The sequence below is a fragment of the Lactuca virosa genome, chromosome 7 (genome assembly GCF_052849685.1).
Source record: "Lactuca virosa cultivar CGN04683 chromosome 7, Lactuca_virosa_CGN04683_v6, whole genome shotgun sequence".
NCBI classification, from domain to species: domain Eukaryota; kingdom Viridiplantae; phylum Streptophyta; class Magnoliopsida; order Asterales; family Asteraceae; genus Lactuca; species Lactuca virosa.
In genome coordinates this window covers 90,780,120-90,846,435 of record NC_136432.1, presented here as the reverse complement: position 1 = coordinate 90,846,435, position 66,316 = coordinate 90,780,120, and the positions used below count along the sequence as shown (strand labels likewise).

At 37.2% G+C, this 66,316-nt stretch overlaps 3 protein-coding genes and 1 pseudogene across 4 annotated transcripts in view; 1 reads left to right on the top strand and 3 right to left on the bottom strand.

Annotated features, from left to right (window-relative positions):
• LOC145124343 (disease resistance protein RPV1-like) overlaps positions 1 to 13 on the bottom strand; it is a 5,445-nt gene extending 5,432 nt beyond the window's left edge. The window contains exon 1 of the mRNA XM_079059650.1: positions 1 to 13. This exon is cut by the window's left edge and continues 543 nt beyond it. The gene's annotated coding sequence lies outside the window, so the exon portion shown is untranslated.
• A 36,207-nt stretch (positions 14 to 36,220) lies between these two features.
• Positions 36,221 to 39,347, bottom strand: LOC145126911 (disease resistance protein RPV1-like). Its single transcript, XM_079062189.1, has 5 exons — positions 39,278 to 39,347; positions 38,831 to 39,236; positions 36,946 to 38,089; positions 36,779 to 36,844; positions 36,221 to 36,655 (listed from the first exon to the last, which is right to left on the bottom strand). The coding sequence occupies exons 1-4, from the start codon at positions 39,345 to 39,347 to the stop codon at positions 36,782 to 36,784; spliced, it is 1,683 nt and encodes a 560-aa protein (XP_078918315.1). The 3' UTR covers positions 36,221 to 36,655; positions 36,779 to 36,781.
• Position 39,348: 1 nt separating this feature from the next.
• On the top strand, positions 39,349 to 43,074 carry LOC145126910 (heparanase-like protein 3). The gene is made up of 4 exons (XM_079062188.1): positions 39,349 to 39,451; positions 39,567 to 39,674; positions 42,649 to 42,832; positions 42,918 to 43,074. Exons 1-4 carry the CDS (start codon positions 39,349 to 39,351, stop codon positions 43,072 to 43,074), a joined length of 552 nt encoding a protein of 183 aa, XP_078918314.1.
• An 11,404-nt stretch (positions 43,075 to 54,478) lies between these two features.
• Positions 54,479 to 59,228, bottom strand: LOC145124682 (disease resistance protein RPV1-like; annotated as a pseudogene). The gene is made up of 5 exons (XR_013715684.1): positions 58,745 to 59,228; positions 56,638 to 57,945; positions 56,284 to 56,505; positions 54,747 to 55,509; positions 54,479 to 54,667 (listed from the first exon to the last, which is right to left on the bottom strand). The product of XR_013715684.1 is annotated as a disease resistance protein RPV1-like (transcript).
• Positions 59,229 to 66,316: the final 7,088 nt, after the last annotated feature.

Sequence of the window (66,316 nt, the reverse complement as noted above, 5' to 3'; positions counted from 1 at the left end):
CGTCTCCCGAGGATTAGAGGTGTTAGGTGACTTTGGGTTGTTGTTATGGTGCGATTAAGTACGCGTTTGTTTCAAATTAGTCAAGATTTTTTTTTTGGTAAATTACACGGACACCCCTGTAGTTTAGGGTAATCTGCATTTTTGGTCCGTAATAATTTTTTTTAACTCGGACCGTCCTTGATTTATGTTTTTGTTGTACGCTAGTCCCTATTCGTTCTAAATAGACTGATTAGTCCTTACTGATTTCTTTTATATTTTTTTAAATTATCAATTAATTTAAAGAATATTAATTAAATGTGAAAAGGATATTAATTAAATATTAAAATCTGATGGGTCCCACCACCCCATTACTACTTTACCCATCTCACCCCTCACCCTCTTCTTCTCCGATAAACAACCCACAACTTCGTTTTCTCCGACGAACCACCCATAACTCTGTTTCATCTTCCTCCGACCAAAACATCGCCTTCCTGCTTGCTTACCTCCTTGGTGTTTCTAGCAAGATCCATAACTAAGCTCATAACTACTAATCAATTTTGTGAAAAAAAAAAAAAAAAAAAAAAACACAACCAAAACCAATATCTGATGAAACTAAATTCAAAACAAGAAAATATGATGAAATGGAAATCACAAAACATCACATAGAATCTGGTGAAACATAAATTACAACCCAATCGATGAATTCAATGTTCTAGATTTCAAACCTTATACCATCAAATCAAAAAAAAATCCTAGAAAAACATTTTGGGCATTTAGTTTCGTTAATAGATGAGCAAGAAGATAATGGGGGAGTGGAGAGAAGATGGAACCAGATGAACCCTAACTGCCTTTGAACCAGATGAACCTAATCGACGGAATCCGCCATTACCGGACCATCTGGGTTTCAGGTCTCATTCTTTTTTCTTTCTCCCAATGCAACAACGCTCCAACGACCGGACCCTAGACGCATGTGGTTACATTCTTCTCTTATTTTCTTTTTCTTTCTCCAAGTTGATGATGACGGTGAAGGGTTCTAGGATCCGGTGATGGTGGACGAGGACCGAAGCAATGATGGTGATGAGTGGTCTTTCATTAGTTGACGGTAATAAGCGAATAGATCTTTTCTGTAACATTGTCGCCGGAAACCACGATCCATGGTTTATGGTCCACAACAACCTGAGGTTTAAGCGAGGTTATATTTATTGCTTTGCTGTGAGAAACATGCCTACAAGATGTTCGATGAAATGCATGACTCAATTAAGGTATTCATTCAAGCTTATTTTACCTGATACATTGCTTGATTATGTATGTTTGATCACCTGTTTTCATTTAATTTTTGTACAAGGTCACCATTATCCTTCAAGGTAAGGTTATTTTAAAATTTTAGATATACTTTATATTGCATACACCATCATCCATATGATTTTCCCTTTTATTTTTTTCAGATTTAATTACCTTTAAGCATTCATTTTTCGATGATGAATGAAAATCATTGAAAAGCTTTTGACCATGATAGTCTCATCTATCCAACTGCTTTTGGGCGTTTCTTGACTATGTATTTGTATGTCTTCGAACCTAATGTCTCTACATCTACTATATATTTTTTTGTTATTTTCCTTTGGGCATCTCAACAGTTTTCATCAATTTTGTGTTATCCTATGATCATTGTTGATGGTGTACCAACTGATCACATCTTTGTTTATCATTATGTTCCTTAGGTTTCGTAGAAGTTAACTGTTGTTGAGGTTACATACTTTGAAAGTTTAATTGTATGATTGATTGATCTATGAAGAAGATGTAAGGTATGAATTCAATTTTTTTAATATATTAAAGTCTTATACAAGTTCGAAAATGTTAAGATGAACAATCGTTTTCCATAATCTTTTCATCCGGATCAATAAAAACGTAATGAACAAAACCCTCTATATAGTGCATATCTTCAACTTCTTAAAAACCTTCAATCTTTCAGGCTTTCAAAAACATAATTACCTAGATCTTTTTAATTAGGTCACAATCATCAATCAACCATGAATGAGGATGCTACAGCCTATTGAACCTTGAAACCATAGGCTACGATACCATTTTGTGGGAGTTAATCAAAAATGGTCAAAACTTGCAACAACATTATGCAAGGATGAGAAATGAAAAGGATAGTTTTCACACAAAACTACACTTGTACAAAGCTGGTCTTTGTCCATGCAAAAAACTTGTCACTATAGATATTTTATGACGGTTTTTTGTTTTCATTCAATGTGAAAGGAAAGGTTGCATCATTAAAGGTAAGTTAAGGTGATGTTTGATTATGTTGACTATAACCATAAAAACCGTTACTATAGGTAAAAACCGTCACCATAGGATACCAATTTTTGTAGTTTTTTTAATCATTTTTTGATAACCGTCACAATATGCTACCTTCCTCACAATTTGTTTTGTTTTCATGACTATTACTGACTCATAATATATTAAAACATGACGATAAACAAGTATTTGTCACATGTTTTTTTTCATTTTTCATGGATATTGTTGACTTTTAATGACGTGTAATATTTTAAACCATGACCATAACTACTTTTAGTCACACGGCTTGTTCGTTTGTCATGACTATTATTGACTTTTAGTGACACATAATATATTAAACTGCGACAATAAACTACTATTAGTCACATGGTTTACGTCTGTCATCACTAATATTGACTTTTAGTGACACATAATATATTAACTTGTGACTATAAACTATTTTTAGTCACACGTTTTTTCGTTTGTCATAACTATTATTGACTTTTAGTGACACATAATATATTAACTGGTGACTATTATTTGACATTTAGTCACACATTTTCGTTTGTCATGACTATTATTGAACAACTTAAAATCATTCATATGCCAAATATTATTCAATTCACATTATGTAAGTTATTCTGACAAACAACTTAAATTAATAAACATATTATACAAATTGTCTAATATATTAAAAATGTCTAATACAGTTACATACAAAATATAATAAATGTATAACTTAGTTTAAAACAATAAAAACTAAAAACCATTTGTTGGATTACCAAGTGGTTGTTAAATTATCACATAAAACCCGCCAATTGCTATTTAAGTTGTGTTAGTCTTCGTTGTATTTCTATTTGCATCTCTCAATGCCTTTGAACTTGTTTATGTAATTCCCACACCTAAAAAAGAGTAAGACCAACATATATAATTAGTACATTCACTTTTTTTACCAATAATAACAATGTACTAACATTTCTCTATCCAAAAATGTGTTAATGCATCAAATATGTTAAAAAAGAAGGGAAATTTATAATTAGATATAAACCATACCTACATGTAAGGTTTGAGTAGGAATAGATCATTCCAGAGGGCTTTATAGGCTATATCACTAACCAGGAAAATCTTGAAAGTATGATACTATAATGACCAAAAAACCATAAGGAGTTGCTTTTTTTCCAAGTTCTCGCCTTCTACCCGCAACAAGCAACATGTTTTCACCAATCCGTAAGATTTCTCAAGGTACAATGTTAATATAGGAAAATCTTGAAAGTATGGTACTACAATGACTAAAAAACCAATTGGTAAGATTCTCAAAGCACAAAGAAGAATGAGTAGGGAGCACCTGAGTATGTAGTTTGAATTCAACAGCACAATCATCCAAAGGAACACATTTATGTTCCTACAAATAAACAATACATTACAATGGTGACTTACATTACCATTTTCATCAAACTACCAAATTTTATAAAAATTTGATGCAAAATTAAGGACCAAAACCAAATACATACCTTGATGTACTCCACTAATTAACAATTTTCTTTTCCTTTCCTTTTCTCAAACTCTAAGGCCGCAGCTTCCTCCAATTTAGCCCTTTTGGTTTTGCTACCTATGGCTTTGAACCAAAATATACATGCCAAGAAATAAATATATTTTTAAAATATCCCAAATAGGTTGACCATCAGTCCATCAATCTGGTAGTCTTGGTGTCATAAATACAACTCAGATTTCCACCTTCAAAGCCAGTATAAAACAAAACATATTAGCAAAAGACCATAACAAAAAATAATTAGTTGCAAGGAACAAACTCATAAAAGGTTGGTATTTAAAAGAAAGAAAGAAGGCTAATATGAGCAATATACTTCACTTTTACTAGAAGTTTTGTCATAAGCTATGAATCCACATAAATGAAGAATTGTACAAATCAAAAGAAACGAATAAAAACAAATATGAGGAGGAAGCTGTACAAAAGCATGTAACCTGGTAATAGCAAGATCACATTCATGACCTACAACTTTAACTTTTGACCTATATTTAGTAGAAGAACCATGTTTTCTAACAAGTAGAAATGTATGATCAACCACTACATGAGCATTTGTCACAATCCTCTTCCCAGATATAACAAACCCTACAGTTTTCGACAAAAACTCAGTTTCAAGTTAAGTTCAAAACTTCGGATGGATGAAATGCCAACAAAAACAATATGTGTAGACATAATATGCATTTGATAAACTGATAGTCGATTTTTTTTTTCAGGGGAAAAAAACTTCTTGAACTCGATTTTCAGATGAAAAGGAAAAGAAAAGCCTTACGTGCAGAAGTTGGCAGAGGCGGGGCTTGCGAAGCTACCGGAGGTGAAGGGGCTATTGTGATGTCGGTGACTACCATCAATGCATTGTATACCCTCGACATTCCGATCATGGTTTTTCGATAAGGTCTCCACCAGTTGGATGTGGTTTGGGGGGATATGTCGGTTGAATCGAAAGATTTGCATATTATACATCTAAAACGATTGTTATTGGTCGCTAGAGAGAGAGAGACGATGAAGAAGGGTAGAGGCACAAAGGGCACAGAACGGAGGTGATGCAGGGAAAGCGCGGCGGAGGGAAACGGCGTTGATGGCAGAGCGGAGGGGAACGACGTCGATTTCAATCTAAAACCATCAAAGGGATGCGGCTTTGTGTTTGACTGTACAGGGAAGGTTGATCGATCGTTGCCCCTGTGTGTGTTTCTTCGGGAAGACGGAGAATGAACAGTCAATAATCTAAGGGAGAAGATGGCTACGATAGGAGAAAAGAGAAAGACTAAGGGCGTGTTTGGTAAAAGTAGTTGTTAGCTGAAAGCGGGTAGCGGGTAGCTGGTAGCGTGTAGCGGGTAGCTGATAGCGGGAAGCTGTAACTTTTATTTGTTATATGAATGTTTGGCAAAAGTAGCTGGAAGCTTTTGAAATATATAAAATTACATAAAAGGACAATTGATTAAAAATAAATAAATATATAAATATATTTTTAAGGGTAATTATGGAAATTGATTTCAAAAGCTCAGTAGCGTTTTGTTAAACGCTACATGAAGTAGCTTTTAGAATTGGAGCGTTTTGTTTAAACTTAAAGCTAAACGCTCGTATCGCCAAACGAAGCTTTTTGTTTAAACTAGAGCGTTTTGTTAAAAGCTAAAAGCTAGAAGCTCCCAAACGCTTCCAAAAGCTTCGTGCCAAACACGCCCTAAGGAATACTATTAGAAAGAGGGAAATAAAAATATTTTGGAAAAGGGGGAAAACTGTTAGAAATTTTGATCTCGCTCCCAATATTAGTAAAGTTAGATGACGCAAAAATTGATCTCGCTCCCAATATTTGGTTCACTTTTCAACATTCATCCGTGATTATTAAATACTTATGGTGACATGTTTTTTTTTCTTTTATTGTTATTATTTGTTACTTCTAGATACACGTAAAATTAAAACGTGACTACAAAATACTTTGTTACATGCTTTGTTTTTTTAGTGTCATAATAAAATACTTACGGTCATATGTTTTAATCTTTTATATTCAAAATCATTAATTGTAGACATACATGAACTTAAACTGGTATCATAAAACACTTATAGTCACGTGTTTTTTTTAAATGTCAATAATAAAATACTTACAATCACAATGATCTACCGTGACTATCGGCTAGTATTTGTCACACTTTTATGTTAAACAATGACGAAATGTATGAACATAGTTTGCAATGGTGACTATTTTTAGCTAATATGTGACTAAAACATTAATGAAATTTGATTAATGACCCTTAGTGACACAATTAACCAAATCTGTGACAACCTTGTTTCCAAAAAGCGTGGCCATAGCTCATTTTTGTACCGGTGCTACAGTCTTTTATTAAGTAACTCCACATCCTAACTATTACATCAAACACATGTTTATACACACATATATGAATCGGTGCAACCATTAAAGAACCATTGCACCCTTTTAATATCATTAGTTATTTCCATGAAATAACTAACTAGAATTTAACTACCCTATAACTTTGTCAATAACTTCGATAACTAACATATAAAACTACCACAATGCCCCTAACTCTAGCTTACTTTCAGAAATGATGTTGATTCCAAAAACATAAATCAATTTCAATTTACTCAACCGTTTACTGGACCATTAACACAGGCAACATATTAATTTAATGTTCGCACTTTCAACACGCACCAAACCCTCTCCTACAATTTCTACCAGCACCGGTTCGTCTCCTGTAAGTTCATGTATGCCATTTTATACAAGATGGGATGAGAGGGAGTGAGAGAAAGAATGAGAGAATCAGAGAAAGAGAGGATAGGATAGGGGAATTGCAAGTTCATCTATCGTTACTCTCTTAAGTTCTTATCCTTATTTTCTTCTCATGCCTTCCTTTTTCTCCTTCTCCGTTACTAATTTCTCAATTATCACTTCTGTGTCATCCTCCTTCATATCTATTTCCATTCCCATATCATCCTATCCATGTTTTTGTTCATTTCTCATTGCAACAACCGGCCTATCAGGAAACAAAAATACAACATAACTTCGGTCCAAACTCAATGTAGTTTGAATTCAACAACACAATCATCCAAAGGAACACATTTCTGTTTCTGCAAATAAACAATACATTACAATGGTGACTTACATTACCATTTTAATCAAACTATCAAATTTTATAAAAAAAAATTGATGCAAAATTAAGGACCAAAACCAAATACATACGTTGATGTACTCCACTAATTAACAATTATCTTTTCCTTTCCTTTTCTTAAACTCTAAGGCTGCAGCTTCCTCCTATTTCACCTTTTTGGTTTTGCTACCTATGGGTTTGAACCAAAATATATATACCTAGAAATAAATATATTTTTAAAATATCCCAAATAGGTTGACCATCAGTCCATCAATCTGGTAGTCTTGGTGTCATAAATACAACTCAGATTTCCACCTTCAAAGCCAATATGAAAACAAAACATGTTAGCAAAAGACCATAACAAAAAATAGTTAGTTGCAAAGAACAAACTTAAAAAAGGTTGGTATATAAAAGAAAGAAAGAAGGATAATATGAGCAACATACTTCACTTTTAATGGAAGTTTTGTCATAAGCCATGAATCCACATAAATGAAGAATTGTACAAATCAAAAGAAACGAATAAAAACAAATTTGAGGAGGAAGCTGTACAAAAGCATGTAACCTAGTAAAAAAGAATAGCAAGATCACATTCATGACCTACAACTTTAACTTTTGACATGTATTTAGTAGGAGAACCATGTTTTCTAACAAGTAGAAATGTATGATCAGCCACTACATGAGCATTTGTTACAATCCTCTTCCTAGATATAACAAACCCTACAGTTTTCGACAAAAACTCAATTTCAAGTTGAGTTCAAAACTTTCGACGGATGAAATGCCAACAAAAACAGTATGTGTAGACATATTATGCATCTGATAGCATGATAGTCTATTTTCAAGGGAAAAAAAACTTCTTGAACTCGATTTTCATATGAAAAGGAAAAGAAAACCCTTACCTGCAGAAGTTGGCAGAGGCGGGGCTTACGAAGCTACCGAAGGTGAAGGGGCGATGCATTGTATATGAACCCTCGACATTCCACTCATGGTTTCCCAGTAAGGTCTCCACCAGTTGGATGTGGTTTGGGGGGATGATATCGGCCGAATCGAAAGATTTGCATATTATACATCTAAAACGACTGTTATTGGTCGCTAGATAGAGAAAGACGATGAAGAAGGGTAGAGGCACAAAGGACACAGAACGGAGGCGATGCAGGGAAGGCGGAGCGGAGGGGAACGGCGTCGATGACGGAGTGGATGGAAACGACGTCGATTTCAATCTAAAACCAACAAAGGGTTGTGGCTTTGCGTTTGACTGCACAGGGAAGGTCGATCGATCGTTTCCCTGTGTGTGTTTCTTTGGGAAGATGGTGAATAAACAGTCGACAACCTAAGGGAGAAGACGGCTACAATAAAAAAAATAGAAAGACTAAGGTGTTGTTCGTTTTTTCTGAGGCAAAATCTATGCAGTCTACGAACCATATCTGCAGACATCTGCAGTATAAGAGATTGACCAAACGTCTACAGTATGAAATAAAAAGATTGTTTTTTTTAACATCCGCATGCTGTTAGAATAAACTAAAATCTAATTATACTGGTTTTTTTAAAAACTTGAAATAGTTTTTTAATAATTTTATGACTTTATTATAGATAATTAACAAATGTTGATCAACTTTTATGTATTATTATATAAAAACTGAAAATAAAGTGGTAAGAATTAATGTATATATTTGATAATAACCAACAAACTTTAGTTGCAAAGTTATACCTAAACATTGTAATTGAGGATAAAAAATTTAACATATAAAATGGATAGAAATAAACTTTGGTTTTAAATGAAAATTTTTAAAATTTTCATTTTACTTTTTCAATTAAATTAGTTAAAAAATGTCCATAATTTTTTTCTCAAAAAATGAATGATAATGCATTAAATAATGTTTTATAAAATTTGAAACAAAAAATGTAGGACAATATTAGGATTTTTTTTTTCATATCTATATAAATAGCTCCAACAACCATTATTATAATTAAATCTTTATTTATAAATTTGTCACAAAGGTCATGATTGTGTCGTCAAACATTTTTTCTTTAAGTAGTGTAACCATTTACTCGACCATTAACAGAGGCAACATATTAATTTAATTTTTGCAATTTCAACAGGCACAGACCCTCTCCTACAATTTCTACCAGCGCCGGTCTGTCTCCTGTAAGTTCATGTATGTCATTTCATACAAGATGGGATGAGAGGGAGTGAGAAAGAATGAGAGAATCAGAGAAAGAGAGGATAGGAGAGGGAAATTGCAAGTTCATCTATCGTTACTCTCCTAAGTCATTATCCTTACTTTCTTCTCATGCCTTCCTTTTTCTCCTTCTCCGTTACTAATTTCTCAATTATCACTTATGTGTCATCCTCCTTCATATCTTTTTTCCACTCCCATATCTTCCTATCCATGTTTTTGTTCATTTCTCATTGCAACTGGCCTATCAGGAAACAAAAATACAACAACATAACTTCAGTCCAAACTCAATGTAAAAGTTTAAAAAGTTACCTACACCACTTTTAGTAAAATGGTTATCAAAGAAAACAAGGTAGCTCATATGCTTTGCCTAGGGCTAGCTGCTACGAATGTTTGAGTTGTTGCATAAAACGATGTCTACCATTCACTCTGAGCATAGATGAGGGAAGGCTAGACAACAACCAAGATTAAAGGATGAGGAATTATGAAGAAAAAACAAGCTGATGGCAGGCAGTTACACATTGAGGAATGGTCCACATGTAATTTATTCGAATAATAAACAAAGCTTATATTCATAAATTGGTTAGGTTGGATCAAGGGTTTTAAGCAGCAAACTGATTTAAATTTACAAATATCGGTATTTCATGCCAAAAAGAATGATTAAATGTACATACTTAGAACCAATCGGAATGAGTGTCGCCTCTGTAAGCTTGCCGCTGCATATATGAACCTTCGTAGTCTGCCTGATCAAGAGATTTTCTCCATCCACGTAAGTCTATGAAAGTGTGATGCAAGAATGTATCAGTATTTGCAGCTTAATCTTGATGAAAATAGGAATTTACATTTCTTGGTGCTAATCTGCACTCTTTCTGTGTTACACTAGATACAAGTTTTACAAATGAAAGGAAGAAGCCTATTTATAATATTTTGAGTCGTAAGCCTTTTCTTCCATTCACATAAATGTGAAATTGATAAGGCCACCATTGTTGAAATTCTGCAGCCGTAACAATTTTTCCATGTTCACATGAGAGTCCTTGTTTCCTGCCACTTCTTTTGACTAACCCAATGGCTTCACACTCAACAATCTCCCACTTGAAGCCACGAAACAATCTTCACCATTGCTTCAACTGTGTATCTGTATTTCTGTAAAAACTTTTGATCTTGACTCCTTCCTAGTTACCCTGGCCTTCTCTTCAATTTTACCTGAAGGCTAGTTGAAGCTTCCGTTAGCTCCAACACATCAGTCATGGCTAAGTCTGCCACTAAACTGTTCTCTGTCTCCACCGGCTCCCACTGAAATGAACTGCCCGATCCTGGAACATCCTGAGAACAAACGACACTCTCCATGTGAAGCAGATAATCTGGAGAGACTTTTACAGATGGAATACTGGTTCTCTTAACCCATTGTGTTCTGGGTATTCTAGCTGAAACAAAGCCCATGCTCCCACTGCTATGAATGCCCTTGACTGGTTTTTCTGAACCGTTCCAAACACGTTCAACCTGAATCTGACCTGTGACTCTGGGTTTGCCATCTGCAAAGCAAACCTTCTTCTGTCCACGAGACTCTATGAACCGGATTTTGTTTTTCTTCTGAACTGGGACGGTTACTCCCTCAGACGGTAAACTGACCATATATAATGAACCCCTCTTATGTCCACGAGCTATCACAAGATTTCCTTTGACAACCTTCCACTGCCCATTCCTGAACTTAACCTCGTGTCCCTGTTCATCCAACTGCCCAACAGAAATCAACTGTTTCTTCAGACTTGGGATTACTTTCTTACTACCTTGGAATCGAAGTTTCGCAAAAGAAGTGGGGAATATCTTTGCGACAAACGGCTTATGCAAAGAAGATTTTAGAGCAATTTGGGTTGCTGGATTGCAATCCGACAACGTCACCAATGGAACCTAAGTTGAAGGTTAAGAAGGATGAAGATGGTGAAAAAGTTGATCCAACTGAATATAGGCGAGTGGTAGGTTGTTTGAGGTACTTGACTCACACTCGACCAGACCTGTCATTTTCGGTTGGAATTGCAAGTCGTTTCATGGAGGAACCAACCACTTTGCATTTCCAAGTTGTGAAACACATCTTGCGATACGTAAAAGGAACTGTTGATTATGGAATCAACTATGGAAGAGGTCGTGAAATTGAAGATTTGGTTGGTTTTACCGATAGTGATCTTGGAGGTGACCCTGTTGATAGCAAGAGCACAAGTGGTATCAAAGCCTTGGTTTAGCTCCAGAGGGTGATTTTCAGTTTTTGGTCGAAATTTTTTTTCGTCAAAAACAATTTTGGTGTATACCGTTGGAAAGGTCTCGTTCCGAAGATTCCGAAAATATTTTTTTCTGAATTTTTTGACCATCGGAAGACGTCCAAATCGCCGGTCAAAGGTTTGACGGAATAGTGACCGGAAAAACCAGTTCCGCCGGAGAAGACGACACTGTAGTACCTGAAATCACCGGAGAAGACGACACTGTAGCACCGAAGTTCCGCCGGAGAAGACGACACTGTAGCACGACGTCAGCGGTGACGTCAGCAGACACTGTAGCAACACTGTAAGTTTCGCAAAAGAAGTGGGAAATATCTTTGCGACAAACGGCTTATGCAAAGAAGATTTTAGAGCAATTTGGGTTGCTGGATTGCAATCCGACAACGTCACCAATGGAACCTAAGTTGAAGGTTAAGAAGGATGAAGATGGTGAAAAAGTTGATCCAACTGAAGATAGGCGAGTGGTAGGTTGTTTGAGGTACTTGACTCACACTCGACCGGACTTGTCATTTTCAGTTGGAATTGCAAGTCGTTTCATGGAGGAACCAACCACTTTGCATTTCCAAGTTGTGAAACACATCTTGCGATACGTAAAAGGAACTGTTGATTATGGAATCAACTATGGAAGAGGTCGTGAAATTGAAGATTTGGTTGGTTTTACCGATAGTGATCTTGGAGGTGACCCTGTTGATAGCAAGAGCACAAGTGGAATGATTTTCTATCTGGGAAGGAATGCGATAACTTGGCAATCCCAAAAGCAAAAGACTGTTGCTTTGTCCACGTGTGAAGCCGAGTTCATGGCAGCTACAACAGCAGCATGTCAAGCCATTTGGCTTGCTAATCTCGTGAAGGAGCTCACGGGACATCATATTATGCCTATCACCTTATATGTCGATAACAAGTCAGCAATCGCATTGATGAAAAATCCTGTGTTTCATGGTCGAAGCAAACACATTGACATTCGTTATCACTTCATACGAGAATGTGTTGAACGTGGGCAAATTATAGTGGAATATGTCAACTCGAAGGATCAACGGGCGGACATCTTTACAAAGGCTTTAGCATACGTGAAACATGGTGAAATGCGAAACATGATCGGAGTGACGAATCTCGAACCAAGTTAGGTTTAAGGGGGAGAATGTGAGTGTAAACCTACTTGGGTGTGAACCTGCCATGAGTAGTTGTACCACCCTCTTTAGTTGACAAATGAATCCCTCCTTTGTTGACAATAAGAACTCAAATGGCAACTTCGTATGTTCACATAATGAACACAATAAATGGTAGCAGTAGTAATTGTAGGCTTGTTTAAGTATAAATAGAGGCTCTAACCTCAGTTGTAAGACACCACAAAACAGAGAGTGTAGTGTGTAATACTTAGAGTGAGTATTAGAGGGTTGTTTCTTTTTCTTGTAATATTGAGTGTGTAAGCTCTTCTCTTTTGTTCTAGTTCTGAATAAAAGTGTGTTTCAACCCCAACAAGTGGTATCAGAGCTTGGTTAAGCTCCGGGGGAAGCATTCTTTGTTTTTTGGTCGAAATTTGTTTGTCTCAAAAACAATTTCGGAGTACACCGTTGGAAAGGTCTCGTTCTGAGGATTCCGAAAATATATTTTTTTAAATTTTTTGACCACCGGAAGGCCTCCAAATCACCGGTCAAAGTTGGTCAAATCTGCCGGAAAAGTCGCCGGAAAAACCAGGGTTCGCCGGAGAAGACGACACTGTAGCAGTGACATCAGCAGTGACGTCAGCAGCTGACCAAAGTTCTGGAAATTGCAGTTTAGCCCCTGTTCTTCTGGAAAGTGCAATTTAGCCCCTGTTCTTCTGGAAAGTGCAATTTGGTCCCGTTTTTCAGAAAATTTCAATTTAGCCCCTGTTTTACTTCTGTAAAAGTTCTATTTGCCCCATGAACTTCTGAAAAGTTCATATTGGTCCCCGTACTTCAAAAAAAAAATTCTTACTCGTGTATGCCCAAGTATATGCCAAGAATGACTACACCAACCTCGTCATCTTCTCAAGCCGGAGTTGAAAGTTTTCAAAGGACCGGGAAAGACGGTAGCGTTACGTTACACTATCCAATGCTCACGAAGATGAACTACGCGGTGTGGGCCATAAAAATGCGAGTGAATTTACAAGCACAAGGAGTATGGGATGTAATTAAAAATGCAGAAACGGACGAACGTAAAGATCGGATGGCTCTTGCGGCTATTTATCAAGCAATTCCAGAGGACGTACTTCTGATGTTAGCTGAGAAGGACACAGCTAAAGAAGCATGGGAAACGCTCAAGATGATGCACATGGGAGCCGATCGGGTCAAGGAGGCTAAAGCTCAAACCTTGAGAAGTGACTTCGAGGTGATCCGGATGAAAGACAGTGAATCGGTAGATGATTTTTCCATGAGATTGAATACTATCGTAACCGGTATTCGATCTCTAGGTGAAAAGATTGAAGAAATTACGGTTGTGAAGAAGTTTTTGCGAGCCGTACCGATACGATTTATACAAATCGTAACATCGATCGAGCAATTCGGAGATTTGAAGAATATGACGGTGGAAGAAGTTGTGGGTCGTCTTAAGACCCATGAAGAGAGACTTCGAAGCTATGGAGAAAAAGAAGAAGGACCTTCTCTATTGCTTACACATGCCGAATGGGCATCTCGTTCGAAGCAAACTGGCGAGAGAAACTCGTCAAATACTTCAAGAGGACGAGGAGGACATGGTAACCGAGGTCGCGGACGTGGCCAAGGAGGTGGACGCGAGTACAATAGAAATCGGAATGACCATAATCCTTCTCGAAAGGATAAAAGTAAAGTCAAATGCTTTACTTGTGAACAATTTGGTCATTATGCTTCGGAGTGTCCAAACAAGAATCGAGGTGAGGAGGCAAACCTCACTCAAGCCAGTGAATAAGAGCCTATTTTAATGATGGCAACCTCACAAGAATATGCACACAAAAAAGTGTCTCTAAGAGAGAAGATTTGTGTTAATCTTCTTGCATCGGGAGAAAGTCGAGTCGAGTCTGAGGTATGGTATCTCGACAACGGTGCTAGCAATCACATGACTGGAGACCGTTCAAAGTTTCGCGAACTAGATGAGCACGTTACGGGCCATGTGAAATTTAGGAATGGTTCGACCGTCGCTATTTTAGGAAAAGGGTCGATTTTATTCGATAGCAAAAATGGCGACCAAAGACTCCTTAATGAGGTATATTTCATTCCAAGTCTAAAAAACAATATTATTAGTCTTGGACAAATGACGGAGGAAGGGAGTCGGGTCATAATGGATGGGTCGGATCTGACATTGTTTGACAGAAACAAAACTCTACTTTTGAGAGTTAAACGATCCCCAAACCGGTTATATAAAACTCCTTTAAGGACCGGTAGACCGACTTGTCTTTTAGCAACAAAAGACGAACCAGCTTGGATATGGCATTCTAGACTCGGTCATGTTAACTTTCTCGCCTTAAAGAAGTTGTCCGAAAAGAATATGGCAATCGGAGTCCCAAAGATTGAGCACCCAAACCAAGTATGTGAAGGTTGCGTTCTTTCCAAACAAACCCGAATTCCTTTCCCGGATCATGCAGTTTTTCGAGCTCAAAAACCTCTACAACTTGTTCATGCGGACTTATGTGGTCCGATCACACCTACATCTGTTGGAGGGAGTAAATATTTTCTCCTTTTAGTAGACGATTTTAGCCGGTGGATGTGGGTTTACATGCTATCGGAGAAGTCTCAAGCCTTGAGCGCTTTCAAACGGTTCAAGTTGATGGTTGAAAAGAATTCGGGTTATAAAATAAAGACACTTCGAACGGACCGAGGGGGAGAGTTCACTTCAAAAGAATTCTCATTATTTTGTGAAGAAAATGGTATTCAAAGGCATCTTACGACACCATATTCGCCTCAACAGAACGGGGTTGTAGAAAGGCGAAATCGGACCGTTATAGACATGGCAAGAAGTCTGCTCAAAGGTAGAAATGTTCCGGGAGAGTTTTGGGGAGAAGCGGTTAGACATGCAGTTTATCTTCTCAACCGCCTGCCAACAAAAGTACTTCCCGACAAGACGCCTTATGAAACGTGGTTTGGCAAAAAGCCCAACCTTGAACATCTAAAAGTTTTTGGTTGTGTTGCTTTTGCTAAACTAGTATGTGGTCACCTGAAGAAGCTTGATGATCGAAGTAAGAAGATGGTGTATTTAGGTGTGGAAGATGGAACTAAAGGCAACCGTTTGTTTGATCCGCAAGACCGAAAGTTGCGAGTTAGTCGCGATGTTGTTTTTGACGAAAAAGAAGAATGTAATTGGTACAAAAACAAAGAAGAAGAGATGGCGACTCCTAAGACCTTTACCATAATTGAACCACAACCCCAAATACACCTCGAAACACCTCAAAATGACCCCGAAATCAATCCGGAACAACCAAACAGCCCAGGAATCGATGCTATCCAAGTTGGACAACCATATGCTGAATTTGACGAGCCTGAACCAGCTCCACATACTCCTGTCTCAGCCCCGTTTTCTTCAACCTCGCCCCATATGGAAAGCCCTTCTAGTGAGATTGGGCCAAGGGGATTGCGTCCGTTAACCGATATTTATTCTGAAACCGAAAATGTGTTCCTTGAACCCGGAGAATTGTTGATGATTGCAGCGGATCAACCCTTGAATTTTAAAGAGGCGGTAACCTCTAAGGCATGGCAGGAGGCTATGCAAACAGAGTTGGATGCAATCGAGAAGAACAAGACATGGCAACTTACCGATTTGCCATCCGGACACAAAGCAATCGGTTTGAAATGGGTGTTTAAAGTGAAGAAAGACAACTTGGGAAAAGTGGTGAAGCATAAAGCTCGACTTGTAGCAAAAGGATTTGTACAAAAGGAAGGAGTCGACTTTGATGAAGTTTTTGCACCGGTAGCACGACTTGACACCGTAAGGCTCATTCTTGCCTTAGCAGCTCAACATGGGTGGGTTGTCCACCATCTCGATGTCAAATCGGCTTTTCTCAATGGAGATCTCAAAGAGGAGGTTTATGTCACCCAACCAGAAGGATATGTTGATAAAGCAAACAGTCACAAGGTGTTCAAGCTTTATAAAGCTCTTTATGGTCTACGACAAGCTCCTCGAGCTTGGAACATTCGTTTGGATAAAAGCTTAAAAAGGCTTGGTTTTACAAAAAGTTCACAAGACCCAGCTGTTTACAAAAGGAACTCAAAAGACAAAATTCTTATTGTTGGTGTCTATGTTGATGACTTGATCATTACCGGGTCGAACACTAATGATGTTGTCGAATTCAAAGAACAAATGAAGAAAGAATTCGAAATGAGTGACTTGGGATTACTTTCTTACTACCTTGGAATCGAAGTTTCGCAAAAGAAGTGGGGAATATCTTTGCGACAAACGGCTTATGCAAAGAAGATTTTAGAGCAATTTGGGTTGCTGGATTGCAATCCGACAACGTCACCAATGGAACCTAAGTTGAAGGTTAAGAAGGATGAAGATGGTGAAAAAGTTGATCCAACTGAATATAGGCGAGTGGTAGGTTGTTTGAGGTACTTGACTCACACTCGACCGGACTTGTCATTTTCAGTTGGAATTGCAAGTCGTTTCATGGAGGAACCAACCACTTTGCATTTCCAAGTTGTGAAACACATCTTGCGATACGTAAAAGGAACTGTTGATTATGGAATCAACTATGGAAGAGGTCGTGAAATTGAAGATTTGGTTGGTTTTACCGATAGTGATCTTGGAGGTGACCCTGTTGATAGCAAGAGCACAAGTGGAATGATTTTCTATCTGGGAAGGAATGCGATAACTTGGCAATCCCAAAAGCAAAAGACTGTTGCTTTGTCCACGTGTGAAGCCGAGTTCATGGCAGCTACAACAGCAGCATGTCAAGCCATTTGGCTTGCTAATCTCGTGAAGGAGCTCACGGGACCTCATATTATGCCTATCACCTTATATGTCGATAACAAGTCAGCAATCGCATTGATGAAAAATCTTGTGTTTCATGGTCGAAGCAAACACATTGACATTCATTATCACTTCATACGAGAATGTGTTGAACGTGGGCAAATTATAGTGGAATATGTCAACTCGAAGGATCAACGGGCGGACATCTTTACAAAGGCTTTAGCATACGTGAAATGCGAAATATGATCGGAGTGACGAATCTCGAACCAAGTTAGGTTTAAGGGGGAGAATGTGAGTGTAAACCTACTTGGGTGTGAACCTGCCATGAGTAGTTGTACCACCCTCTTTAGTTGACAAATGAATCCCTCCTTTGTTGACAATAAGAACTCAAATGGAAACTTCGTATGTTCACATAATGAACACAATAAATGGTAGCAGTAGTAATTGTAGGCTTGTTTAAGTATAAATAGAGGCTCTAACCTCAGTTGTAAGACACCACAAAACAGAGAGTGTAGTGTGTAATACTTAGAGTGAGTATTAGAGGGTTGTTTCTTTTTCTTGTAATATTGAGTGTGTAAGCTCTTCTCTTTTGTTCTAGTTCTGAATAAAAGTGTGTTTCAACCCCAACACACGTAAGTCTATGAAAGTGTGATGCAAGAATGTATCAGTATTTGCAGCTTAATCTTGATGAAAAGTAGCAGCTCAAAGAGGAAATTACCTTTATGGGGAATGGTATCACCAACTATAGCATATTTAACCAATCGGGGGTGGTTGACTTGAAGTAATCGCGACAACAAAGATAGTAGGCTCCTGTAGTCAGCTCAAATTCAGATAGATCTCTTCCAATAATTTCTTCCTCTTTCTTGTAATTTTTGTAGTATTCTGGCTCTTCTTCACCATCAAATTTGTGCCATCACACATTGGGAGTTTGACCTTAGGAAGAGACAAAAGTGAATCATTGGTGTGATTGTGATTTTTTGAGCCATGACAAAGAGGGTGGAGGGTAGCAGATTCAATGATGATTTCAGATGATTCTCCTTCTTCAGGGCATTTTCCGGATTGTTCAGGTGATTTTTGCAACAACTTCTCCATAAGTTCTTTCATCTCCTGCATTTGGGTGGAGAGGTGATCAATTTTCCCTTCTTGGGTATCCATTCTAGATTGAAGAGTTTTCAAACGAGTAGAGACTTGGGCTTCCGTTGGCTGCACCATGGTGGAGAAAGGAAAGAAAACGTGGCAATAGAACCAACTGATAGGAAGGAGAAAAAAAGAATTGCTAAACAGATGAAATAAACAAGCCACAGATTCAAGAGCAAAATGCTTATGATTCACGGATTTCAAAATAGAGAATACAAAATGGAAATTCAGAGAAGGAAACCTAATGATTCCCTTCCTGCCCAAGCTAATGATTAGCCAATCCTTCCTAACAAAAAAATATTCTCTCACGTGGACCTTATTCTTGCATTCACCACAATATATAGTGTTCTCTAAAAAAGATGCCATCACTCAAAGCATCACAGCCCTACACATTTCGTTCTTTACTTGCGAGAATAGACCTTCACTACAAGGATCATACACTATGCAGACGACAATTTTGAACTCTGTCCAGACGACTTGTCGTCGCTAATTAAAGCCTATACCGACGACATGTGGTCTGTAAAAAGTCGTCGGTATAGGTCCGTCGGTAAAAGTTGAAAATGTCGTCGGTACAGGTGTCGTCGGTATAGCATAGTCAGTCCAGATGGGTCGTCGGGATTGATTTTCGAGGAAATTAGAAAAAGTTTTATTCGGACCCTATAGAGACGACTTGTCGTCGGTAAAAGTGTGACGCTATAGAGACGACTTGTCGTTTGGATAAGTGAGAGCTATAGAGACGACTTGTCGTTTGGAAAAGTGAAAACCGCTTTTACAGTTGAAAAGCTATACCGACGACATGTCGTCTCTATAGGCTTTTATTTTTTTTTATATCTTCCACATGTTTTGTTATATATACCATTTAAAACAAATCCAAATGGGATATTTGCAGAATAATATAAACATAAGATAACATACCATTAAAATCCAAAAACACTTAATAAACATAACATACCATTCAAATTCTACTACATAACAAAATAACAAAAAAAAAACAAGTTTTTAACAAACATTGTTGTCATTACCATTCTAGTTCTCCTCCTCCTCATCATCATCACCACCACCATCATCAACATCATCAAACAAAATAACAAAAAAAGCAAGTTTTTAACAAACATTGTTGTCATTACCATTCTAGTTCTCCTCCTCCTCCTCCTCATCGCCACCATCATCAACATCATCATCATCATCATCCTCCGCTAGTTCATTTGATGTTTCGGGGTTATTTTGTGGAACCATATTGGGATTAAACTGGAATTGTGGCATTGGTTGTGGTTGGAAGTTTGGAATGAAAGACGCGAAAGTGTTATTAAACATTTGGTTCATTTGTAGCATTTGTTGTTGCATGATTTGAATTTGTTGGGATAATACAGCAACTTGGGGATTATCTGAAGATTGGGATGTGGAAGCTTTGGAACGTTTGGTATGTTCATTTGGAAATAAATATTGTTGATGCTTGGTTTCCTTCCAATTCCGCGAATATGCCCACGTCTCTCACCGAGGGCACGAGCGAGGCATTGTTCTTCATTTAACTTTTCGTTCTCCCTGAGTTGTGATTGCATCACCATCTTCTCTCGTTGAATGTTTTCCTAAAATAAAGAAAACAATAAAAATACATTAATTAAAAAAATAACTAAATTTATACACTAAAATAATAATATTATACCTTAAACTAACTAAAATAATAATAACATATTTATCAAACAACTTATTAACTTTGTTTATTACTTACCCAAACTATTTCTGCTTGTGGTGTACACCAACCCCGACTTTCTTTAAATCGCATCTGTCTCCAACCGTCGATATGTTGCGGGTCTTCTTCTCTTTCTCGCTATAATAAGCCAAAAACAATTAATATATTTATATAAGTGTTAATAAAAATTTTATAAAATACAAATAAATTTAATTACCTCCTCACGTCGTCTGTCTGCATATGTTCTACTTCCATGAGCACTCGTAATTTGAAGTTTGGACCTGCTTTCTTTACCTTCTTTGCACGGATTCCTATAACCCTCATCCAAAAAAAGAAGATCGATCATGTTATTCCAAGCTTCGTCGTCCATATCATCCGGTGGAGTTTGTCTTGCACCTTCCACATCATCATATCCACCAACACTATCAAAATAATCTTTCACGTCATGTTTGTGCTGTTTATAAGCTCTTTGGCAGTCGCTTTGTACAATCGCTCGAACGGCTTCCCACAGATTTGTACCCTGATACATATCAAGATTAAAATATGTCTGCAATAAAAAAAACAAATTTAATTAGTAAAAAAAATATTTAAAAAGTATAAAAATTTTCACATATAAAAAGTATTTTATACATACTTCAATCTCAGGATACATAGCTTCAGGATACATAGCTTCATAGTAATGGAAAGGAACACGTCTCCAAGTCCTATAATGGAGTGGTACATGGTTTGCCACAAAGTTTGAGATAAACCTTGTCAACATTTTGCCATTTGTATTTATGAATCTATAGGTCCCCCCGACGCTATCAATTTCCACAGGTAAAGGTTGACCGTTGTGATTGAACTTTTTTCGCATATTTAAGCATCTTCCTTTTCCACGCCGACGAGTCGAGTTTGCTACATTGACACATAGAACTAAAAATTTAGAAATTTAAAACTTTAAAAATATATCCAATATATTTAAGAATTTCATGTAACTTACAAGATTGACAACCCGCCGATATCTTGCCTGCACGCTCATGTGGAGGTCGTTCCCCGCCGTCTCCTCCATGCCCCCTCGCAACATGTGTAGCCATCTCTTTAACAAATATTATAAAATATACTAAACATACTTTAAAAACAACAATAAACAATTTTAAAAGGATACATCCATCTCATGTGTACAGGCCCTCTAAGAATGGCTTCTTCAGGTAAATGAAGAATAAGATGAATCATGATGTCAAAAAATGTTGGAGGATATATCAACTCAAGATTGCATAAAATCTTCACCACTTCTTTTCTGGCATTTCTCATGTCGTTAACATCTAATGATCGTGCACAAATTTTTTTGAAGAATGTACACAAGTCAATGATTGTTGTTGAAACATTTTCTGGGAGAAATGCTTGAACCCCTATAGGCAGCAATCGTTGCATGAGGATGTGATGATCGTGAGACTTTAGCCCAACCAAATTTGATGCAGTATCATTCACCTTCTTATTAAAGTTCGATCCAAAACCATCAGGTAGCCTGACTCCTTTAATGAATTGACAGAATCGTTGTCGATCAATTGGTTTAAAAGAGTAATCAGCATGTGGTAGTATTATTTTCTTCTTGTTGTCTTCCTTATTATTATTGACTTTCTTCCTCTTGTTGACTTCCTCTTTTGGCCATTGATCTGGACGAATGCCCATATTTTTCAAGTCTTCTCTTGCTTCTTTTTTGTCTTTGGTTTTTTCATTCATCAATGCAGTATTTACAAAACTTTCATCCACATTTTTCTCCACATGCATAAAATCTATATTGTGTTTTAGCTCGAGGGAAGACCAATACTCAAGCTCAAAAAAGATACTACGTTTCATCCAATTCAACTCTTTTTTTCTTGTTTCATCATTGCGCTTTCTTGTTGCACCCCCGTGCTCAGGATGTTTCCCTGGAATACGATCAGGGAGACAAGCCAATTGCTTTAATATAGCTGTATTGATGAATCGTCTTGGATGTGGCCTTCTCTCAAGTTGACCATTAAACAATAAACTTTGCCTCCATTTATGGTTCATATGCAAGAATCGTCTATGACCAACATAAGACATCTTGTTGGTGACATGAATATAAGATGTGTCTGCGTTACAAGTAGGGCATGCTAAATAACCTTGACCGCTCCATCCAGACAAACTTCCACGCGCTAGAAAATCATTGATAGTCCATAACAACATCACATGCATGTTGAATACGGTGTTGGTTGATGCATCTCTCATTTGGACTCCTTCGGCCCACAACATTTTCAACTCATCCAACAAAGGCCTCAAGAAAACATCAATGTCCTTTGAGGGTGATTTAGGGCCAGGAATCAGCAAAGTTAGCATGAAAGAAGACTCTTTCATACATATCCATGGTAGTGTATTGTAGGTAGTTAATATAACAGGCCAAGTACTATAAGTACTATTAAAGTTGCCGAATGGATTGAAGCCATCAGCAGCCAAACCTAGACGAACATTTCTAGGTTCTTTAGCAAACTCTGGATATCTTTGATCAAAATCTTGCCATGACTTCCCATCAACCGGATGATACATCATACCATCTATTGAGCGTCCAGTATTATGCCAACTCATATCTTTAGCTGTGAATCTAGAGCTATACATTCGTCTAAGTCTTGGAGTCAAAGGAAAGTACCGCAACACTTTTGTGGTACTTTCTTTCCCTTTGTAGTTGTGTCCACCCATCTACTCTCCTTACAAATCGGGCAATTCTGCATGGAACCGTTCTCCTTCCAAAACAAAGCGCAATCATTTTTGCAAGCGTGGATCGATTGATATCCTAACCCTATCTTTCTCAACTTCTTTTTAGCTTCATAGTGTGAAGCTGGAATCTTGCTCTTCGGGAAAGAAGCTCTTAGTAACTCTACAAGTTGATCAAACGAACTATTTGTCCATCTATTGATCACTTTAATATGCAACAACTTTACCAAAAAGTTTAAGGCAGACATATCGTTACATTCAGGGTATAACTTGGTATTGAGCTCCTCAAACAAATCATCAAATTCCGGGTCTATACCTCGTCCCTCCTCGTCTATATTTTCTTCATTTGTATTTTGTTCCGCCATAACATCATCAATTACATCAAACATCTCATTACTTGTGGGTGTGTTTGTTCTTGGAGTCGAATTGTAGCTTAAATCCGAAGAACCGACATGTTTCTCACCGTGATAAATCCACGTAGTATATGTTTCTAGAAACCCAATGTCATGTAAGTGGGCATAAACCGTAGGCAAAACATGTCGATACGAATTCACACACGTTTTACACGGGCAACGCACTTTTCCTTTAGAGTTGACATGTTTCTCAGCAATCTTCATAAAGTTTTGAAGACCTTCCAAGTATTTTGAAGACATTCGGTTCTCTCTAATCCAACTCTTATCGATCGTCATCGCTGTTTCACTATTAAAAATTATATTATATATATAGTTATCAAAAGTTAGATTGTATTTCTGCTAAATAAATAAATATATACCCGAGAACGGATAGAGTATTTACAAGTATATAAAAAAATATATACTCGAGAAGTAAAAATCAGATGGATTGGATAGAGTATTCACAATGGTTATGAAGAAGAAACTTAAACTAAAAATCAACGATTCAATGTGTTTTAATAAGAAACTCATATTAATTTGATTTTATAATTAATTTTATTTTATTTTAATATTAATATTAATTTGATTTTAAAACTAATTTAATTTGATTTTATAATTAATTGGATTTTGTTTTAAAATTAATATTAATTTGATTTTAAAACTAATTTAATTTGATTTTACAACTAATTTAATATTTTGTTTTTATTGATTTTTTTTAATTAATTCACCTTTACTTCATAATTATTTTAAAATTACTAAAAGTACGTTGCTATTAATAACCTAATTAAGCTAAAGTCATAATGACCAATATTAAGTCACTAACAAAATTAAGCACTTTGAAACCATATTAAACACTTTACAATACAAACAATAGCATCTAAATACATCAAGTAACTCAAGATAATACTTTTTAAGGTAATGTTTCTAACTTAACATAATGTATACATGAAGTTTGTTTGCTAGTTCTATAAGGTTGCACATAAACTCAAATTGTGAAGATGATTCCTTGAATTTCTGTAGTTAAGTATTCTTCTTTATGTATTAAGTCAAGTCATAACCTGCCTCTTCAATCTTCATCAGGGCAAAATAGCATCCCATAAACTTCTTAAAATTGGTCATGCAAGACTGTATGTCTATATAGTTTAAGATTTTTTGTCACTATCTCTGCCAGAAGTTGGGAAACTAAATTAATGAGTGTGATTGAGTTCTTATCTGATTATCAAGATCTTATAGCCTTCTATCATCACTTTTACTTGTAGATAAGTAAAATATATAACATTGTATGCACTTAGAAAGCAAAATGTGGCCTTATACCCTGTTTTCACATATTTAACCTTTAGACATTTAAGATTTATGCAACATTATGGTGCATAAACAAATGCATATACATATCATGGCGTATTGAAAGAAAAAAAAATCATAAACTGATCGTCACTGTGGTAGCGTAAACAGGAAAAAAACTCAATAAACTAACCTCAAAATCGGTATTAGAGATAGGTCAATCACCGGAAATCCTTTTCTATGGTGGTGGTGAACCTTCTTGCCGGCCAATAGAGAAATGGGGCTGTGATTTAGGGCTCCAAATTATTACAAATCAAGCACCAAGCTATTACAAATTAAGAAGCAATGAAGGACCAAAACACTTACCTTTATGGTGGCCGATGAACTCGAGTGCTGGAAATGCCCTGCGATCGCCGACGAGCTTGAGAGAAAAATGGAGTTGGGCTCGACTGCAAACAGAAAGCTAAAAGGGTGTTTTGTTACAGGGAAACACTATACCGACGACATGTCGTCGGTATAGGTACCCAAATACGTCGTCGTTTTACTTCACGTGATTAATAAATAAAAGAAAATAAAAAAAAAAGGATTTCACGCGGATCGGTCCCACCTTTCCCGACGACATGTCGTCTCTATAGCCTAAGAAACGACATCGTTTTTCAGTTTCTGCAACACGGATAATAAATAAATCGAAATTAATTTTTAATCACCCTATACCGAAGACATGTCGTCGGCATAGGATGACAAAAACGATGGCGTTTCGACTTTCTGCTACAAGGAATTAAAATAAAGCGAAATTATTTTTTTAGATCCTTTTCCAGACGACATTTCGTCTATAAAGATTTTCGATATACCGCCAACAATTTAACGTTTCCCGCCAAGTTTATACAGACGACTTGTTGTCTGCATAGCTCTTCTGGTCAAAGGCAGATAGTCAACGTTTGAAAACGTTGTACCGACAACATGTCGTCTGTATAGGTTGACTTTTGCCGACGACATGTGTCGTCTGGATAGGTGTTGTCTGCATAGGACTCTATTCTTGTAGTGCTTCCAAGGTTTGGTGGGCTTAATGGGTTGTTCTCTATCAGTAATCATATATGGAAGCAAGTTATAGCTCTCTGGTGACTTCTCTGGTTGGTCTATATCATCAAGTTGTCTATGCATTTCGAATCATACCAATTCCTATAGGTCCTTATTAGGCTCTTTTCCCATCATCAATTGTGTACAAGCACAATAAAAATCGATTAGTACACCCGTAAGTGTTCAAACTAAAATCCATAGCAAATCACAATCCCATGAATATCATATTTTTCGCAAGCTCATTTTTTTATGTGTGTATGTGTGTGCTTTTATGCATGTGTATATGGCGTTTGCCCAACAATCTACTCCTAGGTTTTTAAATATTAAAGAAAGAGAGAATGATAAGAATGAAGAGGGGAGTTGCATCAAATTTCCAGTAAATTGTGTATAAAGCTTAAAGTTCACTACTCTCATAATTCATTATTCTTATTTTCTTCTCATGCCTTCTTTTAATTTCTCAAATATCACTTCTCCATATCTTTTCTCCATTCCCATATTTTTCTATCCATGTTTCTGTTCATTTCTCATCGTAAGAACCAGCTTGACTGGAAACAAAAATATATACAACATAACTTCAATCCAAACTAAAATGTAAAAGTTAAAAAAGTTACCAACACTACTTTTAGAAAATTGTTATCAATGAAAACAAGGTAGCTGTAGCTCATAGCATATCGTCATATGTTTTACTAAAGGTTGCTACGAATGTTTGAGTTGTATAAAGAGGTGTCTACCATTCACTCTAATCATAGATGAGGAAAGGCTGGACAACAACTCAGATTGAAGGATGAGGAATTATGAAGAAAAAAACAAGCTGATGGCGGGCAGCTGCACATTGAGGAATGGTCGACATGTAATTTATTCTAATAATAAACAAAGCTTATATTCATTTAAATTAGGGTAGGTTGGGATAAGGGATTTAAGCAGCAAATTTATTTAAATTTACAAACAAATATTTGTATTTTATGCCGAAAAGAATGATTACATGTACATACTTAGAACCAATCAGAAATAGTAGTCTGTCTACGTCAGTGTGATATAAGATTGTATCAGTATTTGCAGCTTAATCTTGATGAAAAGCATAGCTCAAAAGAGGAACTAACCTTTACATGGAAGGGTATCACCAACTAGCATATTTAACTGTGGAAAAGTTACCTCCAAAATTAGCAAATGGCAAATAGTTTAGGGGTTATTTCCGTAACTTATCATTTACTATTCATAGTTTGACTATGAATAGTAATATAAGTGTGAATTTGGAAATGAGAATGGAAGGTGGTTAATATTATAATATATATATGTTAATTTTGGAATGAAAAATGGATGGTAGGCGCCTACAAACCTTTTCCGCCTATAATTTTGGACATCTTCTTTCTTTCCTTTCATATTTTATGTTTTGGCTATAAATAGCCTAAGTCATAGAACTTATAACCTCAACCCAAGAACCCACGAACCAAAATCAAATATATATATATATATATATATATATATATATATATATTGATACACCACCGTATATTTTAGCTCTCCCACTCTATTTGTAATCTCTTTCATAATCCCTGTAAACACTGCAAATTATAGTGAATTGTTTCTCGGCTTCCTCCGCCCGTGGTTTTTTCCCGATTTGGGTTTCCACGTAAATTCCTGTGTCTCTATTCTATTTTTTTTATTCGTATTACGTTGTGATTATTACGCTTTGATAATTTTTGATCCCATTCCGCATTGAGCTAATATTATTTAAGTCAATTTGGATCCGTCGTATTTTACAACAATTGGTATCAGAGCATCCGGGTTGTGATATTAGCTCGTTGGGATCATTTTATCAAGTAATTAATCATGACTTCGGTAAAATACAATATTCCACTACTGGATCGTAACACCCGATTTCCGTTGTGGCAAGTAAAGATGAGAGACATTCTCATTCAGATGGATTTACACAAGGCGCTATTGGGTTTCAATAAGATGCCTGATACATGGACCGAAGAAGAAAAGGAGATGAAAGATCTGAAGGCTTTATCCCAGATTCGTTTGCACTTGTCAAACGATGTTTTGCAAGATGTTCTAAAAGAAACGTCAGCGGCTTCTTTATGGCTAAAGTTGGAGCAACTGTTGATGACCAAGAGCTTACCAAACAAGTTGCATTTGAAGCAACGGTTGTTCAATCTCAAGATGATTGAAGGAGGCTCTTTAGCTGAACATATATCCACATTTAAAGAGTTAGTAAATAACTTAGAGAATATGGATGTTCAGTATGAAGATGAAGACTTGCCTCTATTCTTACTGTCGTCGTTGCCAGAATCCTATAGCCATTTTCGTGATACTATTATCTATAGCCGTGACACTCTAGTTTTAGATAAAGTCTATACAGCTTTGGATTCCAAAGAGAAGATGAAGCATATTACTGGTGGTGCTTCAAGTGATGCTAAAGCCGAAGGTTTGAATGCCAGAGGAAGAACAACAGAGAGAAGTAGAACTTCTCAATCTTCCAACAGAACCAGATCCAAGTCAAAAGGCAAACGAAAGTTTTGCAACTATTGTCACAAGAAGGGACATGTGCATGAAGAATGCTTCAAGTTGAAGAATAAAGAAAAAGAGAAGACGACAGCAAATGGTAAACAAGCTAGCACTTCGGGTGAAGCCGATGTAGCTGAGGTCGAAGGTATTGGAGAACTTTTAACAGTTTATTCAGATAAACTGGATTCCACTGGTGATTGGATACTCGACTCTGGTTGTACTTTTCATATGTGTCACAACAAAAGTTGGTTTTACACATTTGAAAAGGTTAACCAGGGCTATGTGTTGATGGGTAACAATACTACATGTCCAGTTCTTGGACACGGTTCAGTCAGGATCCGTATGTTTGACGGAGTTATTCGAACCATGGGGAATGTTAGATATGTTCCTGACCTCAGAAGAAACTTGTTATCTCTCAGTTCCTTTGACAAAAAGGGATACGAGTTTGCTGGTAAAGGTGGAGTTCTCAGGGTATTTAAAGACGGTTCCGACAAACTAAGAGCCAAACGAAAAACCTCAGATCTTTACTTTCTTGACGGGCAAACAATTTCGAGTGATGCTGTTGTTGTTTCAAAGTCTCTTTCTGATCCAGATCAGTCCCGTCTTTGGCACCTTCGACTCGGCCATATGAGTTTTCAAGGCATGTCAGAATTGAGTCGAAGAGGTTTACTTGGTCAACAAAAGATTGTTGATTTGGATTTCTGTGAAGACTGTGTATATGGCAAGGCAAAACGAGTAAGGTTTGCAAGTGGTATCCATACAACGAAAGGACCACTTGATTATGTTCACTCGGATTTATGGGGACCGGCTCGAGTTGCTTCAAAAGGTGGAGCTATTTATATGCTCACTATTATTGATGATTTCTCCAGGAAGGTGTGGTCTTTCTTCTTAAAACATAAAGGAGACGTTTTCTCTACCTTCAGAAATTGGAAAGTTCAGGTTGAAAAGCAATCAGGTCTGGTGGTAAAGTATCTTCGTACGGATAATGGACTTGAGTTTTGCTCAGAAGAGTTTAATGTCTATTGTCAAAAGGAAGGCATTACTCGACATCGCACAGTAGTCCATTCACCTCAAAAAAATGATGTAGCTGAAAGGATGAATCGCACCATTATGGAGAAGGTCCGGTGTATGCTTTCTAATTCCAAATTGCCAAAGTTTTTTTGGGCGGAGGCTGCTTCGACTGCTTGCTATGTTATCAACCGATCACCGTCACGAGCAATCGAGAAGAAAACTCCGTTTGAGTTATGGTCCGGTAAACCTGCCAATTATTCATATTTAAAACCATTCGGATGTCCAGCGTATGCACGAGTTGACAATGGGAAGCTAGAACCAAGAGCAATCAAATGCGTTTTTCTTGGGTACAATCAAGGTGTAAAGGGTTACAAGTTATGGAGCTTTGATTTGAAGAAAATTATCATCTCAAGAGATGTTACTTTTGATGAGTCTGCTATATTTCAACCAGTTGCTGACTCTTCTAAAAGAACAGATGCATCAGATGTATCATCCGAAGCAAATAAAGAGAATGCTCAAATGGAGGTGGAGCTTCCTACTTCACCTACCACTAATCAGAGTACAAATCAGCATCAAGATTCTTCTTCGTCGGATGAGCATGTTGTTGGTGAAGATTCAACACCTTCACAACCACAAGCTACTACTCCAAGCACTGCAAGAGATAGACCGAGAAGACAGATTATTCCTCCGAAGAGGTATGTTGAATCTGATTTGGTTGCCTATGCTTTTATTGTTGCTGATAATATTGAGTCTGCAACGGAGCCTGCAAATTATGACGAGGCTATCAAATCTGAAGACTCAAATGATTGGATGCTCACTATGCAAAATGAGATGGAATCTTTGCAGCGAAACAGTACTTGGAATTTAGTTCCTATTCCGAAAGGGAAGAGACCAGTTAAATGCAAGTGGGTCTACAAGCTCAAGGAACCTGTCAACCCAAATGATAAACCAAGATACAAAGCTCGGTTAGTAGCTAAAGGCTACAGTCAGATTCTTGGTATTGATTACACTGACATTTATTCCCCAGTTGTCAAACATACTTCCATTCGTGTATTGTTGGGGTTGGTTACTTCTAATGATTTTGAGTTAGAACAACTTGATGTCACTACAGCTTTCCTAAATGGTGAGCTTGAGGAAGAGATTTTTATGCAACAACCTGAAGGTTTTGCAGTTCCTGGAAAGGAGAACTACGTATGCAAATTGAACAAATCTCTTTATGGCCTCAAGCAGTCTCCTAGACAATGGTACAAGAGGTTTGATTCTTTCATGACCAGTCACAAATTCAGCAGGTGCACCTATGATAGCTGCGTTTATTTCAAGAAAGGTGACAATGGTTCAAAGATCTACTTACTCTTGTACGTGGATAACATGTTGATTGCAGCAAAAGATATGAAGGAGATTCAGAAGTTAAAAGACCAGTTGAAAGCTGAATTTGAAATGAAGGACTTAGGAGCTACCAAAAAGATTTTAGGTATGGAAATTATTCGTGACAGGAAGTCTAGGATCTTGCATCTTTCTCAAAAAAGTTATATTGAGAAAGTCCTAAGACGCTTCAGTATGCACGAAGCAAAGTCTGTCAACACACCTTTTGCAGCTCATTTCAAGCTATCATCCGCTTTGAGTCCTACTAATGAGACTGATATGGCTTACATGGCATGTGTTCCATACTCTAGTGATGTTAGTTGGAAAGCCCAGTTACAGTCTACAGTTGCCCTGTCTTCTACCGAGGCAGAGTACATGGCGATTACAGAATCAGTTAAGGAAGATATCTGGTTGAAGGGGTTATTTGGAGAACTCGATGATAGAATAAAGGTGACCACAGTTTTCTGTGACAACCAGAGTGCTATCTTCTTGAGTAAAGATCAAATGTTTCATGACCGAACAAAGCATATTGATATTCGTTATCATTTTGTGCGGGATATCATTGAAAAAGGTGATTGTGTTGTGGACAAGATTCATACAGATTATAATCCCGCTGATATGTTCACTAAAAGTCTTCCTATAGCCAAGTTCAAATTATGTTTGGACATGGTGGGTGTTTCTGATCGCAGTTGAGCCTGAAGGCTCGTAGGTGGAGGAAGTATTATTTATTTTTTCGGAAACAATTTTTTCTCTATATAAAATTGCAGGTTCTTATGGAAGTTTTAGAGTTTGATGAGCTATAGGTTTTGACTAATCGTAAAGCATGACTTGCTTAATTTTGATGTCAAGGTGGAGATTGTGGAAAAGTTACCTCCAAAATTAGCAAGTGGCAAATAGTTCAGGGGTTATTTCCATAACTTATCATTTACTATTCATAGTTTGACTATGAATAGTAATATAAGTGTGAATTTGAAATGAGAATGGACGGTGGTTAATATTATAATATATATATGTTAATTTTGGAATGAAGAATAGATGGTAGGCGCCTACAAACCTTTTCCGCCTACAATTTTGGACATCTTCTTTCTTTCCTTTCATATTTTATGTTTTGGCTATAAATAGCCTAAGTCGTAGAACTTATAACCTCAACCCAAGAACCCACGAACCAAAATCAAATATATATATATATATATATATATATATATATATATATATATATATATATATATGTATAGTAAAGCATTACATATATATATATTGATACACCACCGTATATTTTAGCTCTCCCACTCTATTTGTAATCTCTTTCATAATCCCTGTAAACACTGCAAATTATAGTGAATTGTTTCTCGGCTTCCTCCGCCCGTGGTTTTTTCCCGATTTGGGTTTCCACGTAAATTCTTGTGTCTCTATTCTATTTATTTTATTCGTATTACGTTGTGATTATTACGCTTTGATAATTTTTGATCCCATTCCGCATTGAGCTAATATTATTTAAGTCAATTTGGATCCGTCGTATTTTACAACATTAACCAATCAGGGGTGGCTGACTTGAAGTAATCGCGACGACAAAGATAGTAGGCTCTTGTAGTCAGCTCAAATTCAGATAGATCTCCTCCAATAACTTCTTCCTCTTTCTTGTAATTTTTGTAGTATTCTAGCTCTTCTTCACCATCATCTATGAACACAAGACTGACACCACACCTGCTTACCATAAATCCATCCCCCACAATGATGGACACATTGATTTCATCACCAGCGTCTAATGTATTCCCAATGGGCCAATAGCTTAACCACATCACATCTTCTTCAGTTCCCGGAATGTCATAGATGGCAGGGTTATACATCCAAGTAAGGCCTTTGGTTGTATTGCTGACTTTGGTGTACAAAGCCCATCTTGTATCTTCATCCTCGTGTAACGTGTCTGAAAATCTGTATGAGGCGGTTATGTTTAATCCTCGGATCCTGCATTTCACAGGAGAAGAAGTCACACGAAAGGATAAGAATGTGGATGATGACATATACTCAGACGTTGGCATGCTTTGATACTTTATGCCTGGAAGATATGTGCTCATTATACCATACTCATACAACACCTGCTCAAACATATTGCAGAAATAGAAAATTATTCATATATTAATCAGTTTCATGGTGGTAAAAAGATGTGTTTTTTTTTTGTGCTTATTCATGCATGAGAGAGAGGTACCTGCAAATGTCAATCAAATTTAAAGACATCAACACCTATGAGGTCCAGCTTAGTATCATGATATGCTTTGATCCATTTCATATGTCCCAAATCTGCTTCATCAAGCTTTGCTAACGGCACCAATTTGTAAAATCCTTGAATTTCACACAAGTTTTTACAGAAATCATATTCAAATTTCCGCAATCTGCACCGAGCTGATTGAAATGTTATTTTCTCCAGTGAATAACACCAAGATGTATACAACTCTTCTAGCATACTTGGGAGACATAAGAGGGACTTTATATTTTGAGAAAGACTCACATCAAGTACCCGAAGCATTTTAAGATTAGTGTAATTGGTCGGGGTCATTAACAGATTACTGCCAAAATTCATGTGATTGTAAAAGGATGGCGATTGTTCACTTAAAACAGAACCTTTAACGAGTCTGGCAAGGGGACCAACAGTTGATTTTCGTACTTCTCATTCAATGCAACCTTCCCACGATGATTACACCCTCGAAAGTCCAATAGAGAAAGCTTCTTAAGACCTCCGATGCTTTCACAAACATGAGTCAGACTGAGACTGAAACAGAACGAGAGAATCAAAGTCTCGAGATTAGGAAGTCGGGAAAGATGGCGGACACTAACAAGACTGATCGACCATCCAAGATTTAGGATCTTCATCGAATTAAGAACCTATTCCAAGAATACCAAGATTGATTCATCACACGTTAACACATAAACTGTCAGAAAGTTGAGAAGCTACGGTTGTGTTCGGTTGTAAAAAATTCTCTACTTTTCCAGAAAAGCAAAACTTTTAAAACCGTGTTTAGTTTGATAATTTTTCTAAAAATTTTCCGGGAAAAGAAAACTTTCTATTTTCCAAAATTACAAAGAACTTGGAAAACTGATAATTACTGTTTTCCACACTTTTCTATTTCCAAAAGTTTTCTAAAATATAAACACACACACAGCCAACCCGACCCACACCCAACGCACTCCACCCACACCCTCCCATACCTAGGCCCACACCCACCCCATCCCCACAGGCCCTACACACCCACCCCACCCCACCTACCTACCCCCATAACCACCCCCACCCACACTTACCCATACCTACCACCATACCCACCCCATACCCGCATACCCAACCCACCCCACCTCACCCTAACCTTACTTACCCCACACACCCACCCCACCCCTAACTCTATCTAAAATAACTTAAAAAGAAATTTCAATAGTGTCTTGTCCAAAAACAATTTAAATTAACAAAAAGTGGAAACTGAAAACTGATAGAAAAAACACAACCAAACACGATTTCTATTTTTCTAAAACGGAAAATGAAAACTCAAAAGTTTTAATCAAACACGTTTTCTTAAATTTTCCAATAAAAACTGAAAATGAAATTTCCATAGTCACAGGATTCGCCAAAGTAGTCACGATCCACGTTCTGAACAGCCTGATCCCAAGCGTGGTAGGATACCGATGGCGTCAGAAACGCCATGTGGTACGTCTTGCTTGCGATACTGCCAATTTTTTAAAGGGTTATTGTCATTGTAGCCCAACAAACTTTAGTACATTGGTTTAAAGGGTCCCTCGTGACTATTTTTTGCATTTGAGGGGCACGTACTTGTGTGTTTATGTTTTAAAAGGCCATTTTGAAAATTTTGAAGGGGTCACCCGGTGACACCCAACCTATCTTGCATTTTGCCAATTCCAATTCATTGCCATCTAGATTAAAGAAGTCCAGGTCATTGCCACGTAGATGTGATAATGTTCACCCTAGTTTTTCATTTGGGCCATCCAATCTTGGAGCGAATTGGTACTCTTGTTCCCTTCTCCACATCTCACGCTCCAGATTTCACTATCTCCCTCCACCCAATTTGCGACTGTGGTGACTGTGACTGGATTAATCGCCGACATTACTGGACCATGGAGAGAACCAAACCCAACAGTGGTAGTGGAAGTGTGGCGGTTTTCAATGGAGGTTCGTGAATTTCAGGCAAAGTCGAGGGGTATCGGCTATGAGAAGAAGAGGAAACGCCATGTTGGGGTTCGCTTTTGTCGTTGGTGCTTGCGATGATACGAATCTAAGCTTGAGCTCTGGTGCTTGCGATGATACGAGGTTAGTAAACTGTTCTGATAGGGGAGTTTTGATGGCTATCAAGAAATTCAACCTAAAACACTTCAAATCAATAGTGTTTCTCGACTATCAAACACTAGTCAACACCCCAAATCCAAACGAATGTGATGTCACATGGAGATTTCGGAATCGGAAAGAGAAATCATGGAGAAGGTATAGAGATTTCAGAAGGTTCAAGATCGAATTCACCGATTTCATCACTTACAAAGTAATCAGAGCAAAAGGATGGCATTTCAGTGTCAATGCACGTCGTCCCCGGCGAACCCCATTCGGAAAAGGTGGAGGTTTGTTGGGGGATTGACCTGTGTCTGCCCGAGCAACTGCCATCGACAAATCAAACCCATAGCCGGAGCCATCTTCAACCTACTCTCCGGAAATTGCAGCGCCAACGGCGTCACATGATTCACCTTGTTCTGCCACATCGGAGATGTTGGAGGGGACATCGGTGGAGTTGAACCGAGCCCCAATGGGCTCATCGAACCCATTTCCATTAAATTAACAGTAACATATCTTGATTTTGGAGAAGGAAGAGTTGATCCGGTAGAAGCGTACACTGGCCGGAGGTCTTCCACCCTATGAGCGAAATTGAAACCCTAATCATGTGTTGCACTTGATGGTCTTTGTACCTATGAATTTTCTCAGCATGGATGAAGCCATGATTCAAACACTCCATGTGTATATTCGCACGAAGAAGAAAAAAGGTCATTAGAACAAAAAACGTGTATGTATAGGTTAAGAAGAAAGGGTCAAAGAGATGTGGATGGTTGACCCTATTCCTGCAAGTCTATCATTGAGTCGACTCATTAGTGAGTCTATGTTGACTCACCGGGTTATATGTATTCACTAACCTGCTTACTTGGCAAGTGACTAGGCAGGAATACCGGCTAAAATGGGTAAAAGGACATTTTCAAATGGTAAAACACAAGTACGTGCCCCTCAAATGTAAAAAATAGTCACGAGGGACCATTTAAACCAATATACGAAAGTTTGTTGGGCCACAATGACAATAACCCTTCTTTAAATCGATACCTGAAACATGAAATTGGCGAATCGTATTGCACAGAAACGCGATTGGGGGTTCTGGAACGCCGATTTGTGAAATTGGCGGGAAATTAATTTCATCCGGGGAAAAGTCACCGACGCTTGATTTCTTCATTCAAATCCTCGATTCCATGTTAGATGTTTGGACTTTAGCATGTGATTCTTTTAATCAATTTTAATAATTATATTTAGCCATGCCACTTATCCAATATCATCACTTCACCGTGATTACACTTCTGTTCTACATTCTTATGTTATTTTGATCCCTCATATCGTCTCCTATATTTTGTTTCCTTATTGTCTTTCATCATTGGAAATGGTTTTCAGTAAGTCTTTTAAGTGTTATCTTAGAAGTTCTGTTTTTAAGTATAAAATTGTTATAAGAAAACTTGCATTTCTGTTTTTAAGTTAAATATTGCAGGAATTATGTTTTGAACATGTGTAGACCGTATTGGAATCTATGGTACACCGTACCGTACCGTAGCGAAATGAACCTACCCCCACCGTATCCGATACGTCCTAATCGGTGAACCGCGTTCCCGATCCCTGTTCCGGTACCTGAGCGTACCGTGAACTATGTGACAATGGAAATTTCTACTCCTTTTTCTCATATCTATAGCTACCAAAAAGGTGAAGTGACAAACAGTGCATCAAATTCCTACCATGGGCGGTTCAAACTTCTCCAACCCTCCATTTCTCATATCTATAGCTACCAAGCTGCTACCCAATAAGCCGGAGGGTATTTTTTCCAAATGACAATGAGTCCAGCACAACCATCTTAACTCTGGAAAATTCTTGTAGGACCCCTCGAGTTCCACATGTTTTAGCTTGAGAAATTTCAGTTTATCTATTTTTGCAAGTGAAGCTGTTTTAAGGGTTGTTGGCTGCAAATTTAGCACTGAATTAATTAGTACACACCTTATGTATGGCATAAAATGCACTGGAAATTAAAGGTAAATGCCCCCAAAATATCAAGAGTACCACACTCATTCACATCTTTGGCTTACATTTTATGTCCTCCCTTTCCTGAGCTTGTACATGTCAAGTGCTAGACCTTCAATTGTTTTTGAACCCTAACGGGGAAAGACATGAAATGAGACAGGGCAAGTTAACATAGGAGTTTGGTTCACAGGAAAGTTAGTTTAATGATGCACATAATTAAGAAGCATCTTACCTCTCCTTTTCTCAACAAATGATAAGATTCATCATTTTGCGAGACTCTACTACGTGCTGCAGGATCTCTGGACTCTTGAAGGACTATGTTTCTTGCCATCTCTTGAAGCAGTTGATGCATCATCAGTTTTTTACTTGGTGAGATGGTAAGAAGGCATCTGTTAATGAGGGTCATGATCCCAGCCTTTGCATTCCAGTCATGCTCCAATATCTTTGCCACATAACCCTCATATTCACCAACAAAGAAAAAAGCAATATGCAGAAACAACTCTTTGTTACTGGCATGTGGTAATGAGTCAAAGCTCTTTTGTAGTATACCTTGGATTTTACAATCAAGATCTCCTTTGAATGAATTCAGTGAATTCAATGTACTTCTCCAAATCTCTATCATGCTATTTATTTTCCATGGCTGGCCAACATCGACAAACAGAGAAGAGCCTAGTACTTTAAGAGCTAGCGGGCTTCCAGCACAATACTGTGCTAAGTGAACTGCAAGCTCCTTGAAACCTTCCATAGGAAGTTTGGATCCAAATGCATGGGAACTTAAAAGCTCTAATGATTCATCATCATTCAACAATTCAAGTTCGTGCACCTTGCAACTCCAAGATATGGACCCAAACCATGCATTTATATCTAGAAGCCTAGTTGTTATTATGATCCTGCTTTGTGTATGAATCGCCTTTGTTCCAAGTAAAGCATCTAATTCTTCACGTTCATCAATGTCATCAAGAATAATAAGCACCCTTTTCACTTGTAACGCATCCTCAACCTTCCTTGTACCTGCAGATACACTAGATATACTTGCAATATTATTTCCTCCTAGAATGTCTGTGAGCAGTTGTTTCTGTAGCTCAAGCAAACCATGAGCCTGTTTAGAGTGCTTTCCGATCTCTTCAAGGTAACTGCTGCTTCCAAATTTTTGCTTGTTTGAGTTGTAAATGAATTTGGCCAAAGTCGTCTTGCCACTACCTCCCATGCCACAAATTGCTAGAACATTAATACCAGATTGCTCATTTTCCAACCATGAGTTGATAGATTTAGCTCGAGTGCCCATTCCAACTAGATGAGCGGGAGTACTAACTAGTTTCAAATCTAGTTCAGACTTGATTGTACCAACAATCTCTGAGATAAAATCTGTTTCAGACCTGCAACAATAGAAAAAGAAAAGAAACACATTCAGAGCATGGCATTTAATCTTCATAAACACTTTAGCTTTCTTCAGTTATAGTGGATGCCATTCAAATCCTCTAGCAAATTTAATATTCTCCCTGCAACCATTATCAACCCGCTAAATATGTGAACTGAGGTGTACGGATATATGCATTCTGATTGAATTAAGTTTTCAATAATGTCAAGGCCAACTAGATACACCCGATACCTGTAGGGCCAAAGTCAAACCCCAATACCTGCTATGTTATCAGTTTTAATTTTAGTTTCAGATTTGTAGTAAACTATTCATACGTAAGGAGGAGAACGACATAATGTCTAATACATAACCGAAAAGCTATTTATCCCATCAAGTAAACTTGCAATCTTCATTATGTTGAAAATTCAATTACCATGCTAAATGTGTCTGAGACAAGGAGTAAAGAAAATGAAGTATTTGTGCAAAAGTAAACCAACCCCTTTCAGAGTTAGAGTTCTAAGGTAAATATGTAATACACACAGTAAGCCTCTCATCATCTGGTTCTGCACTTTGCATAATTTCAAAGCACAATATGAGCAAAAGAAAATTCCATGACTTGATGTTTTTAAGAAGCATACCTGAATTCTACCATTTCCTAGGCACATATTACGATTCCTTATCATATTTTAACACTCTCAGTGAATTAATCAAAAAGAGTTTCCAAAGGATTTAACAATAAGCTTGAATAGAGAAAGCATACCCGGAAACAACCATGCCGGTCAAATCAGCAACCTCTGTAAGGGCTGCCTTCCATCGATTGACATTATACTCTGTCCATTTTGACCCTTCTGCTCCTTCGTCTACATTAATTGCGAAGCTTTGCCTTTGGCTCCTGACATCTGAGGGATCGACATGGTAAAACACCGGTAAAACAAAATGATTAAAGCTCCGCCTTTGCTCAAGGATCAACAGCAGCTCGTCAAGGCACCATCTGGAATTCGCATACTTCTCTGACAAGACAGCGATAGAAGCCCTGGATTCTTTGATTGCTCTATCGATTTCCGGCTTCAGTTCTTGACTTCTGTCGATATTATCATTATCCCTAAAAGTGCGAACTCCTGCTCGCTCTAAAACAAACACACCGCATGACCCCCACCAACCGCCAGCTCACCTCGTCGTCTTTAAAACCTGCTTCAAATACCAAAACTCAAAACCCACAATCCATGTATGAAATCTTGAATGGGTTTCCATTGGCATTCAAGATCAACTTTCCCCATTATGGCATTATCCCACCATTTCATGTATAACCGAAAGAAAAAGAACTCTGCAAAACTTTATCTTTTTGGTTCCTTACTACAGCCTCCAGTTGTCAACTGCACAGGTTCCCAGAACAGAAAGATAGCCATTAAAGAAGGCTTTGGAGATGGGTTCTTTGTTAGTTGACATGGGTGTGTGTTTTTTGGTGTTGTTCTTGTTCATTTGTGTGAATTCAAAAGGTGAGAAGGGGCGAGTGGTGATTGAGGGTAAAAGTAGGATAGCAGAGACAGATAGTGATTTTGTATCTGCAACAATGGATTGGTGGCCACCTGAGAAGTGTGATTATGGTACTTGTAGCTGGGATCATGCCTCTCTCCTCAATCCTCAGTGTGGTATTCATCTTTTCATCCATCAGGTTATTGAGTACAATTTGAAAATAAATGTTTGCATGGCTTATTTTCAATTTGTACTCTTTAGTCAATAGTCAAATAAATTTTTGTTATTAAGTTCTTATAACATGATTGGAATGGATTTCAACCGCATAATTAAATCGTATTGATATCACCTCACATAAATTAATAGATGTAAGTGAACAAATTATATCATATTAAATACCATAATTCAATACCCGTTGTTCATATACAATTCAAAGGGTAAAGTGACCGGTTTTTCTTAATATTATTAGTTGTCATAAAATTTTATGACATTGATCTTTTTATTTAAACTAACAAAATGAAATAGGGATAATGACTTAAAAGGTTAATTTACTTTTCGATTTGTACACATATGGTCACTGTGTTTTTTTTCGTCCACATTTACCCCTTCAACTTGTTAAACTGTATACATTTAATCCTTGTGACCGGTTACTCCAGGTTAGCCGGGAAAAATTACTTAATAGGGTGATATATTTTTTATTTTGTACACATTTAGTCCTTAATATTTTTGTACATATTTAGTCCTTAATATTTTTTTTGTTTCAAAATAAGTCTTTTTTTTGTACTCATTCAATACTTATGAATGATTTCTGTAGGTTTTTTTCACGACATCTTACATAGGACAATCATTGATGAGGTGTTTTAGGTTGTTGATGTTTATGTCCAACCCGATCTCGACTGCTTAGTTGCGTTAGTTGCGTAGGTCTTGTGATTTGGCTTAAGTCTTGTATTTTGAACGTCGTAACTTCTTTATACGATATCATATTATAACGATCTTTATATCCACATGTTCATTTTTTCAGTAAGATTACTCCCGTTAAAATGTAATATGTTTTTATTTACGATTTTATAAAAAAAACATCCATACATGCATTCATAAAAAATGTATGGACAGGGGCAGACGCAGAAATACATAGTAGGTGATGTCGAGATGAAATAGACGTTACTGATACATGAAAAATAGATATAAACGAAAAAAAAATCTCACTGCGGACAGAAAAACAGGTTTTGCCGGTGCAACACCGGGACCAGGCTAAATCCCCCCCCCCCCCCCGCCCTTTGTATGGATATAAAAATCGTAAGTAAAAATATATTATTTTTTAATGGGAGTAATCTAAATTAAAGTTGTAGTATACTAAAATATGAACGCATGGATATAAAGATCGTTCGCATGGAAATAAAGATCGTTAAAATCCAAGATCGTATAAAAAAGTTATGACGTTCAGAACACATGACCTAAACAACCAAGTAGTCGAGATCGCGATAAACATAAAAATCAAAAGACCCAAACACCTCATTAATGAATGTCTCACGTGAGATTTCGTGAGAAAAACCTAAAGAAATCATTCATAAGTACTGAATGACTACAAAAACAAAAATGAATTATTTTGCAAAAAAAAATATATTAAGGACTAAATGTGTACAAAAATATTAAGGACTAAATGTATACAAAGTAAGAAATATATTACCCTATTAAGTCATTTTTACCGACTAACCTAGAGTAGCCGGTCATAAGGACTGAATGTGTACAGTTTAACAAGTTAAAGGGGTAAATGTGGACGAAAAAAAACTCAGTGACCAAATGTGTACAAATCAAAAAATACATTACCCTTTTAAGTCATTATCCCAATGAAATAAAATAAATGTTTTTTTTCTTAAACGGCAAATTTAATTTATTCATTTTCTATTCTTAATCAACCTATGTCCAACGTGAGACTTGAACCCTCAATCTAATGAAGGATGACACACACGATAGCGGTAGACCGATGCCCGATTGATTGGTAATAGGTCGATAACTGTATAGATTAAAAACAGATACATTTATATCCGATGGATATAGAGATAAAATCATATTCAAGTCTATACATAGACAAGTAAATAAATCCAAATCAGCATCTTTAATCTTTTTTTATTTTTTATTTTTGAGAAAATATCAATGGTTATAACTATTGTTTTACGAGGTTAAAAAGGTTTACCATATCTGGAAAATTCAATCATGAATGATGCATATGGGATTAAAAGTTAAAAGACCTCAAAATGCACTTAAGTTCAAATCTCACATGGTTGAGGTTCAACATTATGGTAGCCCGCCTTTAAAAAAATAAGGTTATTTTGTGGAAATTGGAAGTTATATATGGACTGTTTTGTGAAAAAAGTCTAATACGATCTATATTTGCCTTCTTTAAAAATCTTTAGTCCACTAGTTAAATTGAAAATAAAGTAAAAATCGGTCGCGATTAAATATTAATTACAATTTCATTGACGTGAGAGTGTCATTGTTGCATATGTTAACGTTTTCCTTTTGTCTTTGAAATAAAAGGAGATGTTGATTGTGGGTTTGTTTATCTGATTTTACTCGATGTCATCAAAAAAATACTCCTTACGTCTCAAAAGAATCTAACCATCTATTTTTTTTAAAAAAAATTAATCATAATATTCGTTAAAGTAGAAAAATAAACATAACACCATTCTAACAAGGACAAACTTGTCAACTTATATATTTGTCTTGGGATATATATTTAAATTCAAATCAATCTGAAGCTGTTCTTGTTATATAATTATACGCAGGATCTTCACAATAAAATCTTGAAGAATGCCATTAAAGGTGAAAAGAACCAACAAGTTTTCTTTACTCTTTATAGTTTTTTATATAGTTGATTGCAAAAATAAATGCAACACATGTATATTTTTCACCAAATATTTTTTTTCTCTAACCATTTAATATAACAGAGGTATCATTTTTTACCACTGTATTTAACATCTACCGAAATATTAAGTTTGTTAACTAAAATGGTTAGAAAAATGCATAGTTAATGAATTGGATAACATCGCATTTATTTTTATAATATAGTATAAAATTAATTATGTTTCTTTAAAAGTTATGTAGCTTTTTCTCCATTAAGGATCAGATTAGGAGGCACTTTGCAAGATGATGTTATCCACCAAACCAAAAATCACCTTGAACCCTGCAAACCCTTCATCAAGAATACCACAACATTATTTGGTTTCACCCCGGGATGTTTGCCTCTATCCAGATGGGATGAACTTAATAGATTCTTACAAGATACCAGGTAATCAAATTAAAAAAAAATAATAAAAAAGTTTTGTTTTTTAAGTTTTCATGTTTTCAGGGGTATAATTGTCTTTTACATTCAGGGTCGTGTATATTTTTGGACCACATGCTCTCACAAGTAAGACGGTGCTAACCAACGGTTCCACGATCGGAGCTTGGGACTCGACCAATGCTGAAACCCTAATGCGTTACACGGTTCAAAAGAACTACACAGTCAATGGTTGGGAGCTCGGTATGTGAACCCACAAGCGGTAACAAATTCGGGATGAGTATCGTTCAATTCGGTTTAGTTCAGCTTTTTGGCTAAAATCTAAACCAAACAAAAATTATTTGGTTACTAACCTTAAAAGAATACAATTTTGTTTCGTTGGGTTTTTTGGTTTTTCATATCAATATAAATAGCGATCAAGTATGTGAATATAAATGTTAAAGCTAAAATATATGAAAGGGGAAGAAGGTATTTGTTAACTCCACAATATATATGATAATAAAAAACATATGAACCAAAGAGTTTGTGGCCTTACGGTATCAGAAGTTCTTGACAAGGAATCTCAACCATATCAGTTGACTAAGATGTAGATTTATGAGTAAATTTGGGGGTGTAAGAGTTAGCCATTTAAAAAATATAATAAAATTTTTTTCTAAGATTTGCAGCTATACTTTAAAACTCGCATTGAGACTTTAGACTTGAAGCTTTGACTATTTATATAAGTATACCACTCTCGGAAGTTGAACTAAATTAAGATTTGCAGTTAAGGGTTTGGGGTCGGGTGTACACGTGGCACACTAGATATGGCAGGTATAAGAGCCCAATGCCTAGTCTAAATCCATAGTCAAATTAAAAGTCTCACACTATAGTTATAGTTGCTAAGAATTGAACCATTGGCTATTTTTGCAATTTTGCAAGGGCTACGTTTGTGTTATGCCATGGGTTCGGATAACTCAAACTGAAATCAGGGTTTAGGGTGTATGGGTTAGGGATCCGGATCACAAAAGTTCAAATTTTTATGGAGAAATTTCATCAAATGACCAAAAGAAAGGGGTGTTTGAACATTTTAACCATGAAAATTTGAGTTTTGTAGAATGACCAAGGGATCCTCAGAGGGGGCTCTGCGAAAGCCTTTCACCTTCTGAGGAATGTGAATAGTAACGAGGAATTGAGGTGGCAAGGGAAAAAGACAAAAAAGGGTTTTGTTGCATAGTTCCTTAGAGGGGGCTCTGAGGAAAGGTAGCTGAGGCTTTGCGGATCTATTCTTCATCAACAAACCTCTGAGGAATTGTTCTTCGGAGCATTGGTTTCCAGTGGGTGGTAAGGAGTGTTTTCGAGGATGAAATCTAATTTAAGTAAGGGAGAGTTGTAACGTCTGTTCCGAATTGTTTCCTAATGCGGGGCGATGACCTGAATATTGAGTATCATAAGGTTTACGGCCTTTGGAAAAGAGAGATTTAGACCCATTTTGGTGTGGGTATTGTAATTTAGGTGATGCAGGAGTTCGGTTTGTGTTTTGGAGCCAAAGGGTGTATCAGTAAAGTGTCAGCTCGGGCTTTTATGAATATTAGATTTTTTTTTCGGGAAGTTTTAAGACAAGGATGAGTTGATAAGAGTGTAGAGCTTCTCTTCACCTTTCCGTGGATATAAGGATAGTCGGAAACAGACTTAGAACAAAGAAGTTATTGCCTTTGGAAGTTTGGTGGTTTTAGGGTAAAACTAAGTACGTGGGGCATACACAAGTGTATGCATGGCATACATTGGTGTACGTTGGGCGTACTATGCAAAATGACCGCGGATGCCTTAAGGAGTATATTGGGCATACCAGAAGTACGCAGGGCGTACTCCAGTCACACCTAAACCCTAATTTAGGGTCTTGGACCCTATTTAAGCTCCTTAACTCACCACCAAACCCTATTATCTTCAGCCTCCATCCCTCTAAACCCTAGAAACAAAACCCTAGCCCCCATTTGAGTGGTTTTTGAGCTTTTGGTGGTAATTCATGCTTTTTGGTATTCATAGAAGAAGAAGGAACTTTTTGGTGCAGTGTAGGATTGCTTGAAGCTTTTGGATCCATGCTTGTTGCATCTTGATCTACCTTTTTGAGGTATAAAGTTTCTATCTTGATGAATCTAGGTGTTAGATCTAGTTTAAGGAGTATTTTGGGTTCATTTTGGTCCTTAGAGTCATCCTTGCGAGTATGAGTTACTCTAAGAGCTTAGAATGTTAGATCTTGGCCTTTGGGCGGTCCTTTGTTCATAAAAATGTCATCTTGATGAATTATTTTGGACCATGCATGAGTTTGGATGTTTGTTATGGATGTTATTAAGGTTTTGGTCCCATTAAGCCATGAAAAGGAGTAAAGTTGCCAACTTTACGTGTTAACACATCTTATTAGGGTCATATCTGAGTTTGGAAGTCATTGTCTTAACAATTAAGATCTTAATATGGATTTTGGCTCTCTGCTGAGTACGTTGGGCGTACGTAGGAGTACGCTCAACGTAATGCATGGTTTGTGCATCAGCCGCTTATACTCTATGCTTCGAGGGTGAGTACGCGAGGCGTACGATTCTGGTACGCGGGGCATATTCCCTAGCTTTTCATTTTGGGCTTTTTGATGTTTGGGCCTTGTTGGGCCATTGGGTTCTAGCTTTGGGCCATAGTTAGATTGTGGGATTTCTTGGTATTGGTCCCATGTTAGTTTTTGGGACCAATTAGGAAGTTGGGCCATATTGGGTGTTGGATTGCCATTTTGGGTTTTGGGCATTTTGTGCATTTGGGGCTGGGCCTTGGTTATGAAACAAGTAAGAAAAGGGTAAATTGGTCTTTTACCCTTTAGGGAGATGGTTTATGGAATGGGCCTCAGATTTTGGGTATCGGGTTAATTATTGATTAAGATCGTATTTATTGTTAGTTGGCGCGAGGTTATCTAGTTCAGCAGTCCGAGCAATTATTGGATTATCAGGGAATTGAGGTGAGTCTCTTCATTGTACGTGTGGGTCAAAGGCACCAATGCCGACCCACTAGGTTCTGTTATTCTAGTTATCTTTGTGACTATTGCATGGTATGTTGTGATAGGCCCATTGTATGTTGGGATAGGCTCATTTTATGTCGGACTAGGATTATTTGTATGTTGGGCTAGCCCATGGATCAGGAGGGGCTAGGCCTATTGTATGTTATGTAGGTGCAAACTGTCTTTGTGACTTTTGCATTTTTATGATCGGGCTAGGCCCATTAGATTGGCAGGTCTAGGCCCATTATGGTGGATTGGGCCCAATATGCGGGTCGGGCCGAATGTGAGGGCTAGGCCCAATGGTATGTATGGTATGCGATATTTTGGGGAAACTCACTAAGATTTGTGCTTATAGTTTTCATGGTTATGGTTTCAAGTACTTCCGGTTTGAAAGGGCAAGGCCTGGCTTGATCGCAACGCGTCCACCCATGTTTTCCGCATTGTGATGATTTTGAGATTGTACTCTAATAATTGTTTCCTTATAAAGTACTTTTGAATAATTAGAAAAAGAATATTGAATGTTGACTAAATGTTCATTAATGTTTTGGTTGAATTAAAATAAAATTTTTACCTCATAATTTTTGGATGTTACAGAACTCATGGTGGCCGTTATGAGTACGAAAAGATGTTTTGAGGGCATCTATTTCACGCATCCAGACTTGGTAATATCCTGACTTGAGGTCGATCTTGGAGAAGAACTGAGATCCATAAAGTTCATCCAATAATTCCTCAACAACAAGGATTAGGTACTTGTCGGGAATTGACACACAGTTCAATGCGTGGTAGTCGATAAATAAATTTCATGATGAGTGATGCTTCTCTACTAATATGAATGGATCGAAGAAATCACTTTGGATTAAATAAATTATCCCAATCATATCATCTATACGCCTTTGGATTTCATTTTTTTGTAAATAAGGGTAGCGGTAAGGTCTCACACAGATGGGACCTTGTCCATCAAAAACGTTTATTTTGTGTTCAATGGTCCTGGGTGGAGGAAGTCGCTAGAATAAGGAGAAAACTGAGAAAGAACATCATTCAATTGTTTGTGTTGGGGAAAGGATAAGGTAGTGATGGGTTTTTGGGAAGTAATACAAGTTTTAGGTGACATTTTATCCAAGAATTGAGAGAGTATGGATGATGAAGAGAAGAGATGCCTTATAGATGCATTTGTGAGCCCTGGTGCCAAAAATGCAGTTCTTGTGTTTGCCAATTGAAAATAACATCTCCCAAAGTACCCAGCCAAGAAACTCCAAGTATGATATCCAGTGATCCAAATTCATCAACCAAAGCATCTACTTGCATCCACTTGACAAGAGTGAGAACCCATTTCAACGGAAATACCCCAACAAACCTCCAACATTTGAACTTTGGTGTTATCGCCTAGACATATAGTTAATAGTTGACTGATGAAGATTTTAAGACCTAATATTGTAGCCAAGGTTTTGGAGATAATATTATATGTTGCGCCACCATCAATTAAAATAACTATAGAAATACCTAGGAGTTGACCTGCACTTTTAAGGGTGCAAAGGGTAAAAGAAGGATCAACGATAATGTAACACCCCATTTTCACCTTATAGTATAAACAACCAGTCATGTAAATAGACATTTTCGATAGAGGACTATTTACGATAAATAGTCTTGACGAAAGTTGTAGTAATCACAAAATCGAGAGCATGCATATAGAGAATGTCCAAATCTGACTTCATGAGAGGAAGTTATGATTTTTAGAACTTGTAGCATAGCAGTGCACGACACAGAAACCGAAATTAAGATCAGTTGATTATTAAGAAAAAACATCTAAACGAGAGTTGAAGATCTCGTCAATACCTATTCGTTGATTTAAAGACAGTCGAGAACGGATATTGTAAGAGAGAGTTATGATTTTTTATATGGAATCTAGGCCTATAAAAATATAAATTTAAAAATAAAATGATAATTAGCCGATAGACTCTAAATGAAAGTTGTAGATCTCGTCGATAGCCACACATGGATATAAAAAACGTCGAAAACGAAACTCATGTGAAGAAGTTACGAAATATATCTACGTTATGCACGGCACACACGAAGTACGCAACCAGCAGCTTCTAGAAGGTGTAGCGTGGACCACATGGGTTTTGACACGTGGCAAGCAACGAATGGATTGACGTTACCCTAGTGTGTGACGTGCACCTGTAGTACGCGACACATATCCTTACGATAAATAGATACATCTGGCTTCCTTCATTCCCACACCATCCAATCTCTCTCTATTTCTGTAACATCCAGATTCCCAGGTATCTTATTTTATGTATTTTTATTAAGTATTAGAGAGGGACTCGGCGAGTAGACGCTTAAACTCGCCGAGTAGGAACGGCGTTTGCTGACTGTATTAAATGAATGGACTCGGCGAGTCCGCGCTGTTAAGTGAAACCCTAATCCTCGGGGCCTGAGCCCTATTTAAAGGCCTTTATGGCCTCCATTTGCGGCCAATGCACCCCAGAGGAACCCTAGAGAGAGCAGTAAGAGAGTTGAGAGCAAAAGGAGGCTATTTCTTCATCTTTTTGTGTGGTTTGGCTTGAAGGAAGATAGGAGCACACATCTAGAACGTGAAGGGGACTGGATCTAAGCTAATCATCTTGTGGTATCATCTTTGGAGGTATAAACCTTTCCCATTTCGTGTTATATTGATGGATTTCTTGCTTTTAGGGTTTTTACCCTCATTTTATGGAAGATCTATAGAGTATGAGGTCCACTTTGGGATTATGACATCAGATCTGGAGAGGACCTTTCCCACTCTACTTTATGCTGATTCATGGAGGATTGGAGACTAGGTTGCCATTTCTAGTGTTATTTCTCCATTTGAGGCTTGATATGGGATGCATGCACGTAAAGGTTGCACCTTTACGTGACTTTTGAGTGTTAAAAGGATGGATCTACTGTTTGGTGAAGCAGATATGACCTCAAGAGATCTTTTGAGGGTTTTCATGGGAGGAACTCGTCGAGTCCATAAGGGACTCGACGAGTCGAGTCGGGTTGCCCCGCGACTCGCGACCTGTGACGACCCATGGAGCACCGGGTTGACCAGCGAGTCCAGGGAGGACCAGGGACGAAGAGTACAGGCATGTACTCGCCGAGTCACTCTAGTGCACTCGGCGAGTCCGGTCAATGTTGACCGTTGACTTTTGTTGACTTTTAGTGTTTAGTCAGTGGTTGGACTTATGAGCCATTAGAGGGGCAGATTGGTCTTTTTCCCTTCTTAGAGAACTTATAGAGAGGGGTTGACCTAGCCTTTAGAAGTTGTATTAATTAGAGTAATTATTTATGTGATTAGGCGAAGGCTAGCGCAGTAATTCAGAGTTCGAGATTTACCGAGTCACCTGAGGTGAGTCTTCTCACTATACTTTACCTTGAGTGGTAATAGAGCTATGTGATAGAGTATCTTGTATGTTATGTATGTGAGGTGTTGCACTGCATTATTTCTATGTGATATATGCTGTGTGTATTCCATAGTTACAGAGTTAGAACCGGAAGGTTCACAGAGTTAGGACCAAAGGGTCCACAGAGTTAGGACCGGAGGGTCCATAGAGTTATAGCCTCGAGTGGCTAATATGTGTTACATGTGGTATTTTGGGGAACTCACTAAGCATTTATGCTTACAGTGTTGTGTTATGTGTTTCAGGTACCAGTGAGGATCGCGGGAAGGCGCCGGCATGATCAGTACACACATGAGGAGCTTTTTATACTTGTGATCTTGGGATATGTTTTCTTGAGTGTTATGTGATACAATGAGATTTTTATAATATTGTGAATGAAATTATGTTTTTAAAATGTGAAAAATTGTTTGAAAAATTTGGATGTTACAATTTCTCTCTAATGTCTGAAACTCTGAAGTATTTTTGAGAGTCTGATGAACTCCACTTTAACGAAGCTCTGAGGCAGAAAGCTGGGAAAATAGAAGTGCTCGGTATCAAAGCCCTACCTATGATCTTCCCAGATTTCCCTACGATTCCTGATAATTAAGTTGCGCCTTAACTGTAACTTATATTTATATTTATATTCGTAGTCGTTGTTATGGATATATAAATATCAGTAGTTTCGGTTATAATGCTGATTGTTCTACTTACGGGAGAGGTGTCTAGAGTGATCATGTTGGCTTGGTTGTTGGATTTTAGAAAGACTATATGTCGAAATGGTCCTACCTCCCAACTTTTCGTCCTGATTGATCCTTATTTGATAGAACTCTCGGTATTCATTGGGATTAGTGAAAAATCTAGCTTTCAATACAAGATCCTCACACAGATTAATAAGTTAAATTATTATAGATTACATACTTGTTTGGCGTGCTATCCGCCAGTTGGATCGGCAATAAAATCACCTAGATAGCTATTGATCGTCTGAGTAACTGTCCAAGTGAGTTTTCACACTATATTATGTGCTCTAATATATATCATATGTATGTTAGGATATAGTTTCCTTGTAGTATGCCATTAGGCTAGTTCGGTTAGTTGCTTGTAGTATTGGATTATTTCATGATGTATTGTTTATATGTGTTGATATATTATGTGGGGAGTTGAGGGCGGACCAACCTCATGCAGAAGGCCAATAGACTTAGGCGGACTAGCATTATGCTAAAGGCCAAAGTTCGGACCAGCTATATGTTATAGGCAAAAAGGGCGGACCAGCTTCGTGCTGAAGGCCAAGGTAGGACCAGCTTTATGCTGATGGCCATTATATGTATGCATTGTATTTATATTGTGGTATACGGTATTTTGGGGAACTTACTAAGCCTAGCTCTGAACTAGTTGATATTAAATGTTTTCAGGTACTCCATTAGGCAATAAGAATGGCGAAGCTCGTCTATACACACGCATTAACAACCTGTTTCCACATATACTTTGAAATAAGATAAACGGATTTTGAATGTAAAACATTGGTATTTGTTACAAATAAATGAAATGTTGTTCTATAAAAATGAAAATTTTTGATTGAAAAATCGGGATGTTACATGTAAAACCCCCAGAGTCTAATGCATGGCATTCACCGTCAATTTACTGATCATTAGATGGGTTGGAATCTAATTATCGGATCTCACCATCATCATCTACGTCATCTTCATCAGTCAAAAGAAGAACTCGAAATTGGCCATCAGTATTGTCTTGTAAGGTGCTTTGTACCGATAGAATGGGTGGAATTAAGATTAGGTCGGACCGGGTCGGGTGGTTTATTTGGTAGGTGCCCAAATTAATAGCGGTGCGACTAGTTGGGTTAAAGGGTGTATTGGGTTTAGTAAAATAATAGGCTAAGGAGTTATTACCTTTCTAAGTGGAGCCCAATGTTGAATACCCTGTTCCATAAGACTACTCGGCAACGCCCACTCCCGTTATTGTGCCTCATAACACGTGATAACGCCAATGAACACCTCCCCTCCCTCCCGTTATTACATGTTAAAGGCTTTCGCGTTACTTCCCGTTACCACCATCACATTTGGTAACGGCGTTTTTTTGTTTTTTAGCCTAGTAACTCGTGTGGGCGTTGCCCACACCCACCTCTCTAAGAAGGAGTATGTGTCTATGATTTGCGTTTATCGCCTCCTGCGCAAGTAGCGACGACAACGTGGCGAGCTATCTCCATGGCGGCGTCGCACGTGGTAGGGCGGAGAGCACGGACCAGTTGCAGATATCAATTTGAAGACCACGTAAGAACATTCCAGGGATTACTCCTCATATTGCTCTGGAACCAAAGCCGATAATGATTCAAATTGCTCTATATATTCTTCGACGTTTCCCTTTTGGAATAGAGAGCTCAATGCTTCGTGAGCGTTCAAGAATTGGAAACCCCCAAATCGAATAAAAAGTTTAGCCTTGAATTGTTCCCATGTTGACTGGGGATGCTGGAATAACAGGGTAGTGAACCAGTTGAGAGCTGGACCTTCCACACACATTTGTGAGAGCTTCAGCTTGTTGGGTTCAGTGGTTTGGTGAACAGTGAAATAGAGCTTCTGTGCCATCAAACATTGGGAGTTTGACCTTGGGAAGAGAGAAAAGTGAATCATCGGTGTGGTTGTGATTTGTTGAGCCAAAACGACGAGGGTAGAGGGTAGCGGATTTAATGATGATTTCAGATTATTCTCCTTCTTCAGGGCGTTTTCTAGATTGTTCAGGTGATTTTTGCAACAACTTCTCGATAAGTACTTTCATCTCCTGCATCTGGGTGGAGGGGTAATCAATTTTCCCTTCTTGGGTATCCATTCTAGCTTGAAGAGTTTGCAAACGAGTAGAGACTTGGGCTTCCGTTGGCTGCACCATAGTAGAGAAAGGAAAGAAACTGTGACAATGGAACCAATTGTAGGAAGGAGAACAAAACAACTACTAAACAGATAAAATAAACAAGCCACAGATTCAAGAGCAAAATGCTTATGATTCACGGATTTCAAAATAGAGAATACAAAATGGAAATTCAAAGAAGAAAACCTAATGATTCCCTACCTGCCCAAGCTAATGATTAGCCAATCCTTAATAACAGAAAAATATTCTCTCACGTGGCCCTTATTCTTGCATTCACCACAATATATAGTCTTCTCTCAAAAAGATGCCTTCACTCAAAGCATCACAGCCCTACAACTCTTGTTCTTTTCTTGGAAGAATAAACCTTCCAAGGTTTGGTGGGCTCAATGGGCTGATCTCTATCAGTCATCATATATGGAAGCAAGTTATAACTCTCTGGTGACTTTCTCTGGTGACTTCTCTGGTTGGTTTATATCATCAAGTTGTCTATGCATTTCTAATCATACTCATTCTTATAAGTCATTTACATGCAGTAGGCTCTTTTCCCATCATCAATTGTTTACAAGCACAATACAAAGCGATTAGTACACCCCGTAAGTTTTCAAACTAAAATCCATAGCAAATCACAAGCCCATGAATATCATATGTTTCACAAGTTCGTTTTTTCATGTGTGTATGTGTGTGCCTTTATGCATGTGTATGTGGTGTTTGCCCAACAATCTACTTTGCCCAAGTTTTTAAATATGAAAGAGATAGAATGATAAGAATAAGAGAAATTTCATCAAATGACCAAAAGAAAGGGGGTGTTTGAACATTTTGACCATGAAAATTTGAGTTTTGTAGAATGACCAATGAATCCTCAGAGGGGGCTCAGTGAAAGCCTTTAACCTTTTGAGGAATGTGAATAGTAACGAGGAATTGAGGTGGCAGGGAAAAAAGACAAAAAAAAAAAGGTTTGTGGCATAGTTCCTCAGAGGGGGCTATGAGGAAAGGTGGCTAAGGCTCTAAGGATCTGTTCTTCATCAACATACCTCTGAGGAACTGTTCTTCGGCTAACACTGAAAAAAATTGGAATATTGAGGATTTTTTCTAGAGTATATATTTTGAATAATCTTGTTTCACACATTTTGAAGTAATTAGTTATTAATCAAATCAAATATTAAATTCCTATAAGATGAACGTAGCACTTTAATTCTAGGAATATCGATTAAATAATTATTATGTAATTTTAAATTTAAGAAAATAAATCATAACAAAAATCGGGATTTCATTAGCCGAAGAACAGTTCCTCAGAGGTATATTGATGAAGAACAGATCCTCAGAGCTTCAACCACCTTTCCTCATAGCCCCTTTAAGGAACTATACAACAAACTTTTTTTTTGTCTTTTTCCCCTGACACCTGAATTCCTGGTTACTATTCACAATGAGCCCCTCTGAGGATCTCTTGGTCATTCTATAAAACTCAAATTTTCATAGTCAAAATGTTCACCCCCTTTCTTTTGGTCATTTAATAAAATTTCTCTAAGAATAAAAAGGGGTGTTGCATCTGGCATGTGTGAGTATGTGTTTTTAATGTGTGAGAGAGAGAGGGTGGCATGGGGCCTACTTTTTTTTTCTTTTTCTTTTTTTTTTAATTATGAGTCACTGATTGTTCAAAATTAGATTAGAAGATTATTGATAAATTGTATAAAAAAATTACCAGTGTATAAAACTTAAAGTTCATTACTCTCATAATTCATTATCCTTATTTTCTTCTCAAGCCATCTTTTAATTCTTCAAATATCACTTCTCCTCCTTCGTATCTTTTCTCCATTCCCACATTTTTTCTATCCATGTTTCTGGTCATTTCTCATCCTAACAACCTGCGTAAATGGAAACAAAAGTATATACAACATAACTTTAATCCAAACTCAATGTGGCGGACCTTAGTGGAGCCTGGGGGGTGTCGGGCCACTACTCCGATTCCGGCACGTAATTTTAAAATACGAGTGTCACTACTAATGTAGATTTATTTCGAAATTTTTTTTAGTGCCACCCCTACTAAAACGTTCTGCGTCTGCCACCGGTAATAGTTTAAAAAGTTACCTACACTGCTTTTAGAAAATGGTTATCAAAGAAAACAAGGTAGCCGTAGCTTATATCATATGCTTTGCTAAGGGCTGCTAAGAATGTTTGAGTTGTTGTATAAAGCGGTGTCTACCATTCACTCTAATCATAGATGAGTAAAGGCTGGACAACAACAAATTAAGATTAAAGGATGAGGAGTTATGAAGAAAAAAACAAGCTGATGGTGGGCAGTTACACATCGAGGAATGATCCACATGTAATTTAGTCCAATAATAAACAAAACTTATATTCATTTATATAGGTTAGTTTGGATTAAGGGATTTAAGAAGCAAATTAATTTAAATTTACAAACAAATATTGGTATTTTATGCCAAAAAGAATGATTAAATGTACATACTTAGAACAAATCAGAAAAAAGGTCGTCTCTGTAAGCTTTCCACTCCGTATATGACCCTTCGTAGTCTGTCTGAAGAGATTTTCTCCATCCATGTAAATCTATGACAGTGTGATAAGATTGTATCAGTATTTGCAAGCTTAATCTTGTTAAAAAGCATCAGCTCAAAGACGAACTAACCGTTATGGGGAATGGTATCACCAAGTAATATATCTAACCAATCAGGGGTGGTAAACTCCAAGTAATCACGGCGACAAAGATAATAGGCTCCTGTAGTGAGCTCAAATTCAGATAGATCTCCTCCAATAACTTCTTCCTCTTTCTTGTAATTTTTGTAGTATTCTAACTCTTCTTCACCATCATATATGAACGCAAGGCTGGCACCACACCTGCTTACCATAAATCCATCCCCCACAATAATGGACACATTGATTTCATCTCCAGCGTCTAATGTATTCCCAATGGGCCAATAACTTATATTTGGACAACGGCTCACATCGAGTACCCGAAGCATTTTAAGATTAGTGTAATTGGTCAGGAACATTAACGGATTACTGCCAAAATTCATGTGATTTAAAGACAATGGATCATCATCATGGCTTCTATCATGGTTGCAGTCATTGAGAAACAGAACCTTTAACGAGTCTGGAAAGGGGACCAAAAACGGTTGTGGTATTCCTCCACCGGTACATAGAGTTTTTAGCATTTGCAATGGATTTGCATACTTATTATTCAATGCAACCTTCCCATGATAATTACACCATCCAAAGTCCAATAGTGAAAGCTTCCTAAGACCTCCAATGGTTTCACAAACATCAGTCAGACTGAGACTCATACAAAACGAGAGAATCAAAGTCTCGAGATTAGGAAGTCGCGAAAGATGACAGACACTAACAAGATTGAGCGACCATTTAAGATTTAGGATCTTCAGCGAATTAAGAACCTGTTCCAAGAATACCAAGATTGATTCATCGTACTTTAGCACATAAACTATCAGAAAGTTAGGAAACAGAGGTTGTGTTTGGTTGTATAACATTATCTAGTTTTCAAGAAAAATGAAAATTTTGACAACACGTTTGGTTTGATAATTTTTCTAAATAATTTCCGGGAAATGAAAATTTTCCCTTTTCCAAAATAACAAAGAACTTGGAAAACTGATAGTTATTGTTTTTCCACACTTTTCCATTTCCAAAAGTTTTCTAAAATATAAACACACACACCCAACCCGACCCACACCCCCACACACTCCGCCCACACCCACCCCATCCGTACAGACCCTACACACCCACCCCACACCACCTACCTACCCCCACATCCACCCCCACCCACACTAACCCATACCTACCGCCATACCCACATACCCAATCCACCCCACCTCACCCCAAACCTTACTTACCCCACACACACAACCCACCCCTAAACCTAGTTAAAATAACTTAATAAGAATTTCAATAGTTTCTTGTACAAAAACAATTTAAAATAACAAAAACTAGTGGAAATTGAAAACTGATAGAAAAAACACAACCAAACACGTTTTCTAATTTTCTAAAAAGGAAAATGAAAACTCTAAAGTTTTAACTAAACGCGTTTTCTAAATTTTCCAATAACAACTGAAAATGAAAACCCTACTCCTTTTTTGAAAACTTTTACAAGAAAATTGAAAACACTTTTCCACAACCAAAAAGGTGAAGTGACAATCAGGACATCAAATTCCTACCATGGGTGGTTCAAACTTCTCCAACCATCCATTGCTCATATCTATAGCCACCAAGTTGCTACCCAATAAGCCGGATGGTATTTCTTTCAATTGACAATAACTCCAGTACAACCATCTTAATTTTGGAAAATTCTTATAGGACCCTGTGAGTTCTACATGTCGGAGCTTGAGAAATTTTAGTTGGTCCATTTTTGCAAGTGAAGCTGTTTTAAGGGCTGATTGCTGCAAGTTTAGCATTAAGTTAATTAATTATTAGTACATACCTCATGTATGACATAAAATGCATTGAAAATTAAAAAGGTAAGTGGATCAAAAATATCAAGAGTACCACACTCATTCACATCTTTGGCTTACATTTGATCTCATCCTGTTCTCGAGGCGCTCATCCATGTCAAGTGCTAGACCTTCAATTGTTTTTGAACCCCAACAGAGGAAGACATGAAATGAGAGAAGGAAAGTTAACATATAGGAGGCTGTGGTAGGGAAAGTAAGTATGAAGTGACATAAGAAGCATCTTTTACCTCTCCATTTTCCAATAAATCATAAGATGCATCATTTTGTGAGACTCTACTACGTGCTGCAGGATCTCTGGACTCTTGAAGGACGATGTTTCTTGCCATCTCTTGAAGCAGTTGATGCATCATCAGTTTCTTACTTGGTGAGACAGTAAGAAGGCATCTGTTTATGAGGGTCATGATCCCAGCCTTTGCATGCCAGTCATGCTCCAATACGTTTACCACATAATCATCATGAAAACCAACAAAGAAAAAAGCAATATGCAGAAACAACTCTTTGTTACTGGAATGTGGTAATGAGTCAAAGCTCTTTTGTAGTATACCATGGATTCTATCATCAAGATTTCCTTTCAATGAATTCAGTGAATTCAATGTACTTCTCCAAACCTCTATCATGCTATTTATTTTCCATGGCTGGCCAACATCAACAAATAGAGAAGAACCTAGTACTTTAAGAGCTAGTGGGCTTCCACCACAATCCTCTGCTAACTGAACTGCGAGCTCCTTGAAATCTTCCATAGGAATTTTGGATCCAAATGCATGGCAACTTAAAAGCTCTAATGATTCACAGTCATTCAGCAATTCGGGTTTTTGCACCTCGCACCTCCAAGATATGGACCCAAACCATGCATTTATATCTAGAAGCCTAGTTGTTACTATGATCTTGCTTTGTGTATGAAACGCACGTGTTCCAAGTAAAGCGCCTAATTGGTCATGTGCATCAATGTCATCAAGAATAATAAGCGCCTTTTTCACTTGTAAGGCATCCTCAACCTTCATTGTCTCCCGAGATACACTAGATATACTTGCATTCTTTCCCCCTAGAACGTCTGTGAGAAGTTGTTTCTGTAGCCCAAGCAAACCATCAGACTGTTTAGAGTGCTTTCCGATCTCTTCAAGGTAACTGCTGCTTTCAAAATCTTCCTTGTTTGAGTTATAAATGAATTGGGCGAGTGTGGTCTTGCCACTGCCTCCCATGCCACAAATTGCTAAAACATTAGCACCAGATTGTTCATTTTTCAACCAAGAATTGATAATTTCAGATCGAGTGTCCATTCCAATTAGATGAGCTGGAGTACTAACTAGATTCAAATCTAGTTCAGACTTGATTTTACCAACAATCTCTGAGATAAAATCTGTTTCAGACCTGAAATAATAGAAAAAGAAAAGAAGCACATTCATGTCATTTAATCTTCTTAAACACTTTATCTTTCTTCAGTTATAGTGGATGGAATTCAAAAAATAATATTTTCCCTGTAACCATTATCAACCCGCTAAATATGATGAACTGAGGTGTACATAGTAAGTGTAAATGCAATCTGATTGAATTAAGTTTTCAACAATGTGAAGCCCAACTAGATACACCCAATACTTGTAGGGCCAAAGTCAAACCCCAATACCTGCTATGTTATCGGTTTTAATTTTAGCTTCACTTCTTACTCACTATTTCACATCATATATATTATATACATACGTGATACATCATACATGAATATATGCATATTGTAGATTTGTAGTAAACCATTCATAAGTAAGGAGGAGAAAGGCATAATGTCTATACATAACCGAAAAGCTATTTATCCGGTCAATTAAACTTGCAATCTTCATTATATAGAAAATTCAATTACCATGCCAAATGTGTCTAGAGACAAAGAGCAAAGCAAATGAAGTATGTGTGCAAAAGTAAACCAACCCCTTACAGTACTACGGAAAAGCCATGTAATACACACAGGTAAACTTCTAATCATCTGGCTCTTTGCATAGATTTAAAGCACAATATGAGCAAAAGAAAATTTCATGACTTACATGTTTTTAAAAGAATACCTGAATACGATCATCTGCTAGACACAAACTACGATTCCTTATCATATTTAATACTCTCAGTTTAATTAATCAAAAAGAGTTTACGAAGGATTAAACAATAAACACGAATAGAGAAAGCATACCCAGAAGCAACCATGCCGGTCAAATGAGCAACCTCTGTAAGGGCTGCCTTCCATCGATTGACATTATACTCTGTCCATTTTGACCCTTCTGCTCCTTCGTCTACATTAATCGCGAAACTTTGTCTTTGGTTCCTGACATCTGAGGGATCGACATGGTAAAACACTGGTAAAACAAAATGATTTATGCTCCCCCTTTGCTCAAGGATCAACAGCAGCTCGTCAAGGCACAATTCGCATACTTCTGTGACAAGACAACGATAGAAGCCCTGGATTTTCTGATTGCTCTATCGATTTCCGGCTTCAGTTCTTGACCTCTGTCGATATTATCATTATCCCTAAAAGTGCGAACTCCTGCTCGTTTTAAAGCTGCATAGAGATGATCTGTAAATGAGTTACGAGTATCTTCACCTCTAAAGCTTAAAAAAACGTCATGGCAGCTAGTATGATTTAGTAGAGAAGCAAAAGATGAAGTAGACGCCATTGAAATTAGTACGATGAGACTTGAGAGGTTGTTAAACAAAGGGAATTATAAAGGCATCAAAGTCAACGTCTCCGGTCTCCGGAGAATTACATACGTGTTAGGTGACGTTGGATTGTTGTTATGTTGTGATTAAAATCCCGGCTATTTCTACGCGTTTGTTTCAAATATATCAAAAAATTAAATTAGTAACTAGTTTGATATATGGGTTGGTTAAAATAAAAAATTAAATACTAAGGTTTAAACAAAAGTTTATTTAATTTGAAATTTTAGATTTGAAATTTAAAATTTAAAATTTAAAATTTGAATTTAAAAGGAAACATATTAAATACTATATGAGTTGTAATATTGTAATTTATTGGTTATTTTCAATTAAAACAATTATTAATTGAGGTGTAAATATGATGTGTTAATTAAAAAAAATTTAAAAAATGAGAAAATGACAAATGGAAAAAACATTTATTGAAAAATACCAAAAAAATGACATGTGTCCAAGTTAATAAGAGAGTGATATGTCGCAAAAATTATTTTCATTTATTAGGGAAGATTGTTTAAGATATTTTTGTTAAGTTTGAAGTTTCTTTCTCAAAACACAAAGCTGCAAGAATGGTCCCGTGCTATGTTAAAAATTGTCATTTTTGTCTAAAAAGGTTTCGACTAAAACCATTGATCTAAATCTTTCATTTTGTTATGGGTTTGGTCTATTTTCTTTTAAAAATGTTCAAAATGACAAATTTGCCCTTTACAATTTCATTTTCCATTTTCTTTTTATTAGAATAATTAAAAAAGAAAGAAAACTACAAATATTGACCCCGCCTCTCTCTCTCTCTCTCACACACACACACATAGATCCACCTTTAAGAACATGAAGAACGCCCGGTACTCCCATCCCTTCTCTGGTTCGGTCACCACTATAACTACCGCCAAACCACCAACAATAACCAATTTTTCCTAGAAAAATCGAGCCTTCAGACAGTAACAATCATATTCATCTTCAACCCACCACGAAAAATCACCACCATCGAGAACCTATCATCCCCAACTACCTTGTTCTGCCATTTATCTTCTGATCAAATTGCAACTCAAAAAAATATTAAGAACGAATAAGATTGAAGAATAGGGGACTGTGATTGAATGGAGAAGTGCCGCCTGCGATCAAACAAAAGAAGAAAAGAAAAGGTCGATTTATTTGTCCTCTTGAGTGTGACATGCAATCTAATTTGAAGAAGGAAAGAAGGAGACACAGACGACATTAATGGAGGTGGTCGGAGGATCCTTGGCTTCATATCTTATGTATGTTGACGATGACAAGGGCAGATCTAGACAAGATGCATTGAATACGGCGCTTGTAATAACTTTGCATATCCGGTTCACCATTTGAAGTGATTTCAAAATGTCACACCCCCGGCCGAGGCGGCGGAACACGTCGGGCTGTGCGACTAAGTTCATGGAACACAGGTAAAACTAAATATATAGCACAAGTATAACGATAAACAAAACAACATTTGTATTCCATCGTTAAGTTTGAATACAGGGTTCACAGATAATAATAGTACCGTAGTTGCCTTAAACAGGTAAGCAAATAACAAAAACTAGATAGCTAGGTCACCTGTAATCCGTGACCAATCTTCTGTCTGAACGCTTGTCTAATGATCTCCTAAGAATACATGTAAATTTGGGGTCAACACAAAGGTTGGTGAGAGTCACAGGTTTTCTGTAATAATGATACTTTTAATATGATCCAAAAAGTATTGCCTTTGTTGTATGTAAAACCGTGTTTGGAAATGTTTGGAAATGTTTGTTATCAGTATGTCTTTTATGCTTACCGGGTGGGGCCCGATGCCGAGCGGGGTTCGATGACTGTATGGTATGATATGGTCTTTGTGATTATTACATGTGCTAGTAGGATTATATGTTTATATGATTATATGGTTATCTGGTTATGTGTGTATCGGGTCGGGCCCAAACTCAGGCGGGGCCTGGTGATTGACAGATCTGTAATCCGAGTGGGGCTCGATGTCGAGTGGGGCTCGATGTCGGGCGAGGCTCGATGGAGGGCAGGGGCCCAGTATTTGATTTATGAATGTGTGGTATGTGGTATCTTGGGTAACTCATTAAGCTTTATGCTTACGGTTTTCAGTTTATGTTTTCAGGTACTTTGGTTTTCAAATGGAGAGATCGGGATGATTGCAGAGCACACACCGCATGTTTCCGCATTCTGTGATTTACTCTGATATGATAATGTTTTGAATGAATCTTGATCACTTTGGTTTTGTGGAAATTATATGTATTAACGGTTTATTAATTTAAAAATGAAAATTTTATGATATTATTTTTGGGACGTTACATATTCACCAACACGAAAAACAATATGCAGAAACAACTCAATGTACTTCTTCAAACCTATCATGCTATATATTCTCCATGCTTGGCTAACATCAACAAACAGAGAAGAGCCTAGTATTTTAAGAGCTAGCGGGAATCCACCACAATACTGTGCTAACTGAACTTCGAGCTCCATGAAATCTTCCATAGTAACTTTCGATCCAAATGCATGGCAACTTAAAATCTCTAATGATTCATCATCATTCAACAATCCAAGTTCGTGCACCTCGCAACTCCAAGATATGGACCCAAACCATGCATTTATATCTAGAAGCCTAGTTGTAACATCCCGATTTCCAGAAGTGAGATTTTAGGGATTTTTATGCAATCAAGGAAGCCTACTCGACGAGTTGGAGGCTCCAACTCGTCGTGTAGAGGGTAGTCAACTCGCGTGACTTTTAGGACCTACTCGACGAGTTGGAGGACCCAACTTGACGAGTTGGCGATGTGTAAGGAAACCGTAATTTTTAGGGTTTTCACCCTATTTAGAGATCCTTAACCTCACTTCTCAGCCTTCTTACTACCCTTTCACGTCCAGAAGCAAAACCCTAACTATCTAACCCCCATTTTTGAGTGTTGTGAGGCTAAAGGTGTGTTGTTGGTGCATATCTTGAAGAATTGGAAGCTAAGAACGAGGAGGAGCTTGTAGATCCAACATCTACTTTAGCTTCGCATCATTTGGAAGGTAACAAGTCGTTACCTTGATCATCCTAGTGTTAGATCTCCACATCTAAAGGCTTAAAGCCATTTCTAACGTTTTTATGGGTCATTTCTTGTATGGAGCATGATCTGAAGTTGCAACTTCAGATCTGGACTCTCATAGGCCTGTAATGTCATAAAGCCTCAAGCTTTTTGAAGCTTTGGCTCTTCTCCATAGCCTAAACCTTTCCTTTAGTCTAGTTTTTGTTGGATTAGGTGTCTAAGACCATAACTATAATTGATATGTACTTGACTTGATAATGAGCATGGTCCTTTTGGGTTGCCTTCACTCATGCAACTTGTAGGATGACAAGTGGAGAGAGTAGGATTTATTATATGAAAACAAATTGGTACTCAAAATGGTTTTATTAATATATTAAGAGATTAATATATTATTTGGAAATCATATTATTAATTAGTGATTAATCAGAAATTAATTTAATATTAATTTTGGGATTAAAGGAACTGATTAATAATTGAGAGATTGTTGTGCAAATCATTGATAGTTGCATAATCGGGCTGATGGACTCCATAGAGTGGAGTGGACGAAATTTATGGGTAAGCCCATAAGATTTCGTCCAAGGGCGTAAAGGAAGGAGTCAATGGGCTGCTTGTTGCCTAAGCAAGGTATTAGGGTTTCCACCTGAAAACCCTAGCAGCCACAACTATATAAGCAACCATCTTTATGTGATTTCTGGCCTATGTATGTCTTCTAAGAGTTGCCTGGCCGATTTCCACCTCTCTCCAAGTCATCCTTGTTGTGTAGAGTGTTTGTGACTCCATTAGAGGTGCAACATTCGGGGCACTAAGCTTTCAAAGGTCAAGGATTTCTTGTTATTACAATATAACAAGTGAGGTAATGTTTCAAACCCTAATTTCATATGAATTTTGATTATTGTATGCTAGTCTTAGGGTTCTATGCCTTGGTATTCAATTTTCATGTTCAATAGAAGAGAAAAACCTAGATCTAAAGCATTAGGGTTGCATGTACACCATAGGAATGTTGTAATGCTCAAAACCCATCAGTGGTATCATAGCCTAGGTCATTTTTCTGTTGTATGATGCAATTTTGTTGTGTTCAAAGCTGAAAGAAGTCGAAATCTGGACTCTGTCAGATGAACTCGATGAGTCTACTATGGAACTCGACGAGTTGAGCCAACTTGACGAGTCCATGCCCTGACTCGACGAGTTGACTCGTCGGTTGACAGATTTTTCGGGATTTTGGCCAGAATTGGATTTGGATAATTACCATAAACTGTTTTGACTGATAAAATTCGATTTTTATATTATGGTAATGATTATCTTCATCTAATTAAAGGATAATTGTCAAATTTTAAGATAATTACTAGATTATATGATAAATTAATTATTAGTAAAATTTGATTTGAATTATCTTACCATATATAATGGATTAGTTCAGATTATGTGATAAAGATTAATTATATGATTAATTATTTGTTTTCAAATTTGATCAGTTTTAAAATTTGCCCTCAAGTTTTGGAATTTAAAATTTGATTAAGAGTCTTAATTTTGAAATATTTAAATTCTAAACCCTAGTATTTTAATAGTTTAAAATACACCCTCATGGATTGTACTAATTAACTAATTAAGTGTTTTAATTAAAGGATAATTAATAAGTCCATAGATAGGTTTAAGTCTAATTAAATTAAGAGTCTAATTTATTTATAGATTAAACCACTTAGTATTTTAAATGTTAAAAAATACACCCTTATATATAAAATTAAAAGTCTAATATATTATATATGTATAAGTTAAAAGCCAGTCTTACCGTTAGTAGGCCTCATTCACGAAGTTGGTCTATAATGGGTGTTTAAGGAAGCGGCCTGTAAAATAACCGTCATTGGGTATCCACTCTTACCCACCGCACCCTTGACCAGTGGAGGGTCGTTAGCCGAATGGGTTTGATAGGACACATCATTATTAGTATGATGAATAAATAAAGTAACTAAATGTTTTATTAATTCTCAATCTTAGTTACTTTAGGAAAATGTGAATTTGATGCTAATCCATGAAATTGCACATTGCACCTTATTGGTCATTAGTGGAGCGTGTGTGGTTAACCGGCACACTAATCTGGGACTAATGAAGGATGGCAATGGGTAGCTCGTTAATTATCATAGATCAATGAAGCGTGTGTGGTTAACCGAGACATTGATTAGGTGATAAATGTTATCAAGAGTACCAAGCTAATTTGCATGGTTATTCACACCTTGTATGTGATCATCGGTATCCCAGTCACAAACTTGGAGGGCATAATCGAGATTAAACATGTCATTGAAAAGTTCAATGAATCTCAAAATATCTAGGAGTTTCATATAAAACCTAATTAGCTTAAATTTTGTTTTCGTGGTGGAATTGGTATATCGTCATTTACCTACCTTCAAATAATTTACAATTTAGATTACGGCATCCCTCTTCTGAATTGTGAATTATTGTGTAGGGTCCTAGCCTTGATATTTCATTTTGGGTGTTATATTAAGGATTAAATCAACTCACTTAAATTTATCCCTTTGTAGATGTCTAGCTCTGACAACTATGGTCTTCTTTATCCTTTTGGAAAAAGCTTTCTTCTTGAAGATGATATTCCACGTGGCAATCGAGGTGAAAGACCAATCCCTTTGTCGTGCCTTGGTGGAACTAGAGATCATTTTTCACTTCCTCCACCTCCTCCAGTGATTCTCCCCGACCCACGTTTTTGTCGACTTGAAAAGTTCAAGGTTACGCAAGCCCTATTGGTATGTAAGCACAAAGATGGAAATTTTGTGTGTGCACACGTCCTCGAGATGAAGTCCCACATTGACAAGCTAGGGATGTTGGGTGTTGTCTTCCCAAGGAAGCTGGTTGTTGACTTGGTTCTTCAGTCACTTCCTGATTTGTATAGTGAGTTCCTAAAGGATTACAATATGACAGACCACGACGTGACCCACATTGATCTGACATGTTTGCTAATTGCTGCTGAACCAACAATGATTTGGCGTACTGGTAAAACAAATTTACTTGGAAGATCTACTTCCCAAATTGTCATGGACATACGCAATGATAAGGATAATCCAGAAAGGATTTCGTCTCCTAAGGGAAAGAAATCTTCCATGGTCAAAAAGTTTGATCATAAGAGAAAGGCAAATTCTGAGATAGTCCCTTGTGTCATTCCCAGAGAGTCCATATGTTTCTATTGCCAAGAGAAGGGGCATTGGATGCGAAGTTGCCGTATCTACCTGAAGGATCGCAAGGATGGTAAAGTCAAAATGTATGACTCTACTTCAGGTAAGTTCACTATCTAACTCTATTAAGTTCCTATTTATAGATTCTTTACTACATGATGTGATAAGATTGCATTTTGATGTTTTGTATGATCAAAGAAAAGAAATGAAGCTTAAAGGAAAAGTAAGCTGAGTCTGATCGTGAAGAGATGGATTTCGATTGCATGGTTCGATGATCAGATTTTTGAGCTACTGCTTAAGAGTTATGATAGATTGCTTAGGAATATTTAGAAACATAGTTTTCATTTGTATTTGCATTGTAAGGACAACTTTTTCCGCACTTTTTATAAATAAAGAAAATTTTGTTTTTCTCTTATTTTATGTTTCCTTGCAATGACATTTGTGAAAATTGTTGTTTATATGTGTTTCCATTAATAGCAATGCTGGAAATAGTTTGATTTTTAGTTATATCAATTGTGGTTGTGTCGTAATTTTCTAAGTAAGGAAAGATTCTCATCGCCCAAATTTCAATTGGACATAAACTTGGAATCATATGATTTGAATTATGTGATGCATGAGAATTTTGGTACTTGGAAAAATTGGGACTAATTCCTTATTTACATATGTATGTAAGTCAAGTGAAAGACCAAAGGATCTAGTAAACATTGATGTGCACCGGTCAGATCCACCACAAAAGGGCGATAAAGTCTATTCGTCATGATTTACTGAAAGATCAGTAAATGTGATTATCCTTACAAGATTAAGTATAATTCTGATACCTTGAAAAGA

Excerpts from the sequence above, each read along its gene's own strand:
- LOC145126911 (XM_079062189.1), bottom strand. The coding sequence starts at position 39,347 with ATGGGGAAAGTTGATCTTGAATGCCAATGGAAACCCATTCAAGATTTC. Across the intron at positions 39,237-39,277 it reads ACATGGATTGTGGGTTTTGA|CTGGCGGTTGGTGGGGGTCA; the intron begins GTTTTGGTATTT and ends CGACGAGGTGAG. Across the intron at positions 38,090-38,830 it reads ACCGGCATGGTTGTTTCCGG|GTCTGAAACAGATTTTATCT; the intron begins GTATGCTTTCTC and ends CTATTGTTGCAG.
- LOC145126910 (XM_079062188.1), top strand. The coding sequence starts at position 39,349 with ATGGCATTATCCCACCATTTCATGTATAACCGAAAGAAAAAGAACTCT. Across the intron at positions 39,452-39,566 it reads TCCAGTTGTCAACTGCACAG|GTGAGAAGGGGCGAGTGGTG; the intron begins GTTCCCAGAACA and ends TGAATTCAAAAG. Across the intron at positions 39,675-42,648 it reads ACCTGAGAAGTGTGATTATG|CTTTTTCTCCATTAAGGATC; the intron begins GTACTTGTAGCT and ends AAAGTTATGTAG.